The following is a 72,089-nucleotide window of genomic DNA, read 5'->3' as shown; positions in this document are numbered from 1 at the left end:
TGTACTTCATGAGGAGGATAAAATTTAGAATAAAAGAGAGATACAATTTCCTCCCAACCAAGAGAATGACTATTCTTCAGCAATTTATACCAATGCGCCGCTTTACCAGACAGCGAAAAAGAGAATAGTTTCTTCCTCACTTCATCCATAGAGATACCTGCACACTTGAATAACCCGCATAATTCATGCAAAAACAGTAAATAATCTCCAGGATGGACAGTTCTATCCCCTTCATAACGGTTATCCATAACACGTTCAATAATTTTCATGGGTATCTTGAAAGGAATACTTTCAGTAGGTGGATTTAAAATATCACAAGCATCATTAGAGTTATCGCATATGGGAGATAAAGCATTATCAGAACAAATTTTCTCCCCTAAAGATGGGAAGCTAAAAAGATCATAAAAACTAGCTTCCCCAAGCTTAGACTTCTCCATAGCATTAGCAATGATTGCGTTCATACTAATAACATTGCTACTAGCATGCAAATAAGGTTCCATAGGTTTTTTAATTTTCGCATCACACAATTCATGTCTTAACTTAGGAAATAAATTAAAAAGTTCACAGTTGTTTTCCATTATGCCTAACTAGTGATAAACAAGAAACAAAAAGATGCAATTGCAGGATCTAAAGGAAATAGCTTCGAGCACTTACAACGGCACTGATACGTCTCCAACGTATCGATAATTTCTTGTGTTCCATGCCACATTATTGATGTTATCTACATGTTTTATGCACACTTTATGTCATATTCGTGCATTTTCTGGAACTAACCTATTAACAAGATGCCGAAGTGCCGCTTCTTTGTCTGCTGTTTTTGGTTTCAGAAATCCTAGTAACGAAATATTCTCGGAATTAGACGAAATCAACGCCCAGGGTCCTATTTTGCCACGAAGCTTCCAGAAGACCGAAGAGGAGACGAAGTGGGGCCACGAGGTGGCCAGACTACAGGGCGGCGCGGCCTAGGTCTTGGCCGCGCGGCCCTGTCATCTGGGCCCCTCGTGCCGCCTCCTGACCTGCCCTTCCGCCTACTTAAAGCCTCCGTCGCGAAACCCCCAGTACCGAGAGCCACGATACGGAAAACCTTCCAGAGACGCCACCGCCGCCAATCCCATCTCGGGGGATTCAGGAGATCGCCTCCGGCACCCTGCCGGAGAGGGGAATCATCTCCCGGAGGACTCTACGCCGCCATGGTCGCCTCCGGAGTGATGTGTGAGTAGTCTACCCCTGGACTATGGGTCCATAGCAGTAGCTAGATGGTTGTCTTCTCCCCATTGTGCTTAATTGTCGGATCTTGTGAGCTGCCTAACATGATCAAGATCATCTATCTGTAATTCTATATGTTGCGTTTGTTGGGATCCGATGAATAGAGAATACTTGTTATGTTGATTATCAAAGTTATGTCTATGTGTTGTTTATGATCTTGCATGCTCTCCGTTACTAGTAGATGCTCTGGCCAAGTAGATGCTTGTAACTCCAAGAGGGAGTATTTATGCTCGATAGTGGGTTCATGTCTCCGTGAATCTGGGGAAGTGACAGAAATCTCTAAGATTATGGATGTGCTGTTGCCACTAGGGATAAAACATTGATGCTATGTCCGAGGATGTAGTTATTGATTATATTACGCGCAATACTTAATGCAATTGTCTGTTGTTAGCAACTTAATACTGGAGGGGGTTCGGATGATAACCTGAAGGTGGACTTTTAGGCATAGATGCATGCTGGATAGCGGTCTATGTACTTTGTCGTAATGCCCAATTAAATCTCACAATACTCATCATAATATGTATGTGCATGGTCATGCCCTCTTTATTTGTCAATTGCCCAACTGTAATTTGTTCACCCAACATGCTGTTTATCTTATGGGAGAGACACCTCTAGTGAACTGTGGACCCCGGTCCAATTCTCTATCTTGAAATACAATCTACTGCAATCTTTTCTCTTGTTTTCGCAAACAATCATCTTCCACACTATACATCTAATCCTTTGTTACAGCAAGCCGGTGAGATTGACAACCTCACTGTTTCGTTGGGGCAAAGTACTTTGGTTGTGTTGTGCAGGTTCCACGTTGGCGCCGGAATCCCTGGTGTTGCGCCGCACTACATCCCGCCGCCATCAACCTTCAACGTGCTTCTTGGCTCCTACTGGTTCGATAAACCTTGGTTTCATACTGAGGGAAAACTTGCCTCTGTACGCATCACACCTTCCTCTTGGGGTTCCCAACGGACGCGTGTTGTACGCGTATCAAGCTCTTTTTCTGGCGCCGTTGCCGGGGAGATCAAGACATGCTGCAAGGGGAGTCTCCACATCCCAATCTCTTTACTTTGTTTTTGTCTTGCTTAGTTTTATTTACTACTTTGTTTGCTGCACTAAATCAAAATACAAAAAAATTAGTTGCTAGTTTTACTTTATTTGTTATCTTGTTTGCTATATCAAAAACACAAAAAAATTAGTTACTTGCATTTACTTTATCTAGTTTGCTTCATTTACTACTGCTAAAATGGCCACCCCTGAAAATACTAAGTTGTGTGACTTCACAACCACAAATAATAATGATTTCTTATGCACACCTATTGCTCCACCTGCTACTACAGCAGAATTCTTTGAAATTAAACCTGCTTTATTGAATCTTGTTATGCGAGAGCAATTTTCTGGTGTTAGTTCTGATGATGCTGCTGCCCATCTTAATAATTTTGTTGAACTATGTGAAATGCAAAAGTATAAGGATGTAGATGGTGACATTATAAAATTAAAATTGTTCCCTTTCTCATTAAGAGGAAGAGCTAAAGATTGGTTGCTATCTCTGCCTAAGAATAGTATTGATTCATGGACTAAATGCAAGGATGCTTTTATTGGTAGATATTATCCCCCTGCTAAAATTATATCTTCGAGGAGTAGCATAATGAATTTTAAACAATTAGATAGTGAACATGTTGTACAAGCATGGGAAAGAATGAAATCTCTGGTTAAAAATTGCCCAACCCATGGACTGACTACTTGGATGATCATCCAAACCTTTTATGCAGGACTAAATTTTTCTTCGCGGAATTTATTGGATTCAGCTGCTGGAGGTACCTTTATGTCCATCACTCTTGGTGAAGCAACAAAGCTTCTTGATAATATGATGATCAACTACTCTGAATGGCACACTGAAAGAGCTCCACAAGGTAAGAAGGTAAATTTGTCGAAGAAACCTCTTCCTTGAGTGATAAGATTGATGCTATTATGTCTATGCTTGTGAATGGTAGGACTAATGTTGATCCTAATAATGTTCCGTTAGCTTCGTTGGCTGCTCAAAAAGATTATGTTGATGTGAATTTCATTAAGAATAACAATTACAATAACTCTATGCCATATCCTGCTAATGGTAACTCTTATGGTAGATACGCTTCACCTAATGAGGAAAAGATGTTAGAAATTGAAAGATCCACCAAGAACTTTATGCAATCACAATATGAGCAAAATAAATTGTTTACTAAAACTATGAATGAGCAATCTACCTTGTTGAAGAATATAGGAAATCAACTTGAAAATCTGAATATGGAAATCTCTGGGTTGCAAACTAAACTTGCGAATGCTGAAAACCGAATCTCATATATGTCTGCGTCACAATCTTCTTTAATTAATAAAATGGCTGCTAAACCTGAGGATATAGATAATAAAATTACTACTACAGCAAATGCCATCCAAGTTATAATTAATGAGAATATAAGATTAATGGCTGAATTGCGTGCTAGGTGGGATAGAGAAGAAAATGAAAAACTAGCTAAAGAGAAGAATGTAGCTAAAGTTTGGACTATTACCACGACTAGTAAAGCTAATGCTACACATGTTGCTGCATCTCCTACTATTAATAATAAAATAATTGGTGTTAGCAATGTTTCCACTTCTAATGCAATGCGCGAGAAATTGCCTGAAACTGCTAAAACTACTGAAACTGCCTGTGATAAAACTGCTGAAATTTTTTCCAACATTGGGGATGATGATCCCATTGCTTTAGATTATAATGGTTTGAATTTTGATGATTGCCACATCTCTGAAGTTATAAAGTTCTTGCAAAAACTTGCTAAAAGTCCTAATGCTAGTGCTATAAATTTGGCTTTCACGCAACATATTACAAATGCTCTCATAAAAGCTAGAGAAGAGAAACTAGAGCGTGAAGCCTCTATTCCTAGAAAGCTAGAGGATGGTTGGGAGCCCATCATTAAGATGAAGGTTAATGATTTTGATTGTAATGCTTTATGTGATCTTGGTGCAAGTATTTCCGTTATGCCTAAGAAAATTTATAATATGCTTGACTTGCCACCGCTGAAAAATTGTTATTTGGATGTTAATCTTGCTGATCATTCTACAAAGAAACCTTTGGGAAAAGTTGATAATGTTCGCATTACCGTTAACAATAACCTTGTCCCCGTTGATTTTGTTGTCTTGGATATTGAATGCAATGCATCTTGTCCCATCATATTGGGAAGACCTTTTCTTCAAACTGTTGGTGCTATCATTGATATGAAGGAAGGTAATATAAAATATCAATTTCCTCTCAAGAAAGGTATGGAACACTTCCCTAGAAAGAGAATGAAGTTACCTTTTGATTCTATTATTAGAACAAATTATGATGTTGACACTTCGTCTCTTGATAATACTTGATACACACTTTCTGCGCCTAGCTGAAAGGCGTTAAAGAAAAGCGCTTATGGGAGACAACCCATGGTTTTTACTACAGTACTTTGTTTTTATTTTGTGTCTTGGAAGTTGTTTACTACTGTAGCAACCTCTCCTTATCTTAGTTTAGTGTTTTGTTGTGCCAAGTAAAGTCGTTGATAGAAAAGTTCATACTAGATTTGGATTACTGCGCAGAAACAGATTTCTTTGCTGTCACGAATCTGGGCTGTTTTCTCTGTAGGTAACTCAGAAAATTATGCCAATTTACGTGAGTGATCCTCAGATATGTACGCAACTTTCATTAAATTTGAGCATTTTCATTTGAGCAAGTCTGTTGCCTCGATAAAATTCGTCAATACGAACTGTTCTGTTTTGACAGATTCTGCCTTTTATTTCGCATTGCCTCTTTTGCTATGTTGGATGAATTTCTTTGATCCATTAATGTCCAGTAGCTTTATGCAATGTCCAGAAGTGTTAAGAATGATTATGTCACCTCTGAACATGTTAATTTTTATTGTCCACTAACCCTCTAATGAGTTGTTCTAAGTTTGGTGTGGAGGAAGTTTTCAAGGATCAAGAGAGGAGTATGATGCAACATGATCAAGGAGAGTGAAAGCTCTAAGCTTGGGGATGCCCCGGTGGTTCACCCCTGCATATTCTAAGAAGACTCAAGCGTCTAAGCTTGGGGATGCCCAAGGCATCCCCTTCTTCATCGACAACATTATCAGGTTCCTCCCCCTGAAACTATATTTTTATTCCATCACATCTTATGTGCTTTTCTTGGAGCGTCGGTTTGTTTTTGTTTTTTTTGTTTTATTTGTATAAAATGGATCCTAGCATTCACTTTGTGGGAGAGAGACACGCTCCGCTGTAGCATATGGACAAGTATGTCCTTAGACTCTACTCATAGTATTCATGGCGAAGTTTCTTCTTCGTTAAATTGTTATATGGTTGGAATTGGAAAATGATACATGTAGTAATTGCTATAAATGTCTTGAATAATGTGATACTTGGCAATTGTTGTGCTCATGTTTAAGCTCTTGCATCATATACTTTGCACCCATTAATGAAGAAATACATAGAGCATGCTAAAATTTGGTTTGCATATTTGGTCTCTCTAAGGTCTAGATAATTTCTAGTAATGAGTTTGAACAACAAGGAAGACGGTGTAGAGTCTTATAATGTTTTCAATATGTCTTTTATGTGAGTTTTGCTGCACCGGTTCATCCTTGTGTTTGTTTCAAACAACCTTGCTAGCCTAAACCTTGTATCGAGAGGGATTACTTCTCATGCATCCAAAATACTTGAGCCAACCACTATGCCATTTGTGTCCACCATACCTACCTACTACATGGTATTTCTCCGCCATTCCAAAGTAAATTGCTTGAGTGCTACCTTTAAAATTCCATCATTCACCTTTACAATATATAGCTCATGGGACAAATAGCTTAAAAACTATTGTGGTATTGAATATGTACTTATGCACTTTATCTCTTATTAAGTTGCTCGTTGTGCGATAACCATGTTCACTGGAGACGCCATCAACTATTCTTTGTTGAATTTCATGTGAGTTGCTATGCATGTCCGTCTTATCTGAAGTAAGAGAGATCTACCACCTTATGGTTAAGCATGCATATTGTTAGAGAAGAACATTGGGCCGCTAACTGAAGCCATGATCCATGGTGGAAGTTTCAGTTTTGGACAATATCCTCAATCTCATATGAGAAAATTATTAATTGTTGTTACATGCTTATGCATAAAAGAGGAGTCCATTATCTGTTGTCTATGTTGTCCCGGTATGGATGTCTAAGTTGAGAATAATCAATAGCGAGAAATCCAATGCGAGCTTTCCCTTAGACCTTTGTACAGGCGGCATAGAGGTACCCCTTTGTGACACTTGGTTAAAACATGTGCATTGCGATGATCCGGTAGTCCAAGCTAATTAGGACAAGGTGCGGGCACTATTAGTGTACTATGCATGAGGCTTGCAACTTGTAAGATATAATTTACATGATACATATGCTTTATTACTACCGTTGACAAAATTGTTTCATGTTTTCAAAATCAAAGCTCTAGCACAAATATAGCAATCGATGCTTTTCCTCTATGGAGGACCATTCTTTTACTTTTATTGTTGAGTCAGTTCACCTATTTCTCTCCACCTCAAGAAGCAAACACTTGTGTGAACTGTGCATTGATTCCTACATATTTGCATATTGCACTTATTATATTACTCTATGTTGACAATATCCATGAGGTATACATGTTACAAGTTGAAAGCAACCGCTGAAACTTAATCTTCCTTTGTGCTGCTTCAATGCCTCTACTATGAATTATTGCTTTATGAGTCAACTCTTATGCAAGACTTATTGATGCTTGTCTTGAAGTACTATTCATGAAAAGTCTTTGCTTTATGATTCACTTGTTTACTCATGTCATATACATTGTTTTGATCGCTGCATTCACTACATATGCTTTACAAATAGTATGATCAAGGTTATTGTCGTTGCCTAATCGACGGTACCTCGGAGGAGGGATCCTCACGAGGGGGAGAAGAAGTAGGGGCCATAGGGCAGAGTGCACACGGGACGGTGGTACGCGAGTTACCCAGCTTCGGAACACCTGCACGATGACAGGGCCTACTGCTGCTTGTCTGGAATTATCTGGGCACTTTCGCGTTGTTACAATGAGTTGTGGTTGTGCCTCTAGGGCTCCCGGGATCCGGCTTATATAGACGCACGGATCTAGGGTTTACACGGAGAGTCCTAGCCGGAATACAAGTTGCCTAACTACGGTACAATGTCTTGCCGTGTACGTCAAGGATCCGCCTTCCTCCAAGTACGTGCTGGATCCGGATACTTCATGGGCTTCAACGGATCCGGCCTCCTTCGTAAGTCGGTTAGGATCCGGCTCCTCGTTCCCGGGCTGGACTTCATCCTTCAGGATCTACAGCAACTGGGCCGCCCGATGGGCCACATGCCTCACCACCAGCTATGGGCCACCCGGGCTTGCCGGATCTAGGCCATGCCGTTGATATACCCATAAAGTATACCCACAACAGTAGCCCCCGAAGTTCTCCGAGATTCATCATTCTTTCGACTTCATACAACTCGGAAACGAAGAGAATCTTGAAGAGCTTCAAAACTTCTTACTTGATTCCGGGTTCATTCATTCGGAAATCCTTCAACTTCAGATCACGCAGAACAACGGAAGCTCCGATTTTCCCGCGCACAACCTCCTCATTTCCCGCGCTAAATTTTCGCAGATGCAAATCTTTAGCCGGAAATTTCGGGAGTGCATGGTTAAGTTACCTCCACGTCGTTTTACCGCAGTTGACCTAAAACACGTGTCATCCATCCAACGGTGTGACCGTTCCGTTTCCACCGTCGGATCCGAATCCCGAATCTCCGCGTGCGGCCTATAAATACCCCGCGGCTCGGTAAATTTTCATTCTTTCACCTCTTCTCACCACTTCGTCTTCCTCCTCGCGCCGCGCCGCCCGATAGATCTCGACTCCGGCGAACTTCACCACGGTGAGCTCCGCGCGCCGCCAATCCAAGCCTCCCCTCGCGCCAAGATTCCTGCGGTTGAACGGGAATTTCTCTCCGCCGCCGATTCGTGGTCACGCGGGACGGTTTTCTTCAAGTCCGGCGACCCCATCTTCACCGGAGCTCCGTCGAGCCACCGCGCCATTAGCGGTAAGTGCGCCGGCCTCGTAGAAGATAGACTTAGTGTAGAAGATAAACTAGGTGATCCGGGTACTCAAACACTTTGTATGGGCGCAGCCGGAAGCATGCCACTCGATTCATCGCACTGTACCGGTAGCTCTCTGAGTAGCCCGGATCCCAATCCAATAGAACCAATATGCCCAGATCCCATATCATTCCTGCCACCATATGTTTCCGACATTAGACTAGCTCAACCTTTTTCCGCATCTTCCAGCACCGCTCCAGGCCGGATCCCCTCCCTCCAAGAGCTTCAAGAAGAACTCGAGGGACAAGCTAGGATGGCGGCCAAGGTTCAGGAGGCGGAAAACAAGAGAGCGTCCAAGGCCCGGATCCGTGAAGGGGAGCGGGGTCAGTGGTGGCCCTGCGCAACTACTGATGTGGAGCTTAGAGAGCTCCAGAACGAGGGCATGATCTCCACTCATTGGAGTTTCACACGTGACTCCGACGTCCCCAAGCCCGAAGCCGGAGAAATTGTTATGACCAAGGCTTGGGTGGAACGCGGACTTTCACTTCCCTGCTCGGAGTTCTTTCTCTCCGTCCTCAACACATACGGGCTCCAGCCCCACAACATCTGCCCAAACTCATATCTCCTCCTGTCCAACTTCGTAACTCTTTGCGAAGGGCACCTTGGGATCCTGCCAGATGTCAAGTTATGGCAGTTCTTTTTCCGGGTGAAGAAGGAAACCAAGGACAAAGCAATGGTGAACTGTGGGAGCATGACGTTCATGCTCCGCCCTAGCCGCATGTATCCTCCCCACGACTCGCACGAATCCGTCCGGTACTGGAACGCCGGATGGTTCTATGAGAAGAACGCTTCAGTTCCGGATGTCCATGACGGCTTGCCCCAGTTCATCAACGAGCCTCCGGAAGAGCTAGCAAGCTGGAGCTTCGTTCCTTCGCTCGCCCAAACCCCTATCTTGGAGAAGGCAGCGCGGAGAATCTCCTGGCTAGTCCACGACGGACTGACCGGAGCCCAGCTCACTCTTAGCTGGTTTTCCCGGAGAATCCAGCCTCTGCGCTACAACGCACGCTTGATGTGCGCTTATACCGGGGCGGACGATCTCCTCCGGGTTACCCGCCACGATCTTCCGGCCGACTCCCTGAAGAGAAGGTTCAAGACTTTGGTGAAGATTCCCAGGGGCCAACAGGTCCCGGAACTGATCAAGGACATCTACATAAACGACCAGTGTCCTCCGGTAAGCTCTGTCCTTTTCGTTGCTCCAAACTTCACAAGTTTTTGGATGTTAACTCTAACTTTTATTCATATTCCTTCCAGCTCAACACTTTGGCGGAGGAAAGCTTCCGCACCATTCTTCGTGTCCCTGTCAGCGGCGACGCGGCGGAGGAGGCTCCGGAAGACGATGAGGAGGAAGAGGAACAGGCACCCCGCAAGGCGGCCCCTCGTCCTACAAAGCGTCCCCGCGCCAAGGCTTCCGGCTCTGAAGCCGGAGCTAGCGGCGAGGCCTCCGCCAAGAAGCCCAAGACCACTAAGCCACCTCCGCTAGACTCGAGGAAAGCGGAGCGTGCGCGCCTGAGGATGCTTTCAACAGCTGGCCAGCGCTCGCGCCCCATCATCCCCGGCGCCCCGTAAGTTTCCGAACATGATGCAATTTTATCTTGACGAAATTATTTCTTATTCGATCCTTTTTACTTGTTTGCAGGAATCCGAGCACCACCGCCACGCGGACCTCCGGCCAAGAACCTATCACCAAATATATGAAAAAGTCTCCGGCAGTTGGTCCTTCTACTCCAGTTCCGCCAAGTGCCTCCCACCCTACTCCTCAGCCGTCTCCTCCTCAGGCTGATCCATCTCCCCCTCCTGCCGCAAACACTCCACCGGAAATAATTCCGGTTAGCAGCGAGAAGGTGGGCGGAGAAGATCCTAAGGCCAAAGGCCCTGCCCAAGAAGACGCGGAAGAACAAGGCCAAGGAGAGGCTGAAGTCACTTCTTCTGAGAAGGCTGGAGACGGCGCTGGCGACATCGTCGTTTTTCCGAAGAACTTTGGAGATCCGGCTGACACCACTTCCACCCCCAAGGCATATGCTACCAAATTTTTCAACAAGCTGTCCGAGGCGGAGAAATGGGAGCTTGAACAAGATCTACTCAACGCCATGCTGAACAACGCCTGGGGGAAGCCTGACTCCGCGACATCGGAGATCCAGGACTTCAAGAAGAATGTCGGCCAGTTCCTCGACAAGCTCGTCTGCAAGCAAAAGGTACTCCCCAGTAGCCCCCAAGCATGTAGGCGGAAACTCAAAAAATAGTTAGCGCTTAGATGCTTAGAGAAAGATTACTTCCGGGAAGGTTTTTAAATTAGATCAGTAGCCCCCAAGCATTATGGCGGAAAAGTTCCGGCAATAATGCTTTTGAGGAAACCACTGTTACAGGCGGAATTTTTACTCCTGCTCTGTCTATGTCTTACAGGAACAGCAGGCGTTGCATTATGAGCTGCACAAGAACATCGCCCTTCAGCGCCGCGTTACTCTGAATCAGGCGGAAAATATCCGGACTCTGAAGGATGAGAATGCGGAACTGACCAAACAACTGGCGGACGCCCAAGGTTGGTTTCCGTCCTTTTCGTCGTTAGTCATATTCCGACTTTGAACTTGCTTTTAACTTATGTTATTATAGGCGCATCCTCTTCCCTTGCTACAGCCTCATCTGAGCTTGAGAACCTGCGCTCCTCGTACCAAGATTTGGAAACGAAGCTAAAGGAGGCGGAACTAAAGAGGGAGCAGGCTGAGAAACAGCTGGCGGAGAAAAACTCCGAGCACATCAGGGAAAAGGGCGAATTGATGTTGAAGAAAAACACCGACAGCGAGACCATCAAGAGGCAGTAAAAAGAGCTCAATGGACTCCGGAAATATATGGCGACCGCGGAGCATCACTGGGACTTGCTCAACGAGAACATCTTGGGCACTTATGCTGAAATCTTTGTCTAGATGTTTGCTCCGACTTTTGTTTTTTCTTTGTGCTCAAATTGCATGCTTATATCCTGATTATCTTATGCAGAGCCGCTTGGGTATCCGGAACAGCGTCGAAATTTGTTCCCACGGGATGACCTTCTTCAACTTGCAGGCGATGATTGCAAAGATCTCATCTCCGCCTCCCGCAAGATATGCTATAACCTATCCATCAAGAGAAGCCGCACTTGCAACGTCCGCAAGCTTGTTGGAAAGATGGACATTCTTCCGGAGCTGGTGACGGATCTACAAGCATCATCAGCCCGAGGCGCAGCTGCCATGGCCTTGACCATGTGCTTAGCACATAATCCGGATCTTGATCTTGATCAGGTAACCACGGGCGTTCCTCCGGATGCGGATGTTAACGCGCTCCTGGATGCAGTGAGCGGCTACGACACCCGTATCGCACGCAGGATCCGGCACGAGGAATTCTACGACAAAGTCGTTCTTCCTGCAGACGAACCCTTGGAGGCGGAACTTCAAAAGGAGCTCGACGCGAAGGCGCGACCTGCGGAATCCGGAACCCAATATACCTGGAACAGCTCCAAGGACGCTCCCCAAGAAGAACCCAAGACCAGCACTGCAGCTTCTGAAGAAAAAGAAAGTGATGAAGACGTGTCTTCTCCGGCCGAAGGCGCCAAGGAAAAAGATCCAGAGGGCAAGACTTCTCCGGCTAAGGGGGAGTGAAAACTTTTATTCCTGCGGGAAAAACAATGCATCATTTTGGCCCCAGCGAGGGTTTGTAATAAGACTTTAAATTCTTAAGTAGCTAGGAACGAAACGATTATGCATGGGGCGGAAACACTTATCCTGCTATCCGTTAATATTATGCGCATGTTTCGTTTTATGTTGGAAAGCAAGTGCTGATTTTATTGTTTTTCCGGCTTGCTCGCTTGACCTTCCACGAGCCGGAGGACCTTAGCCGGAAACACTCGCCAGCGGCGACGAAGCCCAATGGCAATCCGTCCATAACCGCGGAAACAAGCCCCCAGGCATAGGTGCCGGAAATCGCTACTAGGAATCCACGAGTTCGCAACAGATAACAACTTAATCAGAAAACTTAAGCTTACGTCCTAAAGGACGGTTTTGGAAATCACAACTTCCATACACGCCTAGGCGGAAACATCCAGCTCTGCGGTTTTAGTCGGAAAAAACATACACGATCTGAAATGAACAAGTAAAGGAGGTAAAAGACTCGGAGAGTAAACCATAAGCTTTATTTCATCGATCATGTATAATTATTACAGAGTTTGTAATTCGGAAAAAATATGCTAAGTGTAGAAAGGACGTAGCTGTGCAATGTTCCAAGGGCGATCTGTCTCATCGTAGATGTCATTCGGATCCTCACGCTTGCGTTTCCGGTGCCAATTAGCAGGTCTATCCTTTAGCTCGCGGAAATCAACAAGGTAGTACGACCCGTTATGAAGCACTTTACTAACGACGAAGGGTCCTTCCCATGGAGATTGCAGCTTATGGTCTTTCACCTGTCGAAGGCAGAGGACCAGGTCTCCTGCCATGAAGGAGCGATTCCGAACTCGACGACTGTGATAGCGTCGGAGCTTCTGCTGGTAGATGGCGGAGCGCTGGTCAACTAAGTTCCGAGCTTCCTCGATCAGGTCCACAGATAGCTGTCTGGCCTCGTCAGCTGTTTCTTCATTGTAGGCGGAAACTCGCGGTGAATCGTGAATGATGTCGGAGGGAAGTACGGCTTCGGATCCGTATACCAGGAAAAATGGGGTAAACCCTGTTGATCTGTTAGGGGTAGTTCGTAAACTCCACAAAACAGCTTCCAACTCACCAGCCCAAGCTCCGGCTGCTCGTCGCAGCGGTTCTTCAAGGCGCGGTTTAATTCCTGATAATATTAGGCCGTTAGCCCTTTCAACCTGACCGTTGGATTGTGGGTGAGCCACAGATGCAAGGTCCAATCGAATCCCTACTGTCTCACAATAATCCCTCAACTCTCCTTGAGCGAAGTTTGTGCCATTATCTGTGATTATGCTGTGTGGGATGCCGAATCTCATCACGAGGCTGCAGACGAATTTTAGTGCCGTAGCACCATCGGCTTTTCTCACTGGCTTAGCCTCGATCCATTTGCTGAACTTGTCAACAGCCGACTGTGAGGTATTCAAAACCGCCAGAGATGATCTTTTAACTTACCAACCATATCGAGCCCCTGCACCGCAAATGGCCAGGTGATAGGTATGGTCTTCAGCTCTTGGGCTGGAGCGTTTGGTTGAGTAGCGTAGTACCGACAACCTCGGCAGTCTTGACTATTTTGTCAAGATCTTCTTTAGCCGGTGGAGCCGCAGAGAACCCTAACCGAAAAGCTTTAGCAACGAGTGACCTGGGAGCGGCATGATGCCCGCAGTCCCCTGCGTGGATCTCTCTGAGGATTTCAATGCCATCTTGATTGGAGACGCATTTGAGAAATACCCCTGCTGCACTTCGTTTGTAGAGCTGTCCATCAACAATTGTGTAGGTTCTCGCTCGTCTGACGATCTGTCGTGCGAGGACCTCGTCCTCTGGCAACTTCTGATCGATGAGGTAGTCTAGGAAAGGCTGTGTCCAAGCCGGAATGATAGCCATCACCTCCCTAGCCGGAGACACTGCCACCTCTGGGTTTTCCGGGTTAGCGCCCTTAACTGAGGGTATCCGGAGATGCTCCAGGAAAATGCCAGGCGGAATTCGCTTCCTGCCGGATCCGAGCTTGGATAGCATGTCTGCCGCTGTGTTATCGTCTCTCCTGACGTACTTGACTTCGTATCCGAGGAAGCACTTGGCGATCTCATCAACTTCGTCTCTGTAGGCCGCCATGACGGAGTTTCTGGCGTTCCAGGTTCCGGCTACTTGTTGTGCCACCAGGTCGGAATCTCCACAGCATATGATGTGCTTGATCCCGATTTCCTTAGCGATGCGCAGACCGTGTAGTAGAGCCTCGTATTCCGCCATGTTATTTGTAGCTTCGAAGTGGATCTGCAGAACGTACTGCAGTTCTTCTCCTGTAGGGGACTTCAGGGTGACTCCGGCTCCTGAGCCTTGATGCTGCTTGGATCCATCGAAGTGCATGACCCATGTTTCTGGTTCCGGCTCCAGACTTGCATCCGGAGCTTCTGTCCAATCTGCGACGAAATCTGCCAAGACTTGGGATTTAACCGCAGTCCTAGGCTTGTAAGCGATGTCGAAGGCGGATAATTCGATGCCCCATTTAGCCGTACGTCCTGTTGCGTCAGCGTTGTTGAGAATTGTTGACAGCGGAGCCTTGCTCACAACTCATCGGGTGCTCTTGGAAGTAGTGTCTCAGCTTCCGGCTGCCTAGGAACACTCCATAGGCTAGCTTCTGAAAGTGAGGGTATCTCTGTTTTGATTCCGTCAGCACCTCGCTAATGTAGTAGACAGGTCTTTGGACGTCATATTCATGACCTTCTTCCTTTCGCTCCACCACGATGATGAGGCTGATGACTTTGTTGGTAGCTGCCAGATAGAGGAGCATTGGCTCTGACTCTGCTGGGGCTGCCAAGATAGGTGGGGAGGTGAGTATTTCCTTCAACCCCCGAAGAGCTGCATCGGCTGCATCGTCCCAGACAAAGTTGTCTGTTTTCTTCAGCAGCTTGTACAGAGGTAGCGCCTTCTCGCCAAGACGGCTAACAAACCTACTGATTGCTGCGATGCAACCAGTTAGTCGTTGCACATCTTTGAGACAAGTTGGCCGTTTGATACACAGGATTGCCTTGATCTTTTTCGGGTTAACCTCAATGCCTCTGTGAGAGACTATGAAGCCAAGGAGTTTTCCAGCTGGCACGCCAAAGACGCACTTCAACGGATTCAACATCATCTTGTACATGCGGAGATTGTCGAAGGTTTCTGTGAGGTCGCTGATCAAGTCGGATCCTTTCCGGGTCATGACCGCGATGTCGTCGACGTAAGCGTGCACGTTCCGGCCAAGTTGGTCCTTCAGGCACCGCTGCATCGTACGTTGGTAGGTGGCACCTGCATTTTTCAAACCAAAAGGCATAGTAACATAGCAGTAAGTACCAAACGGGGTAATGAATGGAGTCGCCTTTTGGTCGGATTCCTTCATCCGGATCTGATGATACCCGGAATACGCATCAAGAAAACACAGAAGTTCCGCCCCCGCCATCGAATCAATGACTTGGTCAATGCGCGGCAAGGGGAACGGATCCTTCGGGCAATGCTTGTTCAAGCCAGAGTAATCGATGCACATTCTTAGTATTTCAGTGTTCTTTTTGGGTACAAGGACGGGATTCGCGACCCAATCGGTGTGGATAACTTCTATTACAAAACCTGCTTCTAGTAACTTTGCTAGTTCCATTCCTATGGCGCGGCGCTTCTTATCTCCAAAGCATCGCATAGCTTGCTTCACCGGTTTAGCCCCCGGATTTATGTTGAGGTAGTGCTCGGCGAGTTCCCTAGGTACTCCGGACATGTCAGAAGGTTGCCATGCGAAGATATCCATGTTAGCGCGGAGGAACTCGACGAGCGCGTCTTCCTATTTGGGGTCCATGTTGGCTCCGACTGAAACCTGCTTGGAAGAGTCGCCTTTGATGAGGTCGTGCTTCTTGGTTTCTATCGCGGCCTTGAAGGAGGTTTTCTGCTCGGAGATCTGCTTCTTGGTGGTCTGCATCTCGCCGGATCCACCGCGGCTCGTAGCCTTTCAGCTCTTCTCCGGATATCACGTACTCTGCGAAGGCGGCTTCGCCTAACTCGCACTCATGAGCCTTTTTGTAGTCTCCGGATACGGTAATCATACCTTTAGGACCCGGAATCTTGAGCTTGTTGTAGATGTAGCACGCTCTTGCGTGGAACTTGTGGTAGGTGGGCCTGCCGAAGATGACGTGGTAGGAGCTCTTGAAGGGCACAACTTCAAACGTGATCTTCTCTTTGCGGAAATTATGAACATCGCCAAAAGCCACGGGAAGTGTGATGCTGCCGAGGGAATTCGCCTTCTTACCCGGAACCAAGCCATGAAACTCAGTGGTGCTGTGTTTGAGCTGTTCCTTGGTGAGGTTCATTCGCTCTAGAGTCTCCAGGTACATGATGTTCAGGCTGGCTCCGCCATCCATGAGGCACTTGGAGAAGTCGTACCCATCTATGCGGGGACTTACAACCAAGGCGTAGCATTCCTTTGGCACAATTGCGGGGTGATCCTTCCTATCAAATGTGCACGGGATTTCCGACCACCTGACGTACTGCGGCACAGCCGGAACTATGGCGTTCAGGATCCGGGTAGCTGACTTGGAGGCACGTACTCTTGGTGTCCCGAGGAAAGTGTGGTAAGCCCCCACGCTCTTTTTATCGAATGGGTTGGATTTTCCTGCGGATCCTGCCTTGGGATCCGGCGAGTTATCATCCTCATCCATCGCCTCGGAACTATCTTCCTCTTTGTCCTTGTTCCTGCCCTTGCCACCTTTGCCGCGCGGGCGGTGCTTCCGGGCGCGCTTGTATCCTGCCTCCGGGTCGTTCTTTAGATCATTGACCCACTTGCAGTTGCGGTTGGTGTGAGTGGACTTCCCTGTAACCGGATCCAGGTGGGCCAGGCAGGGCATGTCTCTGTACTCCTCGTAGGTTTGCGGGGCGCGGGATCCGCCACCGTGACCTCAGAGGTATGCTGCTGACCCCTGCCGGCTCCGCCTCCACGTCCGCGTCCTCTTCCGCCTCCTGAACCTCCGCGTTGAAACGCCATGGCGATCATCTCGGATCCGCCACTCTTCTGGTCATCAGGGTTCTTGCGTTTGTGGCTGCTGCTGCTACCGTTATCGCGGTTCTTCTTTTGTTGATGCAGGGGAATTGCCGTTGCTGCTAGATCTCCGCCTGCGTCGTCATCGGCGGCAGTGTGATCGCTGGCGATGGTGATCATGTCGTCCAACGTCAGTTTGTTTGCATTGACCAAGCAAGTTAGCTTGTGTCGCAGCAATCCTCCTCGCTGCAAGCCCCCAATGAAGGCGTGCATTGCTGTGCGGTTGTCGACGTTTTCGCACTCGTTTCTGCATGCCAACCATCGGGTGAGGAAATTCCTCGATGTTTCGCCCTTCTTCTGGATACATGCCTGCAGGTCGCTTGTTGTGGCAGGTCTCTTGTAGGTGCCCCTGAAGTGTTTCTCGAAAGCGTTCTTCAGGTCAAACCAGCAAAAGATGGAATTCTTCTCGAGGTTGCTGAGCCAGATCCGGGCTGGACCTACAAGGTACAACTGAAGCATGCGGCAGGCGATGTTAGGGGTTCCTCCGGCGAAGGTTACAGCATTATAGTAATCCTCAATCCAGGTATCCGGCCTTTCGGTGCCATCATAATGCTTCAGATTTCCGGGTAGCTTGAGGTTCATCCTTGGCTTTGGTTCCTCTCGAATCATCCTGCCAAAGCACTTTGGACCAATGTAGTCGGTTCTGTACTCGTTAAGGCGATCCCGAGCGTCGCGCGGGCCGTGGCGAGGAGATTGTGAACGAGAGTGAGATCTCCGACCGTTGCCTCCGCCTCCACCTCCGCCGCCACCGCTAGGTGGTGGTGAGGGAGACCTGCGAGGTGGGCGGTCCGATTTCTTGCTTCCGCCATCTGATTCTCCTCGGCCTTCTCGGTGCTGGCTCCGGCTCCTGTGGCTGCCTTCGCCATGGCGCTGGCTGCCCAGGTCGTTCGGGCGAGGTTCCGGGTCGCGGCTCCGGCGAGGCTCGGGTCGCGGCTCCGGCGAGGTTCTCGGGCGCGCTCCTCATTCCGACTCCTCCTGGGCTCGGGCTCATGAACATTGTTCTGGTTCCGGCGAGGTTCCGGCGAGCGCTCCCTATTTCTGTTTCTTGGCAGCACGTTGTCGCGGATAATAATTCCACCATGCCCTGAGGGCCTGGTGTTTCCGGCTGGACTACGGTGGCGAGGGGGTCGCGGGTAACCGTTGGGCGGAGGAGAGGGGTTGCGATATTTGTCTCGTCCAGGATATATTGCATCCTTTCCCTTCCTTGGATCTGACGAAGGCGTCTTTGACGGAACGGGGATCGGATTTGGGTGTTCCCTGGTTCTTCTTCTGCGCTCCGAGGATCCGGTGTGCGATTCGTCATCGGGATGCCGATCGGCGCGGGCGTCCTTCTGCGCGGTAGATACACAGTTATCCGGATTGGATTCTAACCTGCGCGAAGTATCCGCCTTGCTTTGCTGCTGCATTGCTGAAGCGACAAGTGTGCGGAGGTAGTTGATATCAACCTCTTTGTCCTTCTTCTTCAACAGCTCCGCAGCTTTTAGCATGTTGTCCTTTGGGGTTTCCAGCGGCCGGTGCTCTGCGGGCGTGGCGAAGTTGATCCTGCGAGGCGGAATTGCTTCTCTAACAATTCGATCGGCCTCCGCCTGCGCATAGGTCATCTTTACTTCCCACTCTTTCGCCATGCTCTTGACCTGCTCGAGTGTGGCAGTAATTTCGCGATCCTGTCTGTCAAATTGGTCCGCCAAACCTGCAGCTTGCTCCCTTTCTTCCCTTAATGCGGCTTCGTTATCGGCGAGCTTCTTGGCTGTGGCCAGCATTTCCTGTCTGGTGGCCTCTAGAGCCTCCAGATCTGCGGCGTCGCCCGGGGTTATAGGTTTGTTAAGAACTGCTCGCGCCACCATCTCCTCAGCTGACAGGAGTTCCTCCGAGGAAGAATCCCTGCGGGGTCGCTCCCGAGACATTGGAGATCCTTGGTGGGACGGTTGAGGGTCGGATTGGCTGGTTGGTTCTTCAGATCCAGTTTGTCCCAGCGCTGCTACCGTTGCGAGAACCTGCTTAGGCTGGGCGGAGTCGACTTCAGACTGATCACCGAAACCGTACTCCCCTAGCTTGCGAACGAAGTCATCAGACTCCATGGAGGGGGTATCTCCCGAAATTGGGCTCAGATTGCCCAAAATTGACTCTTCAACCGGAGCTTCGCTTCCTCCGGCAGGCTCAGCCTGATCCGGATCTGCGCCGTTTTCCGGTGCCTCTACCTGCTCAGGACCAGCTCCGTCTTCTTGAGGGGTGGTTCCGGCGGTATGGGCCAAGAAGTGTATGAAGTGGCACCTCTGCTTTTCTAACACCTGGGAGACCCAGGCGGATCTGCATTGGTCTTCCACCGTTGTTTCCTGCACAGGGGCGGATTGGGTGGGCTTTGAAAATTCCAGATCCGAGGCGGAATCTTCCTTAGGAAGCTCCTGCATCTCAGATCGGATCTTCGCGACAGCGTCCAGCTCTGCGGCGGTCGCGTCTGCTTTACTTACCAGTGGGTTTCCGTCGGAATCGACGGTTTCCCCGATGAAGATGTGTATGCCGCCAATTGGGACGATGGAGAGCTTGACGGGGTTTGTTCTAGCCGGAATCCAACACTCATCCGGAGGGACGATCGGCAGATTTCCGGCGTAGAGGACGCGCCCCACAGCGATGGTGTCGTCGTAGCTTCCCATGGCGGAACCCTCCCGGTTCCGGCCTCCAGACGCCACAGGCCCCACGGTGGGCGCCAACTGTCGTTGCCTAATCGACGGTACCTCGGAGGAGGGATCCTCACGAGGGGGAGAAGAAGTAGGGGCCATAGGGCGGAGTGCACACGGGACGGTGGTACGCGAGTTACCCAGCTTCGGAACACCTGCACGATGACAGGCCTACCGCCGCTTGTCTGGAATTATCTGGGCGCTTTCGCGTTGTTACAATGAGTTGTGGTTGTGCCTCTAGGGCTCCCGGGATCCGGCTTATATAGACGCACGGATCTAGGGTTTACACGGAGAGTCCTAGCCGGAATACAAGTTGCCTAACTATGGTACAATGTCTTGCCGTGTACGTCAAGGATCCGCCTTCCTCCAAGTACGTGCTGGATCCGGATACTTCATGGGCTTCAATGGATCCGGCCTCCTTCGTAAGTCGGTTAGGATCCGGCTCCTCGTTCCTGGGCTGGACTTCATCCTTCAGGATCTACAGCAACTGGGCCGCCCGATGGGCCACATGCCTCACCACCAGCTATGGGCCACCCGGGCTTGCCGGATCTAGGCCATGCCGTTGATATACCCATAAAGTATACCCACAACAGTTATGATGGCATGTCACTCCAGAAATTATCTTTGTTATCGTTTTACCTGCTCGGGACGAGCAGAACTAAGCTTGGGGATGCTGATACGTCTCCAACGTATCGATAATTTCTTGTGTTCCATGCCACATTATTGATGTTATCTACATGTTTTATGCACACTTTATGTCATATTCGTGCATTTTCTGGAACTAACCTATTAACAAGATGCCGAAGTGCCGCTTGTCAAGTTTTCTGCTGTTTTTGGTTTCAGAAATCCTAGTAACGAAATATTCTCGGAATTGGACGAAATCAACGCCCAGGGTCCTATTTTGCCACGAAGCTTCCAGAAGACCGAAGAGGAGACGAAGTGGGGCCACGAGGTGGCCAGACTACAGGGCGGCGCGGCCTAGGTCTTGGCCACGCGGCCCTGTCATCTGGGCCCCTCGTGCCGCCTCCTGACCTGCCCTTCCGCCTACTTAAAGCCTCCGTCGCGAAACCCCCAGTACCGAGAGCCACGATACGGAAAACCTTCCAGAGACGCCGCCGCCGCCAATCCCATCTCGGGGGATTCAGGAGATCGCCTCCGGCACCCTGCCGGAGAGGGGAATCATCTCCCGGAGGACTCTACGCCGCCATGGTCGCCTCCGGAGTGATGTGTGAGTAGTCTACCCCTGGACTATGGGTCCATAGCAGTAGCTAGATGGTTGTCTTCTCCCCATTGTGCTTAATTGTCGGATCTTGTGAGCTGCCTAACATGATCAAGATCATCTATCTGTAATTCTATATGTTGCGTTTGTTGGAATCCGATGAATAGAGAATACTTGTTATGTTGATTATCAAAGTTATGTCTATGTGTTGTTTATGATCTTGCATGCTCTCCGTTACTAGTAGATGCTCTGGCCAAGTAGATGCTTGTAACTCCAAGAGGGAGTATTTATGCTCGATAGTGGGTTCATGTCTCCGTGAATCTGGGGAAGTGACAGAAATCTCTAAGATTATGGATGTGCTGTTGCCACTAGGGATAAAACATTGATGCTATGTCCGAGGATGTAGTTATTGATTACATTACGCGCAATACTTAATGCAATTGTCTGTTGTTAGCAACTTAATATTGGAGGGGGTTCGGATGATAACCTGAAGGTGGACTTTTTAGGCATAGATGCATGCTGGATAGCGGTCTATGTACTTTGTCGTAATGCCCAATTAAATCTCACAATACTCATCATAATATGTATGTGCATGGTCATGCCCTCTTTATTTGTCAATTGCCCAACTGTAATTTGTTCACCCAACATGCTGTTTATCTTATGGGAGAGACACCTCTAGTGAACTGTGGACCTCGGTCCAATTCTCTATACTGAAATATAATCTACTGCAATACTGTTCTACTGTTTTCTGCAAACAATCATCTTCCACACTATACATCTAATCCTTTGTTACAGCAAGCCGGTGAGATTGACAACATCACTGTTTCGTTGGGGCAAAGTACTTTGGTTGTGTTGTGCAGGTTCCACGTTGGCGCCGGAATCCCTGGTGTTGCGCCGCACTACATCCCGCCGCCATCAACCTTCAACGTGCTTCTTGGCTCCTACTGGTTCGATAAACCTTGGTTTCATACTGAGGGAAAACTTGCCGCTGTACGCATCACACCTTCCTCTTGGGGTTCCCAACGGACGCGTGCTGTACGCGTATCAGGCACCAGAAAATAACTTAGTTACCTGGGACCAGAGTGTGAGTGCCTTTTACCTTTCCTCCCCGGCAACGGCGCCAGAAAATAGCTTGATGTCTACTCACGCTTCTTTTCCTGTAGACAGTGTTGGGCCTCCAAGAGAAGAGGTTTGTAGAACAGCAGCAAGTTTTCCCTTAAGTGGATCACCCAACGTTTATCAAACTCAGGGAGGAAGAGGTCAAAGATATCCCTCTCAAGCAACCCTGCAATCACGATACAAGAAGTCTCTTGTGTCCCCTAACACACCTAATACACTTGTCAGATGTATAGGTGCACTAGTTCGACGAAGAGACAGTGAGATGCAAATGATATGGATGAATATGAGTGGCAATAGCAATCTAAATAAAATATGGCAGCGAGGAAACATGCAACAGAACAGTAAACAAACGGATATTCGATGTGTGGAAACAAGGCCTAGGGATCCTACTTTCACTAGTGGACACTCTCAACAATGATCACATAATAAAACCACTCTACACTCTCTTGTTGGATGATGAACACCATTAATTGTGTAGGGCTACAAGAGCACCTCAATGCCGGAGTTAACAAGCTCCACAACATTCAATGTTCATATTTAAATAACCTTAGAGTGCATGATAGACCAACGCAATTATACCGAGTACTAACATAGCATGCACACTGTCAACATCAGCTATGAAAGGGGGAATAAATCACATCAATACCATCATAGTAATAGTTAACTTCATAATCTACAAGAGATCACAATCATAGCTTATACCAAGTACTACATGATGCACACACTGTCAACATTACATCATGGAGGAGGAATAGACTACTTTAATAACATCACAAGAGTAGCACATAGATGATATTCAACTAGATCACAAAGAGAGAGAGATGAACCACATAGCTACAGCGGAGCCCTCAGCCCCGGGGGTGAATTACTCCCTCCTCATCATGGAGACAGCGATGGCGGTGAAGATGGCGGTGGAGACGGCGGTGGAGATGACTCCGGGGGCAATTCCCCGTCCCGGCAGGGTGCCGGAATAGAGACTTCTGTCCCCCGAATTGGAGTTTCGTGATGGCGGCGGCTCTGGAAGGTTTTCTCGGGTTTCGTCAATCCGAGTCGAAGATTTAGGTCAGGAGGCAACTTATAGGCGAAGAGGCGGAGTCGGAGGGGCCACCTCACACTAGGGGGGCGCGCCCCCCCTGGGCCGCGCCGCCCACACGTGTGGGGCCCCCAGGGCACCCCTCTGGTCCCTCTCTGACTTTCTGGAAGGTTCCGGGAAAAATAAGATGTTGGGCATTGATTTCGTCTGATTCCGAGAATATTTCCTTTGTAGGATTTCTGAAACCAAAAACAGCAGAAAACAGCAACTGGCACTTCGGCATCTCGTCAATAGGTTAGTTCCGGAAAACGCATAAAATCATCATAAAGTGTGAACAAAACATGTAGGTATTGTCATAAAACAAGCATGTAACATCAGAAATTATAGATACGTTGGAGACGTATCATGCCCTTAGGAACGTGGTGAACTACTCACAAGTGTCAAACATGATATGGACCAGAGGCATAATGATTACAACACAATCTGAATATATAATCCCCACCAAATAATAACAAAGTACCAATCACGAACATGCAATAGCACTAGAAATAATATCCGGGGTTCAATTCAACACAAACTATGAGGAGGATGACGTTGATCTCGTAGATGGAGATGGTGGTGATGATGATGCTGATGGAGATGTTGGTGGAGATGCCTCCTCCCAAGCCAAGGATGAGTGGGGATGTCGATGGCGTCGATTTCCCCTTCACCGGAGGCACCGGTGCAGCAGGATCTGCCCTCTGCCGGAGGAGGAAAGGACTTTTGCCTCCACCGCCGCCTCAATAAATCTCGGGAAAATATGGCTTAAGTTTTTGGGCGAAACGGAGATTCTAGTATAAAAGGGGGGTCGAGGCGATGCCCGAGGCGCAAATGGACCTAGGTGGCGCGCCCAGATTTGTAGGTTGCGCCACCTGGTGCCGTTTGGCCCTCGTAGCTCCCCTCGCGTACTTCTTTCACTCACGGTCCTTCTCTGGGTGAAAAACTGATCAGGTATTTTTTTCCTCGATTTTTAGCGATCTAAAAAGTCCTGAAATAAATAAATATCAATGAAGGGGACTTTGTAGGAAAGTCCTGTAAATCGACTAAAAATGCATAGATAATGATGTATGATGGCAAATAACAATGAAAACTAATGATATATGTAGTAATAATGATCATGAAAAATGCACGTATCAGATACCATACAAAACAAGAAAGGCCAAACCCATCGCCTTTTTTTAGAACGGAGGTAGAAATACATTTTCACATTAGGCCTAACACACCAGGATCGAGGGAGTAACTAATAAAGTTCTATGAGAATAATAATTATTCATTTTTATGGTAAATTTATATTTTGCAAATTTCGAATTTTAAAACATTCCTACATCATCAATGTGGTGGCACACCAACCACTACTTGGAAAAATAGCTACTAATGGCGCACTTGTTTTGGGCATCAGTGGGAGCGCGCCACTGGTAGCAGTTACAAGTGGCACACATGTGGTGCGCCAATCGTATGTGACCTACCAGTGGCGGACCACCTAGTGCTCCACTACTATATTTTTTGGTGCGCCACTTCTATATTTTAACTTTAAATTTGATTTTTCTTTAATTTAATTTCGTTCTGCTTTGTTCATTCTCTTTGAGTTCTCTCCGTTCATTCTTGTGACCGGCGAGGGTGTGGAGAGGAGGGTCTGGCCGGCGAGGGGAGGGGAAAGATGAGATGAGGGAGCAGGGGCACTGGAACAGGAGATGGAGAAGAGAAGGACTGATGAAGGGATAGATAAGGGAGGAGGTGTGGAGAGGAGGAATCAGGAAGGATAGGAAGGAGAGAAGGGAGGAAAAAGGGAGGAGAGGAGGAAGGACATGAGATGAAGACGGAGAAGGGAGGAGCAGGGGCGTCGGTCCGTGGAGCAGATGCCGGACAAGGTGCGCCAGCCGGCGGAGCCGATGGGTGGAGCATGTTAGAGAAGATGGATAAAGAGAAGTGAGGGAGGAGATAAGAAAGGGGGATGGAGGAAAGGATGAAGGAGGAAGGGGGCATGGTAAGGGATGTGTGGATGAAATAGAGGTACTGGCCTCGACAAATTAGAACATGGAAATAAGGAGCACACAGATCATGTGTTTATTTACACATGTTGTGAGCAGTAGGATCGTGCAGCAGGATCTGGGGCCTCCAACATAGCAGTGGTGCACCACAAGCTTTGGTGGGCCAGTGCTAACTTTTTTGAATTTTTTTTCATCCAAATCTGAAATCTTCAAAAATTGTGTTTTCCTTGTCGATTTATGGGAAATCTAAAAAGACCGGTAAACGATCATAGGTGGTTGAATTCAGATGTAAAATTTTCCGTAGATACATTCCATATAAAAAAGAGTACGAATGTTTAGCGATTTTTAGTTTCTCTAAAAAAATAGGAAAACAAAGTTTTTCAACTTTGAGATTTCGAAGCAAACAAATAAAAAATTACCACCGGCGCACATGCATAATGGTGCACCGGCGGTAACCTAGTGTATATATAGAAAACAGCTTAACGACATCTTCTTCTTTCTCACTTTCTCTCCTCCTCCTCCTCCCCCTCTTTACCTTCTCCCTCCTCCTATTCCTCTTTACATTCTCTCTCCTCTTCCTCATATGTCCTTTTTTCTTCCTCCTCTTTTCTTCGTCCTATTTCCCTCCCCCTCCTCCTCCTCCCCCCCCCCCCCCTCTTCCTCCTTGTTCCCTACCTCCACAACACTCTAGCGAGTACCTCCCAAGCCGGCGGCCTCCCTCCAGTGAAAACCTCCTTAACCTAGCCTGCGACCTCCCTCCGACATCCACCTCCTCAACCTCAATGTCAGCCACCTCCTCAAGCTCTGCAGCAACCTCTCAACCTCATCGGCCACTGTGAAGAAGGTTAAGAACACATCACAATGAGATCTAGATTTGTCATTTTTTGAATTTTGAAAATATACCGCCGGCGCACCAGTATGGTGCGCTGTCGATAAATCGAGTTTTCTACCAGCGCACCAGGAGGTGTGTCGGTGATAACGTGTTACCACCGGCATGTTCCCACTAACGTGCAATGGCGCTGGTGGTAGCCTTTTTTGTTGCGCTGGATTTAGGCGTTTTCCTAGGGGTTCTACCACTTCTGCTACGCCCCGGAGGCGGTAGGATTTTGTGGTGCCCTCGGGGCGGCGCCGATCGAAGGGGAGGGATGTGCGAAAGGTCGAGGAGGAATCGACAGAGCCTGCGTGGGCGGGTGGCCTCCATGATGGTGACTGGGTGGAGCGGCAAGGCTGGAAGAGGTAAGGGAATGGAGATCGACGGCGACAAAGGGGAGCTCGTGGTGGAGCTGAGATTTTAATCCCAGCAACGAACGTGCGTCTATGAGGGTTGCGGGAAACGCAAGAGGCGAAACCAGCTATATCTAGGTTTCACTCTGAATTCCCAACACCACGATAAATAATTCCGATCCGAGCAACTTTTTGGTATCTAGTTGTGCTTTTTCCAGCAAAAAAAAATCATATACTAGCGATTATTATCTGGTGTTAGACCCATATACGGAATGTGCTAGAGTTTCTCCAACGCGCTGTAGTAGCCCATAGTAGATCTCATGGCATCTGCTTAGACCCATCCGTTGCCTAAAAATATTCATACCGTTGAAGCAGGTCCAGATTTTCAGTGGTCTACGTCTACCCATCAATCTAAGAGCATCTCCAGTCGCGTCCCCCAAAGCGTCCCCCAAACCGCGCCGGATTAAGCGTTTGGGGGACGTGTTTTGTTCGTGCCGCCTTTGGGGGACGTCGCTCCCCAGCCGCGTCCCCCAAACGCCTCCCCCAAACATTTAAAATACTTTTTTTTGGCTTTTTTATTTCAATTTCCACAAACTAATACATAATTTGGAACGTGGTTTACACGAAAACATAATTGGGAACGTGGTTTTCCACAAACTAATACATAGTTTGAACCGTCGTGGACACAAATATAAAATTTTGCAAAGAAACTAAACCTAACTAGGCCGTGCATCGAAGGTTTCCTGTGTTCGCTGCTAAGAAAGAACACTCGAGGGCACACCCAGTCACCTAAACTGAAAAATCCAGCGGGAGGATGGTGCCCTTGTTGGTTCTACCGATGAGGCGAACAGGCAGAAACCTCCGTGCACGTATTCGCTGCGAAGAAACAACACTCATTCAGTCGTCCTCCTCGTCGGTGCCGGCTGCCGTGGGAGTCCCTGTCGACGTGGTAGTCCCGGAGGTAGCGCCTCTCGTCGAAGACCTTGACGCTCATGTCCCTGTTGCCGAAGTAGGAGAACACGAGGATGAAGCCGGCTTCGAGGCTGTGGTGGCGCGCGAACTTCTCCCAGCCGATGTTGAGGTACATCTTGCCGCGCGCGTCGTAGATCGCCTTGACGATCCACCGGCAGTAGCCGCACGAATGCTCCCGCAGATGCATCGTGCGCGGGCGTACGCCGCCGACGTACTCGGCGAAGGAGTCCGGCAGCCTCTGGATGCCGCGCGGGTCGCCCTTGAGGACGTGGACGAACTCGAACAGGACGTCCGGCTCCACGTCCATCTCCGACGATGAAGACGACGGCGTGGGAGGCGACGGCGAGCGTTCAGCTATGCCGCGGCCACGACCACGACCACGACCACGGCCGCGGCCGCGAGGTCGGCCTCCGCCTCTACCAGACATAGCGTCGAGTCTTGTTGAGAGATGGTGGCGGCTAGGGTTTGGGATAGAGGCGCTAGGGTTTGTGTGTGAGAGGGACGATGAGAGGCGCCCCTTTTTATAGGCCGGAGGGAGGCGGAGGAGCGGTGGCGCTCATTAACGCCGGCACGCAGAGCTAGGCGCGACGGGACGCGTCGCTGCGCCCTCTGCGGAATCGCACCGCGCCGCGCGCCATCACTTCCGTCGCGAGGTAGGCGACGGTTAGGTTTAAATTAATTGTGCCGCTGACGGGTCGGCCCCGCCACTCCCCGCCTCGCTTTTCGTTGTGTCCGGCGTCCCCGGAGCGTCCCCTGTGGGACGGGGACGGGCTCGGGGCGCCGGACACCGTATAGGGGCGCGCCGGACAAAAAAGGGCTTTGGGGGACGCGGCTGGAACGCATTTTCTATCCGGCGCGCCCCAAATCCCTTTGGGGGACGGTTTGGGGGACGCGACTGGAGATGCTCTAAACAATTTATACACCATGTGTAGACAGTAGGCTAACGTAGTTTAAAACCCTAGCTCAGCAACTGCAGTGCAAGTGTTGGCGTGCAATGCATGGTTCAGAAAGCTGGGCTGCCGCTATCCAATACCAATCCACTTCGGCGCTCGCACTGCAGTTCAGCGTGTCCGTCGGTGTGTCACCCGCGCTTCCCGAGAAAAAGGCAATTATTCTATCTACTAGACGAACTGTAGCGCCCTGTCATTTCCAAGGCGAAAGCACGTTGGCGCCACTGCCGCTGCCGCTGCCAGCCATCCCTGCCGCGGCAGGGGGAGGCCAGGCCACACCCCGGGCCCCGATCGATTATTAGACAAACAAAAGGCAGCACTACGGCTCCATACTCCGGGCATCTCTCGTACGTCGTCGTCGTTAATTAAAAGGCGCTGGCGAATCCAGAGACGGATCAACGATCTAATCGGCCACATCTCTGGAGTGGAAAGAACATATGCCCGACGAGAACGCTACCCCATTTGCGTACCCAAAGGTCATTATAGCTAGGTTAAGATGATGGGAGAAAGGTCGCTGGCCTTCTGCTTTGGCTCTTATGCACATGCCCCGCCATCCAGCCATCATTAAGGGGAGGGCAATTTGTTTTGAACAAGCATGTACTGATTACTGAAGAAGGAAACAGGCAAAGCTGCAAATGTTTTTACTTCTTCTATTACATGCATTGCAATTAAGGATGACCTGAAAATTAAACTCTAGGAAATAAGTAGTGGTTGGATAATGCTACACCCGAAACAATATCGAACTCTATACACCATTGTCCGTCATAAGAGTAATACCATCTCTGCGGTGTGGGAGTCCTCTCCACCAAATGTGAGGTTTAGAAGGGATCTTGTTGGCCTCAATCTTGTACCATGAAATGCTTTAATTTGCTACAGTGATTATTCATGGTTCAACCAACACAAGGGGCCAACGAATTTCGAACCTCCATGAGAATAGTATATTTGCAGAGGACTCAAGGTATAGAGCATTGATTCAGCCATATGTGTTACTTGTAATAATAATAATAATAATAATAATAATAATAATAATAATAATAATAATAATAGTAATAAATGGAAAGTGAAGATACCATTTAAGACAAAAACAATATTTGCATAGTATTTTCGTAGAGGAGCAATCATCACCAAAGACAACCTCATAAAACACAATTGGCACAAAAGTATAAAGTGCGTATTTTTTCATGTGTAAATTTGTTAGATCTATATGGCCAGCCATACAAGTAGGTTCAACCTTGGTCCATCATGTAGTGTTGCTAATATATTTGACAACTAATGGGTGTGAACGTTTCCGTTATTTGGTTCTTTTGGATTTGTAGAAATGACAAGATTTTTTATGATAAAAATTCTTCTCTCATGCAGATTTTCTAGCAGTGCACAGGTTTACTCCGTTCATGGTTGTTTATACATCGTTTGAAGAATCGAGACCTATTTATAGAGGTATCTACACGGGTGGAGGACACGTCGAGAGATGCTTTTATCCAATATGGACAACAACGTGATCTACGGATTGGTTCTCTATCTCCATATGTATTTTACAATTTCACGAAGATTTTACTTGTATTTTGCCTTTTTTTCTTCTTTTTTTCTTTTTGGACATGTTGCGACTTTGTGCATCTTAGATATGCATAAGCTAGATGTAATGCTTAATTATTTCAAATAACAAAATGTTCTTCTTTACTAAAAATGTGATCGGGCTAGTAATGTATTTGTCTATATTCACGTCATTAACTACAGTGGCACACCATCATTTTGCCTATGATATTGCGCTAAGACACTGGCATTAGGATTTTCACGGAAACTTATACTATTTCCTCTGTTCTTAGATATAAGCCATATAGTTTTTTGAGAATTTTTTTTAATATAAGGTGTATTGGGTTGCCCCATTTGTATGAACATTATTTTTAGCGATTTGATTAGGTTTCGTTATGTTATGTGATACGTCTCTGACGTATCGATAATTTCTTATGTTCCATGCCACATTATTGATGATATCTACATGTTTTATACATACTTTATGTCATATTTATGCATTTTCCGGCACTAACCTATTAACGAGATGCCGAAGTGTCAGTTCCTGTTTTTTGTTGTTTTTGGTTTCAGAAATCCTAGTAAGGAAATATTCTCGGAATTGGACGAAATCAACGCCCAGAGTCTTAGAATTGGACGAAGCTTCCAGAACACCCGAGAGTCGCCAGAGGGGGGCCACAGGCCCACCAGATGATAGGCTGGCGCGGCCCAGGCCTTGGCCGCGCCGCCCTATTGTGTCGCCGTCTCGTCGACCCTCCGACTCCGCCTCTTCGCCTATATAAAGGTCCCTGACCTAAAACATCAATACGAAAAAGCCACGGTACGAGAAACCATCCAGAGCCGCCGCCATCGCGAAGCCAAGATCTGGGGGACAGGAGTCTCTGTTCCGGCACGCCGCCGGGACGGGGAAGTGCCCCCGGAAGGCTTCTCCATCGACACCGCTGCCATCTCCAACGCTATCTTCATCAACGCTGCTGTCTCCCATGAGGAGGGAGTAGTTCTCCATCGAGGCTAAGGGGCTGTACCGGTAGCTATGTGGTTAATCTCTCTCCCTATGTACTTCAATACAATAATCTCATGAGCTGCCTTACATGATTGAGATTCATATGATGATGCTTGTAATCTAGATGTCATTATGCTAGTCAAGTGGATTTTACTTATGTGATCTCCGGAGACTCCTTGTCCCACGTGTGTAAAGGTGACAGTGTGTGCACCGTGTGGGTCTCTTAGGCTATATTTCACAGAATACTTATTCACTGTTATGAATGGCATAGTAAAGTGCTTATTTATATCTCTTTATGATTGCAATGTGTTTTGTATCACAATTTATCTGTGTGCTATTCTAGTGATGTTATTAAAGTAGTCTATTTCTCCTGCACGGTGTAAAGGTGACAGTGTGTGCATCGTGTAGTACTTGGCGTAGGTTATGATTGCAATCTCTTGTAGATTATGAAGTTAACTATTGCTATGATAGTATTGATGTGATTTATTCCTCCTTTCGTAGCGTGAAGGTGACAGTGTGCATGCTATGTTAGTACTTGGTTTAGTTGTGTTGATCAGTCATGCACTCTAAGGTTATTTAAATATGAACATCGAATATTGTGGAGCTTGTTCACTCCGACATTGAGGGTTTGTGTAATCCTACACAGTTAGTGGTGTTCATCATCCAACAAGAGAGTGTAGAGTCTAGCATCTATTTATTTATTCTGTTATGTGATCAATGTTGAGAGTGTCCACTAGTGAAAGTATAATCCCTAGGCCTTGTTCCCAAATACTGAAATCGCTGCTTGTTTACTGTTCTACTGCATCTGTACTGTCCGCAATATTACCACCATCAACCACACGCCAGTCCTGGGCAGCAAAGCACTTTTCTGGCGCTGTTACTACTGCTCATATATATTCATACCACCTGTATTTCACTATCTCTTCACCGAACTAGTGCACCTATTAGGTGTGTTGGGGACACAAGAGACTTCTTGCTTTGTGGTTGCAGGGTTGCATGAGAGGGATATCTTTGACCTCTTCCTCCCTGAGTTCGATAAACCTTGGGTGATCCACTTAAGGGAAACTTGCTGCTGTTCTACATACTTCTGCTCTTGGAGGCCCAACACTGTCCACAAGAATAGAAGCACCCGTAGACATCAAGCACTTTTCTGGCGCCGTTGCCGGGGAGAAAAGGTAAAAGGTACTCACACTCCGGATCTCGGCTACTAAGCTATTTTCCGGCGCCGTTGTAAGTACTCGAAGCTATTTCCTTTAGATCCTGCAATTACATCTTTTTGTTTCTTGTTTACACTAGTTAGGCATAATGGAAAATAACAAAAATATGAGAGATCTCTATGAACTTTATCTTGAATTAGGACATGATGTGTTTGAAGAGAGAATTAAAAAACCCATGGAACTTTATATGCATGCTAATGGGAATGTTATTAATATGAATGCTTTGAACACTATTGTTGCTAATGCTATGGAAAATTCTAAGCGTGGGGAAGCTGGTTTTGATGAGCATGATCTTTTTAGTCCCCCAAGCATTGAGGAGAAAATTTTCTTTGATGATACTTTGCCTCCTATTTATGATGATTATAATGATAGTAGTCTTTTGGTGCCGTCTGTTATGGAGGATAAATTTGATTATGATTACAATATGCCTCCTATATTTGATGATGAGAATAATAATGATAGCTACTTTGTTGAATTTTCTCCCACAACAACTAATAAAATTGATTATGCTTATGTGGAGAGTAATAATTTTATGCATGAGACTCATGATAAGAATGCTTTATGTGATAGTTATATTGTTGAGTTTGCTCATGATGCTACTGGACATTATTATGAGAGAGGAGAATATGGGTGTAGAAATTTTCATGTTGCTAAAACACCTCTCTTTTTGCTGAAAATCTTGAAGCTGCACTTGTTTTATCTTTCTATGCTTGTTGCATTATGCTTCATGAATTTGTTGATTTACAAGATTCCTATGCATAGGAAGCATGTTAGACTTAAATGTGTTTTGAATTTGCCTCTTGATGCTCTCTTTTGCTTCAAATACTATTTCTTGCGAGTGCATCATTAAAACTGCTGAGCCCATCTTAATGGCTATAAAGAAAAAACTTCTTGGGAGATAACCCATGTGTTTATTTTACTACAGTACTTTTGTTTTATAGTTGAGTCTTGGAAGTTGTTACTACTGTAGCAACCTCTCCTTATATTTATTTTATTGCATTGTTGTGCCAAGTAAAGTCTTTGATAGTAAGGTTCATACTAGATTTGGATTACTGCACAGAAACAGATTTCTTGCTGTCACGAATCTGGGCCTAATTCTCTGTAGGTAACTCAGAAAATTATGCCAATTTACGTGAGTGATCCTCAGATATGTACGCAACTTTTATTCAATTTGAGCATTTTCATTTGAGCAAGTCTGGTGCCTCTTAGAAATTCGTCTTTACGGACTGTTCTGTTTTGACAGATTCTGCCTTTTATTTCGCATTGCTTCTTTTGCTATGTTGGATGGATTTCTTTGTTCCATTAACTTCCAGTAGCTTTAGGCAATGTCCAGAAGTGTTAATAATGATTGTGTCACCTCTGAACATGTGAGTTTTTGATTATGCACTAACCCTCTAATGAGTTGTTTCGAGTTTGGTGTGGAGGAAGTTTTCAAGGGTCAAGAGAGGAGGATGATACAATATGATCAAGAAGAGTGAAAGCTCTAAGCTTGGGGATGCCCCGGTGGTTCATCCCTGCATATTTCAAGAAGACTCAAGTGTCTAAGCTTGGGGATGCCCAAGGCATCCCCTTCTTCATCGACAAATTATCAGGTTCCTTCTCTTGAAACTATATTTTTATTCGGTCACATCTTATGTACTTTATTTGGAGCGTCTGTTTGTTTTTGTTTTTGTTTTTGTTTGAATAAATGCTTGTGTGGGAGAGAGACACGCTCCGCTGGTTCATATGAACACATGTGTTCTTAGCTTTTAATTTTCATGGCGAAGGTTGACACTGCTTCGTTAATTGTTATATGGTTGGAAACGGGAAATGCTACATGTAGTAATTGGTAAAATATCTTGGATAATGTGATACTTGGCAATTGTTGTGCTCATGTTTAAGCTCTTGCATCATATACTTTGCACCTATTAATGAATAAATACATAGAGCTTGCTAAAATTTGGTTTGCATAATTGGTCTCTCTAAGGTCTAGATAATTTCTAGTAAAGAGTTTGAACAACAGGGAAGACGGTGTAGAGTCTTATAATGTTTACAATATGTCTTTTATGTGAGTTTTGCTGCACCGGTTCATCCTTGTGTTTGTTTCAAATAACCTTGCTAGCCTAAACCTTGTATCGAGAGGGAATACTTCTCATGCATCCAAAATCCTTGAGCCAACCACTGTGCCATTTGTGTCCACCATACCTACCTACTACATGGTATTTCTCCGCCATTCCAAAGTAAATTGCTTGAGTGCTACCTTTAAAATTTCCATTCTCTACCTTTGCAATATATAGCTCATGGGATAAATAGCCTAAAAACTATTGTGGTATTGAATATGTACTTATGCACTTTATCTCTTATTAAGTTGCTTGTTGAGCGATAACCATGTTCCTGGGGACGCCATCAACTACTCTTTGTTGAATATCATGTGAGTTGCTATGCATGTCCGTCTTGTCTGAAGTAAGGGAGATTTACCGCTAGAATGGTTAGAGCATGCATAATGTTAGAGAAGAACATTGGGCCGCTAACTAAAGCCATGATCCATGGTGGAAGTTTCAGTTTTGGACAAATATCCTCAATCTCATATGAGAAAATTAATAATTGTTGAATGCTTAAGCATAAAAGAGGAGTCCATTATCTGTTGTCTATGTTGTCCCGATATGGATGTCTAAGTTGAGAATAATCAATAGCGAGAAATCCGATGCGAGCTTTCTCCTTAGACCTTTGTACAGGCGGCATAGAGGTACCCCTTTGTGACACTTGGTTAAAACATATGCATTGCAATGATAATCCAGGTAATCCGAGCTAATTAGGACAAGGTGCGGGCACTATTAGTATACTATGCATGAGGCTTGCAACTTGTAAGATATAATTTACATGATACATATGCTTTATTACTACCGTTGACAAAATTGTTTCTTGTTTTCAAAACCAAAGCTCTAGCACAAATATAGCAATCAATGCTTCCCTCTGCGAAGGGCCTTTCTTTTACTTTTATTGTTGAGTCAGTTCACCTATTTCTCTCCATCTCAAGAAGCAAACACTTGTGTGAACTGTGCATTGATTCCTACATACTTGCATATTGCACTTGTTATATTACTCTATGTTGACAATATCCATGAGATATTCATGTTACAAGTTGAAAGCAACCGCTGAAACTTAATCTTCCTTTGTGTTGCTTCAATACCTTTACTTTGATTTATTGCTTTATGAGTTAACTCTTATGCAAGACTTATTGATGCTTGTCTTGAAAGTACTATTCATGAAAAGTCTTTGCCATATGATTCATTTGTTTACTCATGTCATTCACCATTGTATTTGATCGCTGCATTCATTACATGTGCTTACAATAGTATGATCAAGATTATGATGGCATGTCACTCCAGAAATTATCTTTGTTATCGTTTACCTACTCGGGACGAGCAGGAACTAAGCTTGGGGATGCTGATACGTCTCCGACGTATCGATAATTTCTTATGTTCCATGCCACATTATTGATGATATCTACATGTTTTATGCATACTTTATGTCATATTTATGCATTTTCCGGCACTAACCTATTAACGAGATGCCGAAGTGCCAGTTCCTGTTTTCTGCTGTTTTTGGTTTCAGAAATCCTAGTAAGGAAATATTCTCGGAATTGGATGAAATCAACGCCCAGAGTCTTTGAATTGGACGAAGCTTCCAGAACACCCGAGAGTCACCAGATGATAGGCTGGCGCGGCCCAGGCCTTGGCCGCGCCGCCCTATTGTGTCGCCGCCTCGTCGACCCTCCGACTCCGCCTCTTCGCCTATATAAAGGTCCCTGACCTAAAACATCAATACGAAAAAGCCACGGTACGAGAAACCATCCAGAGCCGCCGCCATCGCGAAGCCAAGATCTGGGGGACAGGAGTCTCTGTTCCGGCACGCCGCCGGGACGGGGAAGTGCCCCCAGAAGGCTTCTCCATCGACACCGTTGCCATCTCCACCGCTATCTTCATCAACGCTGCTGTCTCCCATGAGGAGTGAGTAGTTCTCCATCGAGGCTAAGGGGCTGTACCGGTAGCTATGTGGTTAATCTCTCTCCCTATGTACTTCAATACAATAATCTCATGAGCTGCCTTACATGATTGAGATTCATATGATGATGCTTGTAATCTAGATGTCATTATGCTAGTCAAGTGGATTTTACTTATGTGATCTCCGGAGACTCCTTGTCCCACGTGTGTAAAGGTGACAGTGTGTGCACCGTGTGGGTCTCTTAGGCTATATTTCACAGAATACTTATTCACTGTTATGAATGGCATAGTGAAGTGTTTATTTATATCTCTTTATGATTGCAATGTGTTTTGTATCACAATTTATCTGTGTGCTACTCTAGTGATGTTATTAAAGTAATCTATTTCTCCTGCACGGTGTAAAGGTGACAGTGTGTGCATCGTGTAGTACTTGGCGTAGGTTATGATTGTAATCTCTTGTAGATTATGAAGTTAACTATTGCTATGATAGTATTGATGTGATTTATTCCTCCTTTCGTAGCGTGAAGGTGACAGTGTGCATGCTATGTTAGTACTTGGTTTAGTTGTGTTGATCTGTCGTGCACTCTAAGGTTATTTAAATATGAACATCGAATATTGTGGAGCTTGTTAACTCCGGCATTGAGGGTTCGTGTAATCCTACACAGTTAGTGGTGTTCATCATCCAACAAGAGAGTGTAGAGTCTAGCATCTATTTATTTATTCTGTTATGTGATCAATGTTGAGAGTGTCCACTAGTGAAAGTATAATCCCAAGGCCTTGTTCCCAAATACTGAAATCGCTGCTTGTTTACTGTTCTACTGCATCTGTACTGTCCGCAATATTACCACCATCAACCACACGCCAGTCCTGGGCAGCAAAGCACTTTTCTGGCGCTGTTACTACTGCTCATATATATTCATACCACATGTATTTCACTATCTCTTCGCCGAACTAGTGCACCTATTAGGTGTGTTGGGGACACAAGAGACTTCTTGCTTTGTGGTTGCAGGGTTGCATGAGAGGGATATCTTTGACCTCTTCCTCCCTGAGTTCGATAAACCTTGGGTGATCCACTTAAGGGAAACTTGCTGCTGTTCTACAAACCTCTGCTCTTGGAGGCCCAACACTGTCTACAAGAATAGAAGCACCCGTAGACATCATTATGCAAGGTCCTCAATTGCCTAGGGTTAAACCTAGCCAAACATGGTATAATTTTTCCTAAACGTGTGTTTTTTTATTTACGTGCCAGAAATTATATGGCTTATATCTAGAAACCGGAGGGGTAGTTTGAAACGTGATGTTTTCTTTTTGTACAGCTGAAAAGGTAGACATGATGGAATGCTAAATTGAAAGTCTATTTTCCTTTAGGTCTTTTATTTGCATGCTTGTATCCGTATGACCTCCGCTATGGTGAGGTACTTGGTGTGTGGGTGATCCCTGGGATCGAACCTTATATGTATGACTATGCTCCTTTATCGGAAAAAAAATTGTATGACTTGCTGGTGTTGAGGCTTTATTTATAAAGTTGGCTGATGCTTTATGTTTAAAAAGGTCTATTTCCTGGCGAGAGAGAAATTGACAACGGAAGAAACAAAGCACCTAAACCGTAAAAATTGAAAACCAGTACAGTCTATTCCATCACCTTTTTGCCCCTAAAAATACACTATGCTAGTACTAGTATAACGTACAATTACGAAACGCGTTCCTGCCGAAGATGCTTAGAGCTCAAGCTGTGTTGATCGACGTGAGGTGCATAATACTACGTGATTTCGATGTGACAACTGAGGTGCCATGCATGTCTGGTGTTCTTTCACCTCAAGAACAACAACAGAGAAGAATATACGCAGGCTTTCTTTCCTCTCTGGAACATAAAGGATGGAGCTCCGAGTTAAACTCCAGTTCTCCTTCCATGAGTGGTAATGATAACCCATACTCGTACACTTGAACCAGGGCAGCTTTATCCATGGCGGAAAAAGGCGATGCATCATATTTCTTGAGTAGGCATGCAGAATCAGAGACCAATAATATATCCGTGCATTGCATGCAGCACCGGGGCAATGCATGCAGGCTAGTAGAGCCTGGCCAACAAAGAAAGTGTACATTAGCAGCAGCAACAGTGCCCTTTTTAAACAAAGAGCAGTGGTTACTTTTTGGTGAGAAGCAGCAGTAGTCAGTGACGTGCATGGATTCCATCCACGCAACAAAGAAGCTGCTCCCAGCTGTTTATACTGGAGTGGTACTACATCAAATCAGATGCTGCGGAACCGAGGGCGCGCCATGGATAACCGACCCCAGGTAACATGGGCTTTTTACCCTACCCTGTCATTGTCCTGGGGAGAAGTGAAAGAAGCAGCTAGCTCTAGACCTCTGGTTGTTCATCAATGGCGTTTCCCCCCATGATTGCACACTGGCTGATAACGGGAGAATTGTTTAAATTAGTGCGTTGATCAAGGAGCAAAGATAGCCTACAGTAGGGCACAGATCATCAGCCCTAACAGATATTCTTAGGAGGATGCCAGTGAAAGGTTTAGCAGATTACAGACGGGCGGATCATGGTTTGTCCAGACTTTAGGAGGCTACTCCGTCTAAGGATGCAAGATCTAGAACCGTTAAACACCCCCACCATTAGTTTAATACGATTACATTGGAAAGGCTAACTATGCAAGCGATAAGGCTATCCATTCCACAGTCATATTCTACTGCTACAATACACATTGAAGCTTCATTTGGCTGTAGTTGTAGAATTTTTAGGTTACTGTGACAAAATAACATTTCGAACCTGAAAATAATTAATAAATGGAGCACCCTTTATTTTGCCGCCATGGGGGAGCTCGCGCATATGAAAGTCAATGGGATTACAGGGTTAAGCCAGCTTAATCTAGGATCAGAACAAATAAGGAGCTTCTACTACAGGTCTTTTAAAGGTGCATCTGTGCATGCTCTCCATAGCACCCAGTTGTGTCGAATATTGACAGCATTCCAGGAGTACACGAGAGGCATATATACCATGGCACCCTTTTCTTCATCGTCCTACCTCTAGTAGTACAATACATGTGGACCATATCATCATCTTCTTCTTCTGGACACTGATGTGCCCAGCAATCAAGCAATCATCTGTCCGTCTCACCCGACGAAGTCATGGAGCAAATGGCCACCGATCTCCTTGGTGAAGTGCCGGTCCTGTCCTCCAAACGAGGCCATGGCGTAGGCGTCGCTGACATCCTCCAGCCCGAAACGGTGTGCGAGGTTGAGCGGGAGCGCAGCTGGAAGGGGCTCGGCGATGTAGGCCCGGTTGTTGTTCTGGTGAAGGCCAAGGGTGAGGGAGACACCGCTGCTACTTCCAGCCCCGCCAACCCCTTCAACCTGCTGTGGGTGTGACATTGCAATGTTGTGGTGGTGGTGGTGATGAGCAGCCAGGCCGCTGTTGTATGCGAAGCTCACCTGTCCCGGCATGTCCTGGGTCATCGGGGACAGCTCGTTCTGGATGTGCCGGGAGGCGTGCGCGCTATGATTCCGTGTCATGCTGCTGCTTTGCCCTTTCTGCGAGTTTGAAGGATCAGATGGCGGCCTCCCGCTGCTGTCTGGGGAATGCTGGGTTTGCTGCCGCACACCGAGCTGACTCTTGTCAGTGGAGGAGTTCTTGTGCCCCTGCCGCATCTCCAGGTTGTGAATTTCTTCCACCATTGGCTTCCAGAGTCGAACCCTTGCATTGATAAACCAGTTTGAGACCTGCCGATGAAATCAAATGTTTTCAATGAAGGTCTATAACTTTACAAGTGTACAGGGTGCATGGCCGAATAATGTGTTAGAAGACATTGCAAGCAGCCGGCATGGCCTGATTGGCAAAATTGAACTCGAAACATAAAATGGTCGATCACTTGCCTGGTTCCTTGTTAAACCTGTCTGTTTAGCCAACATCTGCTTGTCGCTATCAGTTGGATACCTGGAGTAATAGCCTTTATAGGTTAGAAACTTCATAACCAAAAAAAGCTGGACTTTGTTTTGAAGTTACTTGTATCTAGTCATTTAGGAAACTATGACAAAAACCTAGTCTATTATGCCAATGCCTAGTGTACATCACAATGTAAACTCAGTAAACAGGCTTGTGATATACACAGGTGTACAAGTTTATACACTACTAAATATTTGAAAACACTTGTGAACTTCGTACTGAGTTAAATAAAAGGCTGTGTGCATCGATTGATGCAGAGGCCGGGGCGATGCTCCCATATCGAAAAAAAAACTAAATATTTGAAAAATAAAACAAGTAACAAGAACAATTTTACACTACAAAATAATCAATACAAAAGGTCGGTAGGCATGCATGCACCTTATATTATTTAACATGTATAGATAATTTGCAGAGCAGTCTCAATCAAATCAACCAGAATTGACCACCACTAGAAAAAGTAGCAGATATAGTGACATCGCTGTTTATGAGATTTGGTGCCCATCCTAAGTTAGATGCAAATGGAGCCTACTATTAAGTTGTTGTACAATCGTCACGAACTAAGTTTTCTCAAGTGGGTCTCCTGCTAGCTATCTAATTAATGGCGGTTGAAAGATCTTCGCATCAGACGGGGTATATTGAACCGACACTGATTTATGATATGGAAAGACTGTGTTCCCCCTCTTCTACAAATTCCATTTCTCCTGTTTGGTGCATGCACTAAAACAGTGGCGGCTAATAATCTGCAGTTTCAGTGGATGCCCACGAAAATAAGATTAGAAGCTTTTAATAAAGCAAACGATTTCCATCCATAGGTTTGCTTGCAACTATCCTAAGCATTTATCCCATGTCTGATCGGATCTGTGCATGATCCTCCCACACTAGCTAGAAGGAATCATGTTAATCGCACTTGCAGCATATCATAATGGCATGTCATGTCACTGCTACCCTATGGATAAAACATTCGCATTCGACAGTTGCAAGTACAGCATAGATACGGTGGTAACTTCAGAAAATTGCAGGTCCATATCAACAAACAAAATCAAATTTCTTATGATGTCATATACTTACGGGTGCAAGAAGTGCTCGAACAGCCAGGCTCGAAGAACCGACACGGCACGCTCAGGGAGCCCCCTCTGTGGTCGCCAGATGTTGTGCGGCTGGCTGAACGCATTGGCGTTGGTTCCCCTCAGAAGGGCGGCGCCGCCTCCCATGAGCCCGAAGTTCGCCATCTCTTCCTTGCCAAGGCCATCTTTCCCAGAGGCGGCCTTGCTGCTTGTGTTGCGCAGCTGGCTCTGTATCGTGCTCTTCAGATACTTGAAGTGCTTGGACATGGTCCGGAGAGCGATGGAAGCGAAGGGAGCGGCGTTGCTCAGCCCGGCGACCGTCTCAAATGAGGTGATCACCGCTTGAAGCTGCTGGTAGTATTGCTTGTAGCGCTTGCAAACCTACAAGGTTATTTGTAGTTGCATTAGAACACAGCAATAGGTAGGATTGTACACGCAATAAACACCTCAAATCTTGGTTAGAACTATATTTTTAGACTCTAGATCGAGTTTAGACACCACCAGATCATGTGTCACTTCCTAATGGAGGACCTAGCTAGAATTATAGTATGAACTACACAGAGTGAAGTCGTTTAACCGGTGGACTATATTTTTACGAAAAAAACGTGAACCTGCAGCTATATGGAAAGCATCTTACAGCTTTGCATGGATGGGAATAGAACCATACTGAAAGAGGACAAACTCTAGGAATCTTATAAAGTGGCAACTTGAAATTGTATATGAAATAAAATTAGAGAACCCTGTGGAATTCAGCTGTTCTAATTTCATGTTCATGAAGTACCAGTATGTGCAACTCTTTGATCATAGACCAAAGATCAAGTTGATGTTAGTTTACAGGTAAAAACCAAAAGAAAAGGAACTGTGCAACCTCAACAGTGCAACAATAAGTGAGGCATATAATAAGAAGATAAACATATCCAGAAGAGCAGATATGACGATCCATACGTATCACCCACCATCAAATCGGAAGCACAAGAAATAAGCTGTGGAAGCACAGTGAATAGATAGATTCACAGGCCGCATCCGGGCCATGATGTGACGATGAGGGGTTGGCCAGATTCTTCTCCACGGAGAAGAAATAATTACGACATGGAAAAAGGAAGCGAAATATGCAAGCTCGTGGATAAAAGAAACACATGAGATGGAGAGGCGAGCGAAATTATAGGGTATGATCGATAAGTAACTCACTTCTTCCATGAGCGAGATGAGCCTAGTCTTCCTCCACTGCTGCTCGGCGCCGGACACCGTGACCGCCTCGGCGGCAGCGCGGTCGCTGCTGTCCATCTCATGCCCGACGTCGCCGGCCGCGTCCATGGCGTCCAAGTCGAGCAACCCGTCGTCGGAGCAGCGGTCCAGCTGCGCGGGGCGGCCGCCGACGTCGCAGATCTCCTCGAGCAGCTTCTGCGCGGGGCCCAGGAACCTAGAGCGGTTGAGCACGGCCGCGTAGCCCGTGAAGGGCCCGTACGGCCCGGTGGCGACCCCGGCGCCGCCGAGGTGCCTCCGCGGCTGGGGCGGAGGGTTCGAGGATGAGGAGGAGAGCGAGAGCCCAAAGTTGTGGCTCGGGATCTGGGATCCTCCTGGCATGCCTTGCGGTAAAAGCTGGGCGTGGGCGTGCGCCAGCGTGGGGCTGTGCGGCGAGTAGGAGGAGGAGGAGGACGCGTAGGAGTAGAAGGGCGGCGGCCAGGAGCCGGGCGTGGGCGACGAGGATTCCGCCGGGTCCGGTGGGAACCGCAGCTTCTCGCGCCGGCTGTGCTGCGGCACGTGGTAGAGCTGCCCCGCCGCGGCCTGACCGAGCAGCAGCTGGTGCTGGTGCTGGTGCTGGTGCTGGTGCTGATGCTGGTGCTCGGCGCCGCCCCCGTACCCGCCAGCCGCCGACGACGACATGGCGGCGCGCGCGCGTCCACGCAGTTTACGTAGGCTGACGGGACGTAGCTGGGTTTGTAGACGCCCTGGAGAGAGTAAGCGCGCGCGCGGGAGGTGGCTGGGAGGGAGAGAGAGGAGAGGAGAGGAGAGGAGAGGAGAAAAAGACGGTGAGGGGAGGAGATCGAGGAGCGGCTCCGCACTTTGCGAGCGCCTGGGCGGAGGTTTTGCAGGGCGAGGGCAGTGGCACTGGCAGGAGCTCTCGCTTGGCGCGTTGGCTCGGCCGACCTGATCTGATGTCTCGCTGCTTTCTTTGCGCTCGCTTTTGTGCGTTTTTGGTGGTGGTGTTGGGTTGGGTTCGTGGTGCCTTTCTTTCCTTTCTGCAAAGGTAGTCTGAGGTGAACGACGAGGGGAGGAGAGAGCGACGGGAAATGGTGAGCAGTGAAAGGCAAAGGCAGAAAGGGAGTTGGTGCTGGTCTGGTCGTCTGAGGAAGACGAGGTGCATACATGAGCCGAGCGTGCGTGTGTGTGTGAGGGCTGCCAGGGGCGTGGGTTTTGTACTTCTGCGCCGGCCACCACGGTTAAGGGTGTGTTTGGTAGACCGGGGCAAGAGAGAATCACTATCTTCACTCGTACATGTTGCCCTTATACAAGCTCAGCTCAGATTTTATCCCTTGTTTGTTAGCCTGGATGTGGTGAAACAAGATGGACTGAGATGTTGTTTGGTGAAACAATCTGGACTGAGATTTTCTCCCACGTTTGTTTACAAAGAGGTCCTGGGACAGAAAAGGAAAAAGCAATCGGGTCCTTACATAGAAAAACAAAAAAGCAATCGGGTCCCTGTTCGTCGGCGCCGCTCACGTTCGCCAGCAGCACGCCACCGGAGCTCAGAGGCGACCCTGGCCGTCGTCCCTGGCCGTGCACGAGCTCGCACTCGACGAGCCGGAGAAGCCCGTCGTCCGGCGCAGGCGCAAGGGCGCGCTCCCGCCGCGCCGCGCCGTGGCCGTCATGTGCTCCCGCCGCGCCGCGCCGCACCGTGGCCGTCGTGTGCTTCCGCCGCGCCGCGCCGTGGTCGTCGGAGGGAGCTGCAGATCGATGGAGCTGCTAGGGATCGACGGAGCTGCGGGGGGATCTTGAGGGCGTGCGACGCGGAGGAGAGGGCGTGCGGCTCGGGGCTTCGCGATGGAAGGGAGTGGGGGTGACGGTTCGGCTCTGGAGTGGGACGAGCGGGGGTCTGTTTTCGGGGCGAGCTCGCCCGGGATGAGCAGCGAAGCTCGATTCGGGCTTCGCTCGTGGGCAGGGCGCTGGGGCCTTTTTCGTATCAGTTGGGCAGGGCGCTGGGGCAAGACCCGATCTAACAAACACCCAAATGTTGTATCAGGAGGGAATATCTGAGGAGGCCCGACCCACCAAACACACCCTAAGAGCATCTCCAGCCGCGTCCCCCAAAGTGTCCCCCAAACCACGCCGGATTGAGCGTTTGGGGGACGTGTTTTGTTCGTGCCGCCTTTGGGGGACGTCGCTCCCCAGCCGCGTCCCCCAAACGCCTCCCCCAAACATTTAAAATATTTTTTTGGCTTTTTTATTTCAATTTCCACAAACTAATAGATAATTTGGAACGTGGTTTACACGAAAACATAATTGGGAACGTGGTTTTCCACAAACTAATACATAGTTTGAACCGTCGTTGACACAAATATAAAATTTTGCAAAGAAACTAAACCTAACTAGGCCGTGCATCGAAGGTTTCCTGTGTTCGCTGCTAAGAAAGAACACTCGAGTGCACACCCAGTCACCTAAACTGGAAAATCCAGCTGATGACGGTGCCCTTGTTGGTTCTACCGAGGAAGAACAGACAGAGACCTCCGTGCACGTATTCGCTGCGAAGAAACAACACTAGTCGTCCTCCTCGTCGGTGCTGTCGCCGTGGTAGTCCCGGCGACACTGATACGTCTCCGACGTATCGATAATTTCTTATGTTCCATGCAACATTATTGATGATATCTACATGTTTTATGCATACTTTATGTCATATTTATGCGTTTTCCAGAACTAACCTATTGACGAGATGCCGAAGGGCCAGTTGCTGTTTTCTGCTGTTTTTGGTTTCAGAAATCCTAGTAAGGAAATATTCTTGGAATCGGACGAAATCAACGCCCAGCATCCTATTTTTCCACGAAGCTTCCAGAACACCCGGGAAGGACCAGAGGGGGGCCACAGGCCACCCAGACCATAGGCCTTACCCCCTCGCCGCCTCTTCGACCCTCCGACTCCGCCTCTTCGCCTATTTAAGCCCCCTCGACCTAAAACCTCGACACGAAAAAGCCACGGTACGAGAAACCTTCCAGAGCCGCCGCCATCGCGAAGCCAAGATCTGGGGGACAGGAGTCTCTGTTCCGGCACGCCGCCGGGACGGGGAAGTGCCCCCGGAAGGCTTCTCCATCGACACCACCGCCATCTCCATCAACGCTGCTGTCTCCCATGAGGAGGGAGTAGTTCTCCATCGAGGCTCGGGGCTGTACCGGTAGCTATGTGGTTAATCTCTCTCCTATGTACTTCAATACAATAATCTCATGAGCTGCCTTACATGATTGAGATTCATATGATGATGCTTGTAATCTAGATGTCATTATGCTAGTCAAGTGGATTTTACTTATGTGATTGATGGCGTGTAACTCACACGTTCGTTGGGAACCCCAAGAGGAAGGTATGATGCGCACAGCAGCAAGTTTTCCCTCAGAAAGAAACCAAGGTTTATCGAACCAGGAGGAGCCAAGAAGCACGTTGAAGGTTGATGGCGGCGGGATGTAGTGCGGCGCAACACCAGGGATTCCGGCGCCAACGTGGAACCTGCACAACACAACCAAAGTACTTTGTCCCAACGAAATGCTGAGGTTGTCAATCTCACCGGCTTGTCGTAACAAAGGATTAACCGTATTGTGTGGAAGATGATTGTTTGCAGAAAACAGAACAAGATTGCAAGAGATTGTATTTCAGTAAAGAGAATTGGACCGGGGTCCACAGTTCACTAGAGGTGTCTCTCCCATAAGACAAACAGCATGTTGGGTGAACAAATTACAGTTGGGCAATTGACAAATAAAGAGAGCATGACCATGCACATACATATCATGATGAGTATAGTGAGATTTAATTGGGCATTACGACAAAGTACATAGACCGCCATCCAACTGCATCTATGCCTAAAAAGTCCACCTTCAGGTTATCATCCGAACCCTCCAAAGATTAAGTTGCAAAGCAACAGACAATTGCATTAAGTATGGTGCGTAATGTAATCAACAACTACATCCTTATACATAGCATCAAAGTTTTAACCCTAGAAGCAACAGCACAACACAACCTTAGAACTTTCTCACATCGTCCTGTGTCAATGCAGGCATGAACCCACTATCGAGCATAAATACTCCCTCTTGGAGTTACAAGCATCTACTTGGCCAGAGCATCTACTAGTAACGGAGAGCATGCAAGATCATAAACAACACATAGATATAACTTTGATAATCAACATAACAAGTATTCTCTATTCATCGGATCCCAACAAACGCAACATATAGAATTACAGATAGATGATCTTGATCATGTTAGGCAGCTCACAAGATCCGACAATGATAGCACAATGGGGAGAAGACAACCATCTAGCTACTGCTATGGACCCATAGTCCAGGGGTAGACTACTCACACATCACACCGGAGGCGACCATGGCGGCGTAGAGTCCTCCGGGAGATGATTCCCCTCTCCGGCAGGGTGCCGGAGGCGATCTCCTGGATCCCCCGAGATGGGATCGGCGTTGGCGGCGTCTCTGGAAGGTTTTCCGTATCGTGGCTCTCGGTACTGGGGGTTTCGTCACGGAGGCTTTAAGTAGGCAGAAGGGTAGGTCAAGAGGCGGCACAAGGGGCCCAGACCATAGGGCCGCGCGGCCAGGGCAGGGGCCGCGCCGCCCTATGCCCTGGCTGCCTCGTGGCCCCTCTTCGTCTCGTCTTCGGACTTCTGGAAGCTTCGTGGCAAAATAGGACCCTGGGCGTTGATTTCGTCCAATTCCGAGAATATTTCCTTACTAGGATTTCTGAATCCAAAAACAGCAGAAAACAGCAACTAGCACTTCGGCATCTTGTTAATAGGTTAGTTCCAGAAAATGCACGAATATGACATAAAGTGTGCATAAAACATGTAGATAACATCAATAATGTGGCATGGAACATAAGAAATTATCGATACGTCGGAGACGTATCAGCATCCCCAAGCTTAGTTCTGCTCGTCCCGAGCAGGTAAAACGATAACACAGATAATTTCTGGAGTGACATGCCATCATAATCTTGATCATACTATTTGTAAAGCATATGTAGTGAATGCAGCGATCAAAACAATGTATATGACATGAGTAAACAAGTGAATCATATAGCAAAGACTTTTCATGAATAGCACTTCAAGACAAGCATCAATTAAGTCTTGCATAAGAGTTAACTCATAAAGCAATAATTCAAAGTAAAAGCATTGAAGCAACACAAAAGAAGATTAAGTTTCAGCGGTTGCTTTCAACTTGTAACATGTATATCTCATGGATATTGTCAACATAGAGTAATATAACAAGTGCAATAAGCAAGTATGTAGGAATCAATGCACAGTTCACACAAGTGTTTGCTTCTTGAGGTGGAGAGAAATAGGTGAACTGACTCAACATTGAAAGTAGAAGAATTGTCCTCCATAGAGGAAAAGCATCGATTGCTATATTTGTGCTAGAGCTTTGATTTTGAAAACATGAAACAATTTTGTCAACGGTAGTAATAAAGCATATGTATCATGTAAATTATATCTTATAAGTTGCAAGCCTCATGCATAGTGTACTAATAGTGTCCGCACCTTGTCCTAATTAGCTTGGACTACCGGATCATCACAATGCACATGTTTTTACCAAGTGTCACAAAGGGGTACCTCTATGCCGCCTGTACAAAGGTCTAAGGAGAAAGCTCGCATTGGATTTCTCGCTATTGATTATTCTTCAACTTAGACATCCATACCGGGACAACATAGACAACAGATAATGGACTCCTCTTTTATGCATAAGCATGTAACAACAATTAATAATTTTCTCATTTGAGATTGAGGATATATGTCCAAAACTGAAACTTCCACCATGGATCATGGCTTTAGTTAGCGGCCCAATGTTCTTCTCTAACAATATGCATGCTTAACCATAAGGTGGTAGATCTCTCTTACTTCAGACAAGCCGGACATGCATAGCAACTCACATGAAATTCAACAATGAATAGTTGATGGCGTCCCCAGTGAACATGGTTATCGCACAACAAGCAACTTATTAAGAGATAAAGTGCATAATTACATATTCAATACCACAATAGTTTTTAAGCTATTTGTCCCATGAGCTATATATTGCAAAGGTGAATGATGGAATTTTAAAGGTAGCACTCAAGCAATTTACTTTGGAATGGCGGAGAAATACCATGTAGTAGGTAGGTATGGTGGACACAAATGGCATAGTGGTTGGCTCAAGTATTTTGGATGCATGAGAAGTATTCCCTCTCGATACAAGGTTTAGGCTAGCAAGGCTTATTTGAAACAAACACAAGGATGAACCGGTGCAGCAAAACTCACATAAAAGACATATTGAAAACATTATAAGACTCTACACCGTCTTCCTTGTTGTTCAAACTCAATACTAGAAATTATCTAGACCTTAGAGAAACCAAATATGCAAACCAAATTTTAGCATGCTCTATGTATTTCTTCATTAATGGGTGCAAAGTATATGATGCAAGAGCTTAATCATGAGCACAACAATTGCCAAGTATCACATTACCCAAGACATTTATAGCAATTACTACATGTATCATTTTCCAATTCCAACCATATAACAATTTAACGAAGGAGAAACTTCGCCATGAATACTATGAGTAGAAACTAAGGACATACTTGTCCATATGCTACAGCGGAGCGTGTCTCTCTCCCATAAAGTGAATGCTAGGATCCATTTTATTCAAACAAAACAAAAACAAAAACAAACCGACGCTCCAAGCAAAGCACATAAGATGTGATGGAATAAAAATATAGTTTCAGGGGAGGAACCTGATAATGTTGTCGATGAAGAAGGGGATGCCTTGGGCATCCCAAGCTTAGACGCTTGAGTCTTCTTAGAATATGCAGGGGTGAACCACCGGGGCATCCCCAAGCTTAGAGCTTTCACTCTCCTTGATCATGTTGCATCATACTCCTCTCTTGATCCTTGAAAACTTCCTCCACACCAAACTCGAAACAACTTATTAGAGGGTTAGTGCACAATAAAAATTAACATATTCAGAGGTGACACAATCATTCTTAACACTTCTGGACATTGCATAATGCTACTGGACATTAATGGATCAAAGAAATTCTTCCGTCATAGCAAAAGAGGCAATGCGAAATAAAAGGCAGAATCTGTCAAAACAGAACAGTTCGTATTGACGAATTTTAAAATGGCACCAGATTTACTCAAATGAAAATGCCCAAATTGAATGAAAGTTGCGTACATATCTGAGGATCACTCACGTAAATTGCCATAATTTTCTGAGTTACCTACAGGGAGGTGGACCCAGATTCGTGACAGCAAAGAAATCTGGAAATGCGCAGTAATCCAAATCTAGTACTTACTTTTCTATCAACGGCTTAACTTGGCACAACAAAACACAAAACTAAGATAAGGAGAGGTTGCTACAGTAGTAAAAAACTTCCAAGACACAAAATAAAAACAAAGTACTGTAGGTAAAAACATGGGTTGTCTCCCATAAGCGCTTTTCTTTAACGCCTTTCAGCTAGGCGCAGAAAGTGTGTATCAAGTATTATCGAGAGACGAAGTGTCAACATCATAATTTGTTCTCATAATAGAATCAAAAGGTAACTTCATTCTCTTTCTAGGGAAGTGTTCCATACCTTTCTTGAGAGGAAATTGATATTTTATATTACCTTCCTTCATATCAATGATAGCACCAACAGTTCGAAGAAAAGGTCTTCCCAATATAATGGGACAAGATGCATTGCATTCAATATCCAAGACAACAAAATCAACGGGGACAAGGTTATTGTTAACGGTAATGCGAACATTATCAACTTTACCCAAAGGTTTCTTTGTAGAATGATCAGCAAGATTAACATCCAAATAACAATTTTTCAGCGGTGGCAAGTCAAGCATATCATAAATTTTCTTAGGCATAATAGAAATACTTGCACCAAGGTCACATAAAGCATTACAATCAAAATCTTTAACCTTCATCTTAATGATGGGCTCCCAACCATCCTCTAGCTTTCTAGGAATAGAGGCTTCGCGCTCTAGTTTCTCTTCTCTAGCTTTTATGAGAGCATTTGTAATATGATGTGTAAAAGCCAAATTTATAGCACTAGCATTAGGACTTTTAGCAAGTTTTTGCAAGAACTTTATAACTTCAGAGATGTGGCAATCATCAAAATTCAAACCATTATAATCTAAAGCAATGGGATCATCATCCCCAATGTTGGAAAAAATTTCAGCAGCTTCATCACAGGCAGTTTCAGCAGTTTTAGCAGTTTCAGGCAGTTTCTCGCGCTTTGCATTAGAAGTGGAAACATTGCTAACACCAATTCTTTTATTAGTATTAGTAGGAGGTGCAGAAACATGTGTAGCATTAGCATTACAAGTGGTGGTAATGGTCCAAACTTTAGCTACATTCTTCTCTTTAGCTAGTTTTTCATTTTCTTCTCTATCCCACCTAGCACGCAGTTCAGCCATTAATCTTATATTCTCATTAATTCTAACTTGGATGGCATTTGTTGTAGTAACAATTTTATTATGATGATTCTCATTAGGCATAACTTTTGATTTCAAAAGATCAACATCAGCAGCAAGACTATCGACTTTAGAAGCAAGTATATCAATTTTCCCAAGCTTTTCTTCAACAGATTTGTTAAAAGCAGTTTGTGTACTAATAAATTCTTTAAGCATGGCTTCAAGTCCAGGGGGTGAACTCCTATTATTGTTGTAAGAATTCCCATAAGAATTACCATAGCCGTTGCCATTATTATAAGGATATGGCCTATAGTTGTTACTAGAATTGTTCCGGTAAGCATTGTTGTTGAAATTATTATTTTTAATGAAGTTTACATCAACATGTTCTTCTTGTGCAACCAATGAAGCTAACAGAACATTATTAGGATCAATATTAGTCCTATCATTCACAAGCATAGACATAATAGCATCAATCTTATCACTCAAGGAAGAGGTTTCTTCGACAGAATTTACCTTCTTACCTTGTGGAGCTCTTTTCGTGTGCCATTCAGAGTAGTTGATCATCATATTATCAAGAAGCTTTGTTGCTTCACCAAGAGTGATGGACATAAAGGTACCTCCAGCAGCTGAATCCAATAAATTCCGTGAAGAAAAATTTAGTCCTGCATAGAAGGTTTGGATGATCATCCAAGTAGTCAGTCCATGGGTTGGGCAATTTTTAACCAGAGATTTCATTCTTTCCCAAGCTTGAGCAACATGTTCAGTATCTAATTGTTTAAAATTCATTATGCTACTCCTCAAAGATATAATTTTAGCAGGGGGATAATATCTACCAATAAAAGAATCCTTGCATTTAGTCCATGAATCAATACTATTCTTAGGCAGAGATAGCAACCAATCTTTAGCTCTTCCTCTTAATGAGAAAGGGAACAATTTTAATTTTATAATATCACCATCTACATCTTTATATTTTTGCATTTCACATAGTTCAACAAAATTATTAAGATGGGCAGCAGCATCATCAGAACTAACACTGAAAATTGCTCTCGCATAACAAGATTCGATAAAGCAGGTTTAATTTCAAAGAATTCTGCTGTAGTAGCAGGTGGAGCAATAGGTGTGCATAAGAAATCATTATTATTTGTGGTTGTGAAGTCACACAACTTAGTATTTTCAGGGTTGGCCATTTTAGCAACAGTAAATAAAGCAAACTAGATAAAGTAAATGCAAGTAACTAATTTTTTTGTGTTTTTGATATAGCAAACAAGATAGCAAGTAAAGTAAAACTAGCAACTAATTTTTTTGTATTTTGATTTAGTGCAGCAAACAAAGTAGTAAATAAAACTAAGCAAGACAAAAACAAAGTAAAGAGATTGAGAAGTGGAGACTCCCCTTGCAGTGTGTCTTGATCTCCCCGGCAACGGCGCCAGAAATTTAGCTTAATGGCGTGTAACTCACACGTTCGTTGGGAACCCCAAGAGGAAGGTATGATGCGCACAGCAGCAAGTTTTCCCTCAGAAAGAAACCAAGGTTTATCGAACCAGGAGGAGCCAAGAAGCACGTTGAAGGTTGATGGCGGCGGGATGTAGTGCGGCGCAACACCAGGGATTCCGGCGCCAACGTGGAACCTGCACAACACAACCAAAGTACTTTGTCCCAACGAAACAGTGAGGTTGTCAATCTCACCGGCTTGCTGTAACAAAGGATTAACCGTATTGTGTGGAAGATGATTGTTTGCAGAAAACAGTAGAACAGTATTGCGAGATTGTATTTCAGTAAAGAGAATTGGACCGGGGTCCACAGTTCACTAGAGGTGTCTCTCCCATAAGACAAACAACATGTTGGGTGAACAAATTACAGTTGGGCAATTGACAAATAAAGAGAGCATGACCATGCACATACATATCATGATGAGTATAGTGAGATTTAATTGGGCATTACGACAAAGTACATAGACCGCCATCCAACTACATCTATGCCTAAAAAGTCCACCTTCAGGTTATCATCCGAACCCCCTCCAGTATTAAGTTGCAAAGCAACAGACAATTGCATTAAGTATGGTGCGTAATATAATCAACAACTACATCCTTAGACATAGCATCAATGTTTTATCCCTAGTGGCAACAGCACAACACAACCTTAGAACTTTCTCACATCGTCCAGGTGTCAATGCAGGCATGAACCCACTATCGAGCATAAATACTCCCTCTTGGATTTACAAGCATCTACTTGGCCAGAGCATCTACTAGTAACGGAGAGCATGCAAGATCATAAACAACACATAGATATAACTTTGATAATCAACATAACAAGTATTCTCTATTCATCGGATCCCAACAAACGCAACATATAGAATTACAGATAGATGATCTTGATCATGTTAGGCAGCTCACAAGATCCGACAATGATAGCACAATGGGGAGAAGACAACCATCTAGCTACTGCTATGGACCCATAGTCCAGGGGTAGACTACTCACACATCACACCGGAGGCGACCATGGCGGCGTAGAGTCCTCCGGGAGATGATTCCCCTCTCCGGCAGGGTGCCGGAGGCGATCTCCTGGATCCCCCGAGATGGGATCGGCGTTGGCGGCGTCTCTGGAAGGTTTTCCGTATCGTGGCTCTCGGTACTGGGGGTTTCGTCACGGAGGCTTTAAGTAGGCGGAAGGGTAGGTCAAGAGGCGGCACGAGGGGCCCAGACCATAGGGCCGCGCGGCCAGGGCAGGGGCCGCGCCGCCCTATGCTCTGGCTGCCTCGTGGCCCCTCTTCGTCTCGTCTTCGGACTTCTGGAAGCTTCGTGGCAAAATAGGACCCTGGGCGTTGATTTCGTCCAATTCCGAGAATATTTCCTTACTAGGATTTCTGAAATCAAAAACAGCAGAAAACAGCAACTGGCACTTCGGCATCTTGTTAATAGGTTAGTTCCAGAAAATGCACGAATATGACATAAAGTGTGCATAAAACATGTAGATAACATCAATAATGTGGCATGGAACATAAGAAATTATCGATACGTCGGAGACGTATCAGTGATCTCCGGAGACTCCTTGTCCCACGTGTGTAAAGGTGACAGTGTGTGCACCGTGTGGGTCTCTTAGGCTATATTTCATAGAATACTTATTCACTGTTATGAATGGCATAGTGAAGTGCTTATTTATATCTCTTTATGATTGCAATGTGTTTTGTATCACAATTTATCTGTGTGCTACTCTAGTGATGTTATTAAAGTAGTTTATTCCTCCTGCACGGTGTAATGGTGACAGTGTGTGCATCGTGTTAGTACTTGGCGTAGGCTATGATTGTGATCTCTTGTAGATTATGAAGTTAACTATTGCAATGATGGTATTGATGTGATCTATGCCTCCTTTCGTAGCGTGAAGGTGACAGTGTGCATGCTATGTTAGTACTTGGTTTGGTTATGTTGATCTGTCATGCACTCTAAGGTTATTTAAACATGAACATCGAATATTGTGGAGCTTGTTAACTCCGGCATTGAGGGTTCGTGTAATCCTACACAGTTAGTGGTGTTCATCATCCAACAAGAGGGTGTAGAGTCTAGCATCTATCTATGTATTTATGTGATCAATGTTGAGAGTGTCCACTAGTGAAAGTATGATCCCTAGGCCTTGTTCCTAAATACTGCTATCGCTGCTTGTTTACTGTTCTACTGCATCTGTACTGTCCGCAATATTACCACCATCAACTACACGCCAGCAAGCACTTTTCTGGTGCCGTTACTACTGCTCATATATATTCATACCACCTGTATTTCACTATCTCTTCGCCGAACTAGTGCACCTATTAGGTGTGTTGGGGACACAAAAGACTTCTTGTTTTGTGGTTGCAGGGTTGCTTGAGAGGGATATCTTTGACCTCTTCCTCCCTGAGTTCGATAAACCTTGGGTGATCCACTTTAGGGAAACTTGCTGCTGTTCTACAAACCTCTGCTCTTGGAGGCCCAAAACTGTTGATACGTCTCCGACGTATCGATAATTTCTTATGTTCCATGCCACATTATTGATGTTATCTACATGTTTTATGCACACTTTATGTCATATTCGTGCATTTTCTGGAACTAACCTATTAACAAGATGCCGAAGTGCCAGTTCCTGTTTTCTGCTGTTTTTGGTTTCAGAAATCCTAGTAACGAAATATTCTCGGAATCGGACGAAATCAACGCCCAAGTTCCTATTTTCACCGGAAGCATCCGTAACACCCGGAAGGACCGGAGGGGGCACCGGGCCCCTGCACCATAGGCCGGCGCGGCCCAGGCCCTGGCCGCGCCGCCCTATGGTGTCGTCGCCCCTTCGACCCTCCTGCGCCGCCTCTTCGCCTATTTAAAGCCCCTGGATCGAAAACCCTGATACGTACGACGAAAACCACAGAAACCTTCCAGAGCCGCCGCCATCGCGAGGCCAAGATCTGGGGGACAGGAGTCTCTGTTCCGGCACGCTGCCGGAACGGGGAAGTGCCCCCGGAAGGCTTCTCCATCGACACCGCTGCCATCTCCACCGCCATCTTCATCACCGCTGCTGCTCCCATGAGGAGGGAGTAGTTCTACCAAGCTATTTTCCGGCGCTGTAAGTACTCGAAGCTATTTCCTTTAGATCCTGCAATTGCATCTTTTTGTTTCTTGTTTACACTAGTTTGGCATAATGGACAAGAATGAGCTTCTTATTCTATTTCCTGATTTAAAATATGGATTGTTTGATGCGAAAATTAAAAAACCTATGGAATCTTATTTGCATGCTGGTAGTAATATTAGTATGAACGCTTTGAACACCATTGTTGATAATGATATAGAAAGTTCTAAGCTTGGGGAAGCTGGTTTTGATGAGCATGATCTTTTTAGTCCCCCAAGCATTAAGGAGAAAATTTACTTTGATGATACTTTGCCTCCTATTTATGATGATTATAATGATAGTAGTCTTTTGTTACCACCTGTTATGGAGGATGAATTTGATTATGATTACAATATGCCTCCTATATTTGATGATGAGAATAATAATGATAGCTACTTTGTTGAATTTGCTCCCACTACAACTAATAAAATTGACTATGCTTATGTTGGGAGTAGTAATAATTTTATGCATGAGACTCATGATAAGAATGCTTTATGTGATACTTATATTGTTGAGTTTGCTCATGATGCTACTGAAAGTTATTATGAGAGAGGAAAATATGGTTGTAGAAATTTTCATGTTACTAAAACACCTCTCTATGTGCTGAAATTTTTGAAGCTATACTTGTTTTATCTTTCTATGCTTGTTGCATTATGCTTCTTGAACTTGTTTATTTACAAGATTCCTTTTCATAGGAAGCATGTTAGACTTAAATGTGTTTTGAATTTGCTTCTTGATGCTCTCTTTTGCTTCAAATACTATTTCTTGCGAGTGCATCATTAAAACTGCTGAGCCCATCTTAATGGCTATAAAGAAAAGAACTTCTTGGGAGATAACCCATGTGTTATTTTGCTACAGTACTTTGTTTTATATTTGTGTCTTGGAAGTTGTTTACTAATGTAGCAACCTCTCCTTATCTTAGTTTTGTGTTTTGTTGTGCCAAGTGAAGCCTCTAATCGAAGGTTGATACTAGATTTGGATTTCTGCGCAGAAACAGATTTCTATCTGTCACGAATCTGGGCTGTTTTCTCTGTAGAAAAATCAGAAAAATATGCCAATTTACGTGCGTGTTCCTCAGATATGTATGCAACTTTCATTAGTTTTGAGTTTTCTGATCTGAGCAACGGAAGTATTTATTAAAAATTCGTCTTTACGGACTGTTCTGTTTTGACAGATTCTGCCTTTTATTTCGCATTGCTTCTTTCGCTGTGTTGGGTGGATTTCTTTGTTCCATTACCTTCCAGTAGCTTTGAGCAATGTCCAGAAGTGTTAAGAATGATTGTGTCACCTCTGAACATGTGAGTTTTTGATTATGTACTAACCCCTCTAATGAAGTTTATGAGAAGTTTGGTGTGAAGGAAGTTTTCAAGGATCAAGAGAGGAGTATGATGCAACATGATCAAGGAGAGTGAAAGCTCTAAGCTTGGGGATGCCCCGGTGGTTCACCCCTGCATATTCTAAGAAGACTCAAGCGTCTAAGCTTGGGGATGCCCAAGGCATCCCCTTCTTCATCGACAACATTATCAGGTTCCTCCCCTGAAACTATATTTTTATTCCATCACATCTTATGTGCTTTGCTTGGAGCATCGGTTTGTTTTTGTTTTTTGTTTTGTTTGAATAAAATGGATCCTAGCATTCACTTTATGGGAGAGAGACACGCTCCGCTGTAGCATATGGACAAGTATGTCCTTAGGCTCTACTCATAGTATTCATGGCGAAGTTTCTCCTTCGTTAAATTGTTATATGGTTGGAATTGGAAAATGATACATGTAGTAATTGCTATAAATGTCTTGGGTAATGTAATACTTGGCAATTGTTGTGCTCATGTTTAAGCTCTTGCATCATATGCTTTGCACCCATTAATGAAGAAATACATAGAGCATGCTAAAATTTGGTTTGCATATTTGGTTTCTCTAAGGTCTAGATAATTTCTAGTATTGAGTTTGAACAACAAGGAAGACGGTGTAGAGTCTTATAATGTTTTCAATATGTCTTTTATGTGAGTTTTGCTGCACCGGTTCATCCTTGTGTTTGTTTCAAACAACCTTGCTAGCCTAAACCTTGTATCGAGAGGGATTACTTCTCATGCATCCAAAATACTTGAGCCAACCACTATGCCATTTGTGTCCACCATACCTACCTACTACATGGTATTTCTCCGCCATTCCAAAGTAAATTGCTTGAGTGCTACCTTTAAAATTCCATCATTCACCTTTACAATATATAGCTCATGGGACAAATAGCTTAAAAACTATTGTGGTATTGAATATGTACTTATGCACTTTATCTCTTATTAAGTTGCTCGTTGTGCGATAACCATGTTCACTGGGGACGCCATCAACTATTCTTTGTTGAATTTCATGTGAGTTGCTATGCATGTCCGTCTTATCTGAAGTAAGAGAGATCTACCACCTTATGGTTAAGCATGCATATTGTTAGAGAAGAACATTGGGCCGCTAACTAAAGCCATGATCCATGGTGGAAGTTTCAGTTTTGGACAATATCCTCAATCTCATATGAGAAAATTATTAATTGTTGTTACATGCTTATGCATAAAAGAGGAGTCCATTATCTGTTGTCTATGTTGTCCCGGTATGGATGTCTAAGTTGAGAATAATCAATAGCGAGAAATCCAATGCGAGCTTTCCCTTAGACCTTTGTACAGGCGGCATAGAGGTACCCCTTTGTGACACTTGGTTAAAACATGTGCATTGCGATGATCCGGTAGTCCAAGCTAATTAGGACAAGGTGCGGGCACTATTAGTGTACTATGCATGAGGCTTGCAACTTGTAAGATATAATTTACATGATACATATGCTTTATTACTACCGTTGACAAAATTGTTTCATGTTTTCAAAATCAAAGCTCTAGCACAAATATAGCAATCGATGCTTTTCCTCTATGGAGGACCATTCTTTTACTTTTATTGTTGAGTCAGTTCACCTATTTCTCTCCACCTCAAGAAGCAAACACTTGTGTGAACTGTGCATTGATTCCTACATATTTGCATATTGCACTTATTATATTACTCTATGTTGACAATATCCATGAGGTATACATGTTACAAGTTGAAAGCAACCGCTGAAACTTAATCTTCCTTTGTGCTGCTTCAATGCCTCTACTATGAATTATTGCTTTATGAGTCAACTCTTATGCAAGACTTATTGATGCTTGTCTTGAAGTACTATTCATGAAAAGTCTTTGCTTTATGATTCACTTGTTTACTCATGTCATATACATTGTTTTGATCGCTGCATTCACTACATATGCTTTACAAATAGTATGATCAAGGTTATGATGGCATGTCACTCCAGAAATTATCTGTGTTATCGTTTTACCTGCTCGGGACGAGCAGAACTAAGCTTGGGGATGCTGATACGTCTCCGACGTATCGATAATTTCTTATGTTCCATGCCACATTATTGATGTTATCTACATGTTTTATGCACACTTTATGTCATATTCATGCATTTTCTGGAACTAACCTATTAACAAGATGCCGAAGTGCAGTTCTGTTTTCTGCTGTTTTTGGTTTCGTAAATCCTAGTAACGAAATATTCTCGGAATCGGACGAAATCAACGCCCAAGTTCCTATTTTCACCGGAAGCATCCGTAACACCCGGGAAGGACCAGAGGGGGGCACTGGGCCCCCAGACCATAGGCCGGTGCGGCCCAGGCCCTGGCCGCGCCGCCCTATGGTGTCGTCGCCCCTTCGACCCTCCTGCGCCGCCTCTTCGCCTATTTAAAGCCCCTGGATCGAAAACCCTGATACGTACGACGAAAACCACAGAAACCTTCCAGAGCCGCCGCCATCGCGAGGCCAAGATCCTGGGGACAGAGTCTCTGTTCCGGCACGCCGCCGGAACGGGGAAGTGCCCCCGGAAGGCTTCTCCATCGACACCGCTGCCATCTCCACCGCCATCTTCATCACCGCTGCTGCTCCCATGAGGAGGGAGTAGTTCTCCATCGAGGCTCGGGGCTGTACCGGTAGCTATGTGGTTCATCTCTCTCCTATGTGCTTCAATACAATAATCTCATGAGCTGCCTTACATGATTGAGATTCATATGATGATGCTTGTAATCTAGATGTCATTATGCTAGTCAAGTGAGTTTTACTTATGTGATCTCCGGAGACTCCTTGTCCCACGTGTGTAAAGGTGACAGTGTGTGCACCGTGTGGGTCTCTTAGGCTATATTTCACAGAATACTTATTCACTGTTGAATGGCATAGTGAGGTGCTTATTTATATCTCTTTATGATTGCAATGTATTTGTATCACAATTTATCTATGTGCTACTCTAGCAATGTTATTAAAGTAGTTTTATTCCTCCTGCACGATGTAATGGTGACAGTGTGTGCATCCGTGTTAGTACTTGGTTTATGCTATGATCATGATCTCTTGTAGATTGCGAAGTTAACTATTGCTATGATAGTATTGATGTGATCTATTCCTCCTACATATGCATGAAGGTGACAGTGTGCATGCTATGTTAGTACTTGGTTTAGTCTATTGATCTATCTTACACTATAAGGTTACTAAAATATGAACATTAATTGTGGAGCTTGTTAACTCCGGCATTGAGGGTTCGTGTAATCCTACGCAATGTGTTCATCATCCAACGAGAGTGTAGAGTATGCATTTATCTGTTCTGTTATGTGATCAATGTTGAGAGTGTCCACTAGTGAAAGTATAATCCCTAGGCCTTGTTCCTAAATACTGCTGCGTTACTACTGCTTGTTTACTGTTTCACTGTGTTACTACTGCTGCAATACTACCACCATCAACTACACGCCAGCAAGCTATTTTCTGGCACCGTTGCTACTGCTCATATATATTCATACCACCTGTATTTCACTATCTCTTCGCCGAACTAGTGCACCTATTAGGTGTGTTGGGGACACAAGAGACTTCTTGCTTTGTGGTTGCAGGGTTGCATGAGAGGGATATCTTTGACCTCTTCCTCCCTGAGTTCGATAAACCTTGGGTGATCCACTTAAGGGAAAACTTGCTGCTGTTCTACAAACCTCTGCTCTTGGAGGCCCAACACTGTCTACAGGAAAAGGAGGGGGAAGTAGACATCAAGCTATTTTCTGGCGCCGTTGCCGGGGAGGAAAGGTAAAAGGTACTCACACTCCGAACCTCGGCTACCAAGCTATTTTCCGGCGCTGTAAGTACTCGAAGCTATTTCCTTTAGATCCTGCAATTGCATCTTTTTGTTTCTTGTTTACACTAGTTTGGCATAATGGACAAGAATGAGCTTCTTATTCTATTTCCTGATTTAAAATATGGATTGTTTGATGCGAAAATTAAAAAACCTATGGAATCTTATTTGCATGCTGGTAGTAATATTAGTATGAATGCTTTGAACACCATTGTTGATAATGATATAGAAAGTTCTAAGCTTGGGGAAGCTGGTTTTGATGAGCATGATCTTTTTAGTCCCCCAAGCATTAAGGAGAAAATTTACTTTGATGATACTTTGCCTCCTATTTATGATGATTATAATGATAGTAGTCTTTTGTTACCACCTGTTATGGAGGATGAATTTGATTATGATTACAATATGCCTCCTATATTTGATGATGAGAATAATAATGATAGCTACTTTGTTGAATTTGCTCCCACTACAACTAATAAAATTGACTATGCTTATGTTGGGAGTAGTAATAATTTTATGCATGAGACTCATGATAAGAATGCTTTATGTGATACTTATATTGTTGAGTTTGCTCATGATGCTACTGAAAGTTATTATGAGAGAGGAAAATATGGTTGTAGAAATTTTCATGTTACTAAAACACCTCTCTATGTGCTGAAATTTTTGAAGCTATACTTGTTTTATCTTTCTATGCTTGTTGCATTATGCTTCTTGAACTTGTTTATTTACAAGATTCCTTTTCATAGGAAGCATGTTAGACTTAAATGTGTTTTGAATTTGCTTCTTGATGCTCTCTTTTGCTTCAAATACTATTTCTTGCGAGTGCATCATTAAAACTGCTGAGCCCATCTTAATGGCTATAAAGAAAAGAACTTCTTGGGAGATAACCCATGTGTTATTTTGCTACAGTACTTTGTTTTATATTTGTGTCTTGGAAGTTGTTTACTAATGTAGCAACCTCTCCTTATCTTAGTTTTGTGTTTTGTTGTGCCAAGTGAAGCCTCTAATCGAAGGTTGATACTAGATTTGGATTTCTGCGCAGAAACAGATTTCTATCTGTCACGAATCTGGGCTGTTTTCTCTGTAGAAAAATCAGAAAAATATGCCAATTTACGTGCGTGTTCCTCAGATATGTATGCAACTTTCATTAGTTTTGAGTTTTCTGATCTGAGCAACGGAAGTATTTATTAAAAATTCGTCTTTACGGACTGTTCTGTTTTGACAGATTCTGCCTTTTATTTCGCATTGCTTCTTTCGCTGTGTTGGGTGGATTTCTTTGTTCCATTACCTTCCAGTAGCTTTGAGCAATGTCCAGAAGTGTTAAGAATGATTGTGTCACCTCTGAACATGTGAGTTTTTGATTATGTACTAACCCCTCTAATGAAGTTTATGAGAAGTTTGGTGTGAAGGAAGTTTTCAAGGATCAAGAGAGGAGTATGATGCAACATGATCAAGGAGAGTGAAAGCTCTAAGCTTGGGGATGCCCCGGTGGTTCACCCCTGCATATTCTAAGAAGACTCAAGCGTCTAAGCTTGGGGATGCCCAAGGCATCCCCTTCTTCATCGACAACATTATCAGGTTCCTCCCCTGAAACTATATTTTTATTCCATCACATCTTATGTGCTTTGCTTGGAGCATCGGTTTGTTTTTGTTTTTTGTTTTGTTTGAATAAAATGGATCCTAGCATTCACTTTATGGGAGAGAGACACGCTCCGCTGTAGCATATGGACAAGTATGTCCTTAGGCTCTACTCATAGTATTCATGGCGAAGTTTCTCCTTCGTTAAATTGTTATATGGTTGGAATTGGAAAATGATACATGTAGTAATTGCTATAAATGTCTTGGGTAATGTAATACTTGGCAATTGTTGTGCTCATGTTTAAGCTCTTGCATCATATGCTTTGCACCCATTAATGAAGAAATACATAGAGCATGCTAAAATTTGGTTTGCATATTTGGTTTCTCTAAGGTCTAGATAATTTCTAGTATTGAGTTTGAACAACAAGGAAGACGGTGTAGAGTCTTATAATGTTTTCAATATGTCTTTTATGTGAGTTTTGCTGCACCGGTTCATCCTTGTGTTTGTTTCAAACAACCTTGCTAGCCTAAACCTTGTATCGAGAGGGATTACTTCTCATGCATCCAAAATACTTGAGCCAACCACTATGCCATTTGTGTCCACCATACCTACCTACTACATGGTATTTCTCCGCCATTCCAAAGTAAATTGCTTGAGTGCTACCTTTAAAATTCCATCATTCACCTTTACAATATATAGCTCATGGGACAAATAGCTTAAAAACTATTGTGGTATTGAATATGTACTTATGCACTTTATCTCTTATTAAGTTGCTCGTTGTGCGATAACCATGTTCACTGGGGACGCCATCAACTATTCTTTGTTGAATTTCATGTGAGTTGCTATGCATGTCCGTCTTATCTGAAGTAAGAGAGATCTACCACCTTATGGTTAAGCATGCATATTGTTAGAGAAGAACATTGGGCCGCTAACTAAAGCCATGATCCATGGTGGAAGTTTCAGTTTTGGACAATATCCTCAATCTCATATGAGAAAATTATTAATTGTTGTTACATGCTTATGCATAAAAGAGGAGTCCATTATCTGTTGTCTATGTTGTCCCGGTATGGATGTCTAAGTTGAGAATAATCAATAGCGAGAAATCCAATGCGAGCTTTCCCTTAGACCTTTGTACAGGCGGCATAGAGGTACCCCTTTGTGACACTTGGTTAAAACATGTGCATTGCGATGATCCGGTAGTCCAAGCTAATTAGGACAAGGTGCGGGCACTATTAGTGTACTATGCATGAGGCTTGCAACTTGTAAGATATAATTTACATGATACATATGCTTTATTACTACCGTTGACAAAATTGTTTCATGTTTTCAAAATCAAAGCTCTAGCACAAATATAGCAATCGATGCTTTTCCTCTATGGAGGACCATTCTTTTACTTTTATTGTTGAGTCAGTTCACCTATTTCTCTCCACCTCAAGAAGCAAACACTTGTGTGAACTGTGCATTGATTCCTACATATTTGCATATTGCACTTATTATATTACTCTATGTTGACAATATCCATGAGGTATACATGTTACAAGTTGAAAGCAACCGCTGAAACTTAATCTTCCTTTGTGCTGCTTCAATGCCTCTACTATGAATTATTGCTTTATGAGTCAACTCTTATGCAAGACTTATTGATGCTTGTCTTGAAGTACTATTCATGAAAAGTCTTTGCTTTATGATTCACTTGTTTACTCATGTCATATACATTGTTTTGATCGCTGCATTCACTACATATGCTTTACAAATAGTATGATCAAGGTTATGATGGCATGTCACTCCAGAAATTATCTGTGTTATCGTTTTACCTGCTCGGGACGAGCAGAACTAAGCTTGGGGATGCTGATACGTCTCCGACGTATCGATAATTTCTTATGTTCCATGCCACATTATTGATGTTATCTACATGTTTTATGCACACTTTATATCATATTCGTGCATTTTCTGGAACTAACCTATTAACAAGATGCCGAAGTGCCAGTTCCTGTTTTCTGCTGTTTTTGGTTTCAGAAATCCTAGTAACGAAATATTCTCGGAATCGGACGAAATCAACGCCCAAGTTCCTATTTTCACCGGAAGCATCCAGAACACCCGGGAAGGACCAGAGGGGGGGCACTGGGCCCCCAGACCATAGGCCGGCGCGGCCCAGGCCCTGGCCGCGCCGCCCTATGGTGTCGTCGCCCCTTCGACCCTCCTGCGCCGCCTCTTCGCCTATTTAAAGCCCCTGGATCGAAAACCCTGATACGTACGACGAAAACCACAGAAACCTTCCAGAGCCGCCGCCATCGCGAGGCCAAGATCTGGGGGACAGGAGTCTCTGTTCCGGCACGCTGCCGGAACGGGGAAGTGCCCCCGGAAGGCTTCTCCATCGACACCGCTGCCATCTCCACCGCCATCTTCATCACCGCTGCTGCTCCCATGAGGAGGGAGTAGTTCTCCATCGAGGCTCGGGGCTGTACCGGTAGCTATGTGGTTCATCTCTCTCCTATGTGCTTCAATACAATAATCTCATGAGCTGCCTTACATGATTGAGATTCATATGATGATGCTTGTAATCTAGATGTCATTATGCTAGTCAAGTGAGTTTTACTTATGTGATCTCCGGAGACTCCTTGTCCCACGTGTGTAAAGGTGACAGTGTGTGCACCGTGTGGGTCTCTTAGGCTATATTTCACAGAATACTTATTCACTGTTGAATGGCATAGTGAGGTGCTTATTTATATCTCTTTATGATTGCAATGTATTTGTATCACAATTTATCTATGTGCTACTCTAGCAATGTTATTAAAGTAGTTTTATTCCTCCTGCACGATGTAATGGTGACAGTGTGTGCATTCGTGTTAGTACTTGGTTTATGCTATGATCATGATCTCTTGTAGATTGCGAAGTTAACTATTGCTATGATAGTATTGATGTGATCTATTCCTCCTACATATGCATGAAGGTGACAGTGTGCATGCTATGTTAGTACTTGGTTTAGTCTATTGATCTATCTTACACTATAAGGTTACTAAAATATGAACATTAATTGTGGAGCTTGTTAACTCCGGCATTGAGGGTTCGTGTAATCCTACGCAATGTGTTCATCATCCAACGAGAGTGTAGAGTATGCATTTATCTGTTCTGTTATGTGATCAATGTTGAGAGTGTCCACTAGTGAAAGTATAATCCCTAGGCCTTGTTCCTAAATACTGCTATCGCTGCTTGTTTACTGTTTCACTGTGTTACTACTGCTGCAATACTACCACCATCAACTACACGCCAGCAAGCTATTTTCTGGCACCGTTGCTACTGCTCATATATATTCATACCACCTGTATTTCACTATCTCTTCGCCGAACTAGTGCACCTATTAGGTGTGTTGGGGACACAAGAGACTTCTTGCTTTGTGGTTGCAGGGTTGCATGAGAGGGATATCTTTGACCTCTTCCTCCCTGAGTTCGATAAACCTTGGGTGATCCACTTAAGGGAAAACTTGCTGCTGTTCTACAAACCTCTGCTCTTGGAGGCCCAACACTGTCTACAGGAAAAGGAGGGGGAAGTAGACATCAACTGTCTACAAGAATAGAAGCTCCCGTAGACATCAAGCACTTTTCTGGCGCCGTTGCCGGGGAGGAAAGGTAAAAGGCACTCATACTTCGGTTCCAGGTAACAGTACTTTTCTGGCGCCATTGTGTGTGTGCTCGAAGCTATTTCCTTTAGATCCTGCAATTGCATCTTTTTGTTTCTTGTTTACACTAGTTAGGCATAATGGAAAACAACAAAAATATGGGAGATCTTTATGAACTTCATCTTGAATTAGGACATGATGTGTTTGAAGAGAGAATTAAAAAACCCATGGAACTTTATATGCATGCTAATGGGAATGTTATTAATATGAATGCTTTGAACACTATTGTTGCTAATGCTATGGAAAATTCTAAGCTTGGGGAGGTCGGTTTTGATGAGCATGATCTTTTTAGTCCCCCGGGCAATGAGGAGAAAATTTACTTTGATGATACTTTGCCTCCTATTTATGATGATTATAATGATAGTAGTCTTTTGGTGCCGCCTGTTATGGAGGATAAATTTGATTATGATTACAATATGCCTCCTATATTTGATGATGAGAATAATAATGATAGCTACTTTGTTGAATTTGCTCCCACTACAACTAATAAAATTGATTATGCTTATGTTGGGAGTAGTAATAATTTTATGCATGAGACTCATGATAAGAATGCTTTATATGATAGTTATATTGTTGAGTTTGCTCATGATGCTACTGAAAGTTATTATGAGAGAGGAAAATATGGTTGTAGAAATTTTCATGTTATTAAAATGCCTCTCTATGTGCTGAAATTTTTGAAGCTACACTTGTTCTATCTTCCTATGCTTGTCACTTTGCTATTCATGAACTTGTTTATTTACAAGATTCGTTTGCATAGGAAGCATGTTAGACTTAAATGTGTTTTGAATTTGCCTCTTGATGCTCTCTTTTTGCTTCAAATACTATTTCTTGCGAGTGCATCATTAAAACTGCTGAGCCCATCTTAATGGCTATAAAGAAAGAACTTCTTGGGAGATAACCCATGTGTTTATTTTGCTACAGTACTTTTGTTTTATATTTGTGTCTTGGAAGTTGTTACTACTGTAGCAACCTCTCCTTATCTTAGTTTTGTTGCATTGTTGTGCCAAGTAAAGTCGTTGATAGTAAGGTTCATACTAGATTTGGATTACTGCGCAGAAACAGATTTCTTTGCTGTCACAAATCTGGGCAAAATTCTCTGTAGGTAACTCAGAAAATTATGCCAATTTACGTGAGTGATCCTCAGATATGTACGCAACTTTTATTCAATTTGAGAATTTTCATTTGAGCAAGTCTGGTGCCTCAATAAAATTCGTCTTTACGGACTGTTCTGTTTTTGACAGATTCTGCCTTTTATTTCGCATTGTTTCTTTTGCTATGTGGGATGGATTTCTTTGTTCCATTGACTTCCAGTAGCTTTGAGCAATGTCCAGAAGTGTTAAGAATGATTGTGTCACCTCTGAACATGTGAATTTTTGATTATGCACTAACCCTCTAATGAGTTTGTTTCGAGTTTGGTGTGGAGGAAGTTTTCAAGGGTCAAGAGAGGAGGATGATATACTACGATCAAGAAGAGTGAAAAGTCTAAGCTTGGGGATGCCCCGGTGGTTCATCCCTGCATATTTCAAGAAGACTCAAGCATCTAAGCTTGGGGATGCCCAAGGCATCCCCTTCTTCATCGACAAATTATCAGGTTCCTTCTCTTGAAACTATATTTTTATTCGGCCACATCATATGTGCCTTACTTGGAGCGTCTGTATGTTTCTTGTTTTTGTTCTTGTTTGAATAAATGCTTGTGTGGGAGAGAGACACGCTCCGCTGGTTCGTATGAACACATGTGTTCTTAGCTTTTAGTATTCATGGCGAAGGTTGAAACTGCTTCGTTAATTGTTATATGGTTGGAATTGGAAAATGATACATGTAGTAATTGCTATAATGTCTTGGATAATGTGATACTTGGCAATTGTTGTGCTCATGTTTAAGCTCTTGCATCATATACTGTGCACTTATTAATGAAGAAATACATAGAGCTTGCTAAATTTTGGTTTGCATAATTGGTCTCTCTAAGGTCTAGATAATTTCTAGTATTGAGTTTGAACAACAAGGAAGACGGTGTAGAGTCTTATAATGTTTACAATATGTCTTTTATGTGAGTTTTGCTGCACCGCTTCATCCTTGTGTTTGTTTCAAATAAACCTTGCTAGCCTAAACCTTGTATCGAGAGGGAATACTTCTCATGCATCCAAATACTTGAGCCAACCACTATGCCATTTGTGTCCACCATACCTACCTACTACATGGTATTTCTCCGCCATTCCAAAGTAAATTGCTTGAGTGCTACCTTTAAAATTTCTATTCTTCATCTTTACAATATATAGCTCATGGGACAAATAGCCTAAAAACTATTGTGGTATTGAATATGTACTTATGCATTTTATCTCTTATTAAGTTGCTTGTTGTGCGATAACCATGTTCCTGGGGACGCCATCAACTACTCTTTGTTGAATATCATGTGAGTTGCTATGCATGTTCGTCTTGTCTGAAGTAAGGGAGATTTACCACTAAAATGCTTAGAGCACTGCATAATGTTAGAGAAGAACATTGGGCCGCTAACTAAAGTCATGATCCATGGTGGAAGTTTCAGTTTTGGACAAATATCCTCAATCTCATATGAGAAAATTAACTGTTGTTGAATGCTTATGCATTAAAGAGGAGTCCATTATCTGTTGTCAATGTTGTCTCGGTATGGATGTCTAAGTTGAGAATAATCAAAAGCGAGAAATCCAATGCGAGCTTTCTCCTTAGACCTTTGTACAGGCGGCATAGAGGTACCCCTTTGTGACACTTGGTTAAAACATATGCATTGCGATGATAATCCAGGTAATCCGAGCTAATTAGGACAAGGTGCGGGAACTATTAGTATACTATGCATGAGGCTTGCAACTTGTAAGATATAATTTACATGACACATATGCTTTATTACCACCGTTGACAAAATTGTTTCTTGTTTTTAAAATCAAAGCTCTAGCACAAATATAGCAATCAATGCTTCCCTTTGCGAAGGGCCTTTCTTTTACTTTTATGTTGAGTCAGTTCACCTATTTCTCTCCATCCAAGGAAACAAACACTTGTGTGGACTGTGCATTGATTCCTACATACTTGCATATTGCACTTGTTATATTACTCTATGTTGACAATATCCATGAGATATACATGTTATAAGTTGAAAGCAACCGCTGAAACTTAATCTTACTTTGTGTTGCTTCAATACCTTTACTTTGAATTATTGCTTTATGAGTCAACTCTTATGCAAGACTTATTGATGCTTGTCTTGAAGTACTATTCATGAAAAGTCTTTGCTATATGATTCATTTGTTTACTCATGTCATTTACATTGTTTTGATCGCTGCATTCATTACATATGCTTACAATAGTATGATCAAGGTTATGATGGCATGTCACTCCAGAAATTATCTTTGTTATCGTTTACCTGCTCGGGACGAGCAGAAACTAAGCTTGGGGATGCTGATACGTCTCCGACGTATCGATAATTTCTTATATTCCATGCCACATTATTGATGATATCTACATGTTTTATGCATACTTTATGTCATATTTATGCGTTTTCCGGAACTAACCTATTGACGAGATGCCGAAGGGCCAGTTGCTGTTTTCTGCTGTTTTTGGTTTCAGAAATCCTAGTAAGGAAATATTCTCGGAATCGGACGAAATCAACGCCTAGCATCCTATTTTTCCACGAAGCTTCCAGAACACCCGAGAGTCGCCAGAGGGGAGGCCTGGTGGGCCCAGGAGGGTGGCCGGCGCGGCCCAGGCCCTGGCCGCGCCGCCTTACCCCCTCGCCGCCTCTTCGACCCTCCGACTCCGCCTCTTCGCCTATTTAAGCCCCCTCGACCTAAAACCTCGACACGAAAGAGCCACGGTACGAGAAACCTTCCAGAGCCGCCGCCATCGCGAAGCCAAGATCTGGGGGACAGGAGTCTCTGTTCCGGCACGCCGCCGGGACGGGGAAGTGCCCCCGGAAGGCTTCTCCATCGACACCACCGCCATCTCCATCAACGCTGCTGTCTCCCATGAGGAGGGAGTAGTTCTCCATCGAAGCTCGGGGCTGTACCGGTAGCTATGTGGTTAATCTCTCTCCTATGTACTTCAATACAATAATCTCATGAGCTGCCTTACATGATTGAGATTCATATGATGATGCTTGTAATCTAGATGTCATTATGCTAGTCAAGTGGATTTTACTTATGTGATCTCCGGAGACTCCTTGTCCCACGTGTGTAAAGGTGACAGTGTGTGCACCGTGTGGGTCTCTTAGGCTATATTTCACAGAATACTTATTCACTGTTATGAATGGCATAGTGAAGTGCTTATTTATATCTCTTTATGATTGCAATGTGTTTTGTATCAAAATTTATCTGTGTGCTACTCTAGTGATGTTATTAAAGTAGTTTATTCCTCCTGCACGGTGTAATGGTGACAGTGTGTGCATCGTGTTAGTACTTGGCGTAGGTTATGGTTGTGATCTCTTGTAGATTATGAAGTTAACTATTGCTATGATGATATTGATGTGATCTATGCCTCCTTTCGTAGCGTGAAGGTGACAGTGTGCATGCTATGTTAGTACTTGGTTTGGTTATGTTGATCTGTCATGCACTCTAAGGTTATTTAAACATGAACATCGAATATTGTGGAGCTTGTTAACTCCGGCATTGAGGGTTCGTGTAATCCTACACAGTTAGTGGTGTTCATCATCCAACAAGAGGGTGTAGAGTCTAGCATCTATCTATTTATTTATGTGATCAATGTTGAGAGTGTCCACTAGTGAAAGTATGATCCCTAGGCCTTGTTCCTAAATACTGCTATCGCTGCTTGTTTACTGTTCTACTGCATCTGTACTGTCCGCAATATTACCACCATCAACTACACGCCAGCAAGCACTTTTTTGGTGCCGTTACTACTGCTCATATATATTCATACCACCTGTATTTCACTATCTCTTCGCCGAACTAGTGCACCTATTAGGTGTGTTGGGGACACAAGAGACTTCTTGTTTTGTGGTTGCAGGGTTGCTTGAGAGGGATATCTTTGACCTCTTCCTCCTTGAGTTCGATAAACCTTGGGTGATCCACTTAAGGGAAACTTGCCGCTGTTCTACAAACCTCTGCTCTTGGAGGCCCAACACTGTCTACAAGAATAGAAGCTCCCGTAGACATCAGGCACCGCGTCTCGTCGAAGACCTTGACGCTCATGTCCCTGTCGCCGAAGTAGGAGAACAGGAGGATGAAGCCGGCTTGGAGGCTGTGGTGCCGCGCGAACTTCTCCCAGCCGATGTTGAGGTACATCTTGTCGCGCGCGTCGTAGATCACGTCGACAATCCACCGGTAGTAGCCGCACGCAGCCTCCCGCAGATGCATCGTGCGCGGACGATCGTCGCCGGCGACGTAGTCGGCGAAGGAGTCCGGCAGCCTCTGGATGCCGCGCGGGTCGCCCTTGAGGACGAGGACGAACTCGAACCGCACGTCCGGCTCCACGTCCATCTCCGACGATGATGAAGCCGGCGGCGTGGAAGGCGACGGCGAGCGTTCAGCTCTGCCGCGGCCACGACCACGACCACGGCCGCGAGGTCGGCCTCCGCCTCTACCGGACATAGCGTCGAGTCTTGTTGAGATGGTGGCGGCTAGGGTTTGGGAGAGAGGCGCTAGGGTTTGTGTGTGAGAGGGACGATGAGAGGCGGCCCTTTTATAGGCCGGAGGGAGGCGGGGAGCGGTGGCGCGCATTAACACCGGCACGCAGAGCTATGCGCGACGGGACGCGTCGCTGCGTCGCTGTGGGAACTGCACCGTCGCTGCGTCGCTGCGGGAACTGCACCGTCGCTGCGTCGCTGCGGGAACTGCACTGCCGCCAATAACTTTCGTTGCGAGGTAGGCGACGGTTAGGTTAAAAATTTATTGTGCCGCTGACGAGTCGGCCCCGCCACTCCCCGTCTCGCTTTTCGTTGTGTCCGGCGTCCCCGGTGCATCCCCTGTGGGACGGGGACGGGCTCGGGGCGCCGGACACCGAATGGGGGCGCGCCGAACAAAAAAGGGCTTTGGGGGACGCGGCTGGAACGCATTTTCTGTCCGGCGCGCCCCAAATCCCTTTGGGGGACGCGGCTGGAGATGCTCTAAGTTTGCCATGTTTCAGAGCATCTTCAGTCGCGTCCACCAAACCGCACCGGATTGAGCGTTTTGGGACGTGTTTTGTTCGTGCCGTGTTTGGGGACGTCGCTCCCCAGCCGCGTCCCCCAAATGCCGCTTCCAATCAGAAATTCAAATTGTTGCATTCAAAAGAGATCGTTCCCGCCGAATCGTCGCGATCAGAGTCGCGGCGATCAAAGTACTGAACGCGCGATCATATTACAGACCATAGTGTATGCTAAATTAGAAGAAGGGG

General features: G+C 45.0%; 1 protein-coding gene across 1 annotated transcript; it reads right to left on the bottom strand.

Moving 5' to 3' along the window:
- Nucleotides 1-38,844: 38,844 nt before the first annotated feature.
- Nucleotides 38,845-43,479, bottom strand: LOC127322387 (uncharacterized). Its single transcript, XM_051351152.1, has 4 exons — nucleotides 42,263-43,479; nucleotides 41,079-41,455; nucleotides 39,941-40,001; nucleotides 38,845-39,787 (listed from the first exon to the last, which is right to left on the bottom strand). The coding sequence occupies exons 1-4, from the start codon at nucleotides 42,956-42,958 to the stop codon at nucleotides 39,182-39,184; spliced, it is 1,740 nt and encodes a 579-aa protein (XP_051207112.1). The 5' UTR covers nucleotides 42,959-43,479; the 3' UTR covers nucleotides 38,845-39,181.
- Nucleotides 43,480-72,089: the final 28,610 nt, after the last annotated feature.

The sequence above is a fragment of the Lolium perenne genome, chromosome 1, assembly GCF_019359855.2.
Source record: "Lolium perenne isolate Kyuss_39 chromosome 1, Kyuss_2.0, whole genome shotgun sequence".
Lineage (NCBI taxonomy): Eukaryota > Viridiplantae > Streptophyta > Magnoliopsida > Poales > Poaceae > Lolium > Lolium perenne.
The sequence above is the reverse complement of the archived record's forward strand: the minus strand, read 5'-3'. Positions and strand labels throughout refer to the sequence as shown.

What these genes read in the sequence shown, in the direction of transcription:
- LOC127322387 (XM_051351152.1), bottom strand. Translation starts at nt 42,958, where the DNA reads ATGTCGTCGTCGGCGGCTGGCGGGTACGGGGGCGGCGCCGAGCACCAG. An exon ending in TTCGAGCACTTCTTGCACCC is followed by an intron (nt 40,002 to 41,078) that starts GTAAGTATATGA and finishes CTATTACTCCAG; the next exon opens with GTATCCAACTGATAGCGACA. An exon ending in CAGGTTTAACAAGGAACCAG is followed by an intron (nt 39,788 to 39,940) that starts GCAAGTGATCGA and finishes TTTCATCGGCAG; the next exon opens with GTCTCAAACTGGTTTATCAA.